General features: G+C 31.7%; 2 protein-coding genes across 2 annotated transcripts in view; both read left to right on the forward strand.

The window, feature by feature from the left end:
* Positions 1–19561: 19561 nt before the first annotated feature.
* On the forward strand, positions 19562–43483 carry LOC127737451 (uncharacterized). The gene is made up of 2 exons (XM_052248154.1): positions 19562–19695; positions 42044–43483. The coding sequence occupies exon 2, from the start codon at positions 42093–42095 to the stop codon at positions 43074–43076; it is 984 nt and encodes a 327-aa protein (XP_052104114.1). The 5' UTR covers positions 19562–19695; positions 42044–42092; the 3' UTR covers positions 43077–43483.
* Positions 43484–72064: 28581 nt separating this feature from the next.
* LOC127737453 (beta-1,3-galactosyltransferase 5-like) overlaps positions 72065–72089 on the forward strand; it is a 4804-nt gene continuing 4779 nt past the window's right edge. The window contains exon 1 of the mRNA XM_052248158.1: positions 72065–72089. This exon is cut by the window's right edge and continues 4779 nt beyond it. The gene's annotated coding sequence lies outside the window, so the exon portion shown is untranslated.

Consider the following 72089-nt stretch of genomic DNA (forward strand, 5'->3'; position numbering starts at 1 on the left):
TTTTCTTTCAGTTTCCTTGTGTGGTATAACACCATTGTTTACAAGTCATCAAAATGCTGAAATAGAATAGTAAACATTATTATTGGCAAATTTCAAATTTATTGGGATAAAATAAGATCTGTCAGATACAAAATAGTAAAGTGCATTTTAAATTTTATCTTCCTTAATAGCATTAAAGTAAACTTAAATGTTACCTAAAAACGTTTCTTTAAAATTACAATACACAATGTATTTATTATATAGTTTAAACTACTCAAACTCAAACTGATACTTTCTGAGATATAATCACTGCTCAACCAATATGCTATATATTTATAACTTTATCTACACTGGATGAATGAAACTGAGCGAAGCTGAAAGTTATGGACACCTAATACAATATAATAATAGCAATGCTTACATTATTTGGTCCGAGGACACAGTTATCGGCCTTTGATTTTCTCTGTCTACATATATAGTGCCTAGTGACTTGCAAATGTTTTTCATACAATTTCCAAATGTATTTCTTTATATTTTATGCATGAAATATAAAGTTGGGGGATGAAATAATATGTTAAAAATTAGGGTGATGAATTTTCAGGTAAAAAGTAAAATAACAAAAATACCGAGCTGCGAGGAAAATTCTAAACCGAAAGTCCCTAAGCAAATGGCAAATTCAAAAGCTAAACCACATCAAACGAAATGATAACAACTGTCATATTCCTGACTTGGTACAGGCATTTTCTTATGTAGAAAAAGGAGGATTAAACCTGGTTTTATAGCTAGCTAAACCTCTGACTTGTATGACAGTTGCATAAAATTCCATTATATTGACAACGATGTGTGAACAAAACAAACAGACATAATAGGTAAAAATGTCAAAAATAGTGGTACAGCAGTCATAGTAAAGTAAAGTAGTGATTTGGTCCAGTTGAAATATGTGAAAATTAGTATGTCTGAAGCTGTCAAACTGAATTATAGACCCCATAAAAAAGAATTGTCCATATTTTGAATGAGAGTTGATAGACATTTCTATAATTTTGATATTATTTGTCCCAAAAGTAGTACACCACACTGGAAATTCTTTTTGAGATAGAGCAGGTGCTATTTTTTTAATTTGCATTCATTGTCTAAAAGAAATGCACTACGAAATAACTGTGTTCTCGGGCCGTTATGGAGACCTCTTGTTTGACATTGTGGAAACTATATGTCTCTCTGGGTATTAGAAATTTCATTCTTATGTGTTGTGATAATCTTTCTACAAAAGAAAAAGATAACTATACAATATTTTTTAATCTCATTTTTCAGAGTTCCTAAAAGTTTTTCGACAATATTTGTAACAATCTGTTCAATGTCTGATTGTTTAACAAGATCTTCCAGAGCTTTTGTTAAATCATCTTTCTTTATGTTATCCTTCAAAGCACTTTTTATTTCCCCAAGGTCTTTACTAATACCACTAAAATCTGAGCTGAGATTCACACTATTGTCACTTTCTTCACTCTTCTCAACATCAGATAATGTTTTTTTAGCTTGTTTTGAGGCCTTCTCACCAGATTTTTCCTTTCCTTCTCTGTGGTCTTTATTCTCTTTATTCTCTTTGTTGGTTAAATCCCTCCTTGGGGCAATAAGTGTTTGTACTGTCTTATTTAATTTTTTACTTAAATTGTCTCTAGGCATATTGACTATATGAACAATTTTTACAATCCTTTAATTTCACACAGAAAAACACTAAAAATGCAAATATAAATCCAAATGCAGAATTTTTAGGAATAATACAGCAAAATCTTGAATCCTTGTATGTAGACAAAGTAACAGAAATAACTAATAAACAAAACACAGAAATTCAGCTATTGAAATCCCAAAATAGTACTTTAAGTAATCAGTTAGAGGAACAAAATATTAGATTAAATAGTATAACAATAGAAATGGAGGATACTATGAACAAATCATATGCAGCATTGTCAATGGCTAATTACAACGAGCATTATTCTCGAAAATTTAACATCAAAATGGTAAACTTTCAGACAGAAAATGATGAAAATCTTAGAGAGTATTTTTTGAAAACAGTTAAAGATGACCTCAATTTAAAGCAGGAAAAAAGAGAGATATAGTGGCAATACACAGGATGAGGTCGTACAAACCTGGAGTACCACCAGTGGTTGTTAAAGTGGTGAATAGTGAGGTAAAAACATCAATTATGAGAAAAAAGAAACAACTGAAGAACCATGTGAAATTGTATAATGACATTACCATAAAAATAGAGATCTACTGAAGGGACTACGACACCATTTATGTAGCATACAATTACAATGGATCTGTATATAGGAAAACAAAAGATGGTCTCCAAATTATTTTTGACATTTTTGATAATATAAGCTACAGAATGGAATATGAAAGAACCAAAGATGTGAACAACCAAAATGGTGAAAGTTGAATATCTTCAACTTTAACAGTGAAACTATTGGTATAATCATTTCAATAATACATTTTTGTCTTAAATATGTTATATCATTATTATATGGCTCTTTTGGTTGTATATTTCCATTTATATCATGTCTATACATAAAAAAATTATTTTGTGTTTAATTATAAACCAATATTTAATCTAAAACGCTAGATTGATTTAAAATAGACTATTTTCACATAAAATATGCAATGTGTGTACAATGTATATAACAATATTGTGGTTATCTCCCTTATGTAACCAAAGTGAAAGACTGTTTAAGATATGGTAAAAAGAAAGTCATGGCAATTATTTCATAACAAAACTGTGTAACAATTTAAAACAAAGACTTATTACACAGTCTTAAAATCTTTGTATATAATTAGTAAAAAAGGTTCAAAACACCAAATGTGTAACAAAGCAGTGGTGACCATGTTGGACATTTTTTTTGTTTTTAATTCCGGTTACACAAGATACTGTGTATCTTGTCTTACTTTGCAGCCTTTAGTCTTAATTTTTATATTAATATATATCTGGTCTCTATGTTTGCTCTATAGCACATATTTGACAATATATAGGATTTATGGAAGGTATTAAAATTGTGTCAGTAAATTGCCAGGGTTTAGGCGATATTGGTAAAAGAAGAGATATTTTTGGTTACTTGCGAGATAAGAACTGTAATATATATTGTTTAGAAGATACTCATTTTACTCCAACACAAGAAAATGATATTGAAAATCTATGGGGATAAAAATGCTATTTTAGCTCATTTTCATCAAACTCCAGAGGCGTAGCAATTTTTTTCAAAAATAATTTTGAGTTTCAAGTTCATAGAGAAAAAAGAGATTTATATGGAAATTATCTTGCATTAGACATTACAATTGAAAATCATAGATAACTCTAATTGCTATTTATGGTCCAAATATGGACGACCCAGGTTTTTATGAAAAAATATCAGATATCATTGAAGATTTTGAGAATCAGTACTTTATAATCTGTGGTGATTTCAATCTTGTGCTTAATCCTGAAATAGATTATTACAATTACTTACATGTAAACAATCCAAAAGCCAGGTTAAAATTATTAGCAATTATGGATAATCAAAGTATGGTTGACCCATACAGAGAACTATATCCAGATAGAAGACGTTATACTTAGAAAAAAAAGTCACCACTGAAACAGTCAAGGCTGGACTTCTTTCTCATATCTGATGTGTTATTAGCTTCTTTAAAAGATTCATGTTTAGAATCAAGCTATCGGTCAGATCACTCCGTCATAGTTTTGCATTTAGTATTTAATGATTCTAAAGGAAAAAAGGACTCTGGAAGTTTAATAACTCATTGCTTTCTGACCAAGAATATTTAGACACAATAAATGTAAAAATTGAAGATAAAAAAATCAGTTTTCTGCGAAACCACTTTCAGAAAAGCAGAACATTATGAATTCAGATTTTTTGTTAAGTATCGATGATCAATTATTTTTGGAAACCTTGTTAATGGAAACAAGAGGTAAAACTATAGCATTTAGTAGCTACAAAAAAAGAAAAGAGAGGGACAAAGTAGAAAATCTTACAAAAGAGATTCATAGGGCAGAAGAAAATATTAACAGCAATACTGACTTCAAGAGTCTTGAGGAAAAAAAAACAAGAACTTGAAGACATTATAGGGAAAAAATTAAGAGGGAGTGTACTAAGATCCAAGTCAATATGGATCTCAGAAGGTGAAAAACCTAGTAAATATTTTTGTAATTTGGAATCTAGAAACTTTACGAAGAAAATTATCCCTAAAGTACAAAAAGATGATGGAGAAATGATCAATAATCAAAAATATATTCTCAAAGAGGTTAAATTTTTTTTATCAAGAGTTGTACTCAAAAAAAAATATTGTTACAGATAAGATTAAGAATTTTGATACTGTTTTTGATAAATGCAATGTTAACAAATTTACAAATGAGGAGTCGGATAAACTAGAGGGTCCAATCTGTCTACATGAGGCATCAAATGTTTTAAAAGTAATAAGAAAAATAATAAAAGTCCAGGATCATCAGGTTTTACAGCTGAATTTTTCAAAGTTTTCTGGGGAAAAAAAGGTCCATTTGTTGTAAGATCCATAAATTATGGTTTTGAAAAAGGTCAACTCTCTGTTACGCAGACACAAGGTATAAATACATGTCTACCTAAAGGAGACAAACCACGACAGTTTCTCAAAAACTGGAGGCCAATCACTCTCCTAAATGCTTCTTACAAAATTTCATCAGGGGTTATTGCTAATCGATTTAAACAAGTATTGGGAAATTTGATTGATCCTGATCAAACTGGTTTTGTTCTAGGTCGATTTATAGGAGAAGACACAAGATTATTATATGACTTGATGCAAATTGCAGAAGAAAAAAACCTACCAGGACTTCTCCTATTTGTCGACTTCGAAAAAGCTTTCGATTCATTTTCATGGGAATTTCAACAAGAAGTATTAAGATTTTTCAATTTTGGACAATCTATTCGAAATTGGGTGAGAATTTTCTACTCTAATATTAATTCAGCTGTAAACCAAGGGGGTAATTTATCAATTTTTTTTAACATTGAACGGGGTTATAGACAAGGTGATACGCTTTCTCCTTATTCGTTTATATTGTGTGCTGAATTACTAGCTATTAAGCTTCGCAACAATAAGTAAATAAGAGGCTTAAAATCTGTTAGTATTGAAAATAAATTGTCTCAATTTGCTGATGATACTGCTATTATTTTAGATGGATCTGAAGAATCTCTAATGGAAAGCATGAAAGACCTTAATTATTTTTGGGAAATCTCAGGTTTAAAAATTAACTACAGTAAAACACAGGTTGTATGGATTGGCAGTATGAAATACAGTCAGAATGAACTTTGTACTAGCTTAAACTTATCATGGGGTAAACATAATTGTTCGTACTTTGGAATAGACTTTGATGTAGATTTATCAAAGATGATACGATTAAATTATGATAAAAAAATATTGGAGATTGAATCTCTTTTAAAGCAATGGAACAAGAGAAACTTAACTCCAATTGGGCGTATTACAGTGCTTAAAACATTGGCATTACCAAAACTTATCCATATGTTTCATCATTGCCAAATCCGGACAACAGAATTATTCAAAAACTTGATAACTTGTTTTTTTTTTTAGCTTTGTTTGGCAAAAACCAGTTGGTAGAGTTAAGAGAGAAACATTAGTGAAAGATTATTTTGAAGGGGGTCTAAAAATGATTAGTTTGAAACATTTTATAAAATCACTGAAATCTACATGGGTTAGAAGGTTGATCAATAATAAAAAATTACAGGAAATTTTTGCTTTCTACGGGATTGATTTTGAGTTACTAGAAAATACAGGTGTCCAAAACATAGAAAAAAGTATGAAAGTATGCACACATCCATTTTGGAAAGATGTTTTGAGTGCCTGGAAAGAAATTATTGCTTTAAATATTGAATATACATGGGAATATTTTTTATGCCTTTATGGTTTAATGAGAAAATTAAAATAGAAAATGATGTTGTTTTTTACAGAGACTGGTATGACAAAGGTGTACACATTGTCAATGATTTATTAGATGAAGCTGGAGAATATTTTTCCCTGACCAAATTCCAGGAAGTGTATCACTTACGTACAGACTTTCTGAAATATTATGGCAAAATAAATTGTGTTAAACAGTTTTCCCAACATTTTGTTAACAATGCTTAATCTCCAATAAAGAATTGTTACCCAAGCATTCCTAACAATATCAAGATTTTTTTTAAACATAAAAAAGGTTCAAAAGATATGTACTTCATATTGAGAAAAAATCTTACTCAACCAACAAATAAAAAGAAAATTATGGAAAAGTTTGGTGTCACTAATGATGAAATGAAACTCATTCATACACTTCCATTTAAAATTACTACAAATAGTAGAGCACAGTGGTTCCAATGCAGGATAAACCACTTAGTTTTGCCTACTGATTATTTCCTGGAAAAGATAAAACTTGTACAAAGCCCTCTTTGTACTTTTTGTAATATATAACCAGAAATCATTATACACTTATGTGGGAATGTGAAGAAGTACAAATTTTGTTAGAAAATTTTGATACATGGACTTCATCTACAGCACACATAACACTTAACTTAACTATAATTGTAAGACTTTTGTATTTGGTATTTTTGATGTTAGAAACTGTATTGTACAAAATAAGATATTGCTTTGTATTAAATATTATATTTATTCAAGTAGATGTTCAGGCATTCAAACAAAAGTTAAATGATCTGTACTGTACTGAAAAAACTGTAGCTATTTATAAACAAAAACAAGGACAGTTTGAGAGAGAATGGAATAGCTGGCACTTTCTGTGTTTATACTGAGAACAATCACACAAATACATGAGACTTTTGTGTTTTAAATTTGCCAATGAAACCTTTATATCTGGCTCTTTACTTTCCATCTGTCTTGAATCAAATACTATATAAATGCAGTGATATATAGAGCAAACCACGGATGACCAATTCTTTTTTTTCCCTAAAATTTCAAATTTGTTTTTGTTTTTTTTTTGACAAGTTTTTGTTTTTTTTTCTTTTAATTTCCTCTCCCAATTTTCTTCTCCTTCAAAATTTTACTATAGAAATAAAACAAAACATAGACAAATTAGTTTGCAGCAGAAAACTCAAACTGTTCTTAAGAATTAGTAATTGATTGTAAGAATTGTTAAAATTAACTAAATTATAATTATCTGACATTGTATTATCTGCACTGTAAAGAATAATTTATATACCTTTGTATATTATCATGATTCTGCATTATGTGTTTGAAAAAATAAAATAAACATAGTTACAAATGACAGACTTTGGTCAATTTTGATAGTTAATCAATCTTAAACTAATGTGCTTATATCACTTATTAAAGTTTAATAAATCAAATATATTCTATGTTTGAACACAAAAAGTGATGAATTAAAATGTTAATATAAGATTTTAAAACATGAATGAAATTAATATTGTGTTTGAAAAAATGGTCCCATTATACTGAATAATAAAATTGAGAATGGAAATGGGGAATATGTCAAAGAGACAACAACCCGACCATAGAACAGACAACAGCAGAAGGTCACCAACAGGTCTTCAATGCAGCGAGAAATTCCCGCACTCGGAGGCGTCCTTCAGCTGGCCCCTAAACAAATATATATACTAGTTCAGTGATAATGAACGCCATACTAAACTCCAAATTGTACACAAGAAACTAAAATTAAAAATAATACAAGAGTATACAAGTTAGTTATTTTAATATATCAAATTCGTACTAATGATAATTAACTAAACTCAAACAAGCTATTGGCATGATTTCACACACTGTGCCGTGATGTAGTTAAAATTTTGTCAAATGTACCGTGTTGAAGACCGTTCTGTGACCTATAATGGTTTACTTTTATAAATTTTGACTTGGATGGAGAGTTGTCTCATTGGCACTCATACCACATCTTCTTATATCTATGCATATTTTTTACTCTTTTCTCTCTTTCTTTCTTTGAACCCACTTCTTTGTGTTTGTAATGTGTATGGTTATATAAATAATATGAAAAAATACCTAGAAAAAAAATGAAACACATGTAATAATATGACCATGGCATGTCAGTCTGACAGCCCTTTTTCATAAACACTCAAGAGACATGATTTTTAATTCACATTAAGTAATTTTGACTTGCCTTAAAGTATACGAGTTTCCTTTTTTATAAACACTGCCTTTTGTCCTTGTCGTTTTGGAGTAGACAGAAACACGTGTACAATTTTGCCCCCTTTTTAAAAGAAAGATACATTTCTATCTAGATGTCTACTCATTCTTCAATGAAATGACAATTAAAGGATATAATAATTTAAAACAAACTTAACTTATATAAAAGCAATATCCATCTTTTAAACGTGTGTTTATTTGGTAAGACACTCATGACAAGGTGCCCGATCAGTTGGTGATCACATAGTGTGGAGTGATGTACAAGCTCAACCTTGACGTTGATGAATCGATCTAGCCAATCATATTCCGCGTAGTTCGGTAAATGACGTCATATTTGATTTCGATGCAGACACTGATATTCATTGACATTTTTTTTGCTTAATCCTACCTGCGTTGGAAATTTTCATTGCTACTAAACATAAATGCACTGACATATAACATTCTAAGCCATATGAATAGAATGAAACCAAAACCACATTTGAAAAAATCTGGACTACTCTTAAACCAATGTATAATAATAAAGTTATTCTCAAAATGTCCTTCTGATGCAATTTTTGTAAAATGTCTGTATATCTATATGAAATATAAATTCCATGTATGCATTTCCTTTGACAATTTCATTGGTATGTGTAATAAAATAGCTTTATTCTATATTTTGGAACAAAATCATTGTTAGACTAAACTAAACTTTTATAACACAAATAATGTAGGGTTGAAAACAACTGTTTATCCCAAGTATTAAATTACCTTGCATCATCTTTTATATTAAGACCAGGCATCAATTTCCTGTCTTTACGGAAGGGAAGACTGTTTGTGTACATTTAATGCATATTCACTCGACAAAACGTGATCACACTCGACAAAGAACAATCACATCACTTGAAAAAAACACAATCCCGGCTTGACACTATACCTACTGTACAATTCCTTTATCTTTAAATAATGAAATCTGTACGGTGAATTTCGTAAAATATGTGTAAAGCAAAACCCTTAGTAAATAGTAACCCTCTTCAAAATAAGACATCCGTTTATAGTTCATTTCGTAAATGTTACTAGATTTCAAAATGACAGGTATCATTTCCGTACAACATAATGTAAACAATATCGCCAATTTCATATAAAATTTAAACTTTATTCCGACAGTTATTCCTTTCTTGTTTATTGGTGCTTGGATTCTGTGATTTACACTGCATAGTACCTTTCAATTGTTTAGCAGTACAATGTTTTTTTATTATACTATCCTTTTATATTTGTTTACCTGTCCTTGTGAAAAGTTCATGATAGTAATAAAGATATATGCCTTTACGCGTTTGGCGTACAAAATTATAAGCCTGGTATCTTAGGGTTTTTATTCCTTATCAAATGTATCCATTTGTCAAAGATATGTTTCTTTAATTCTGATTTTCTTTCTCTCTTTTAATGAATACTCTGGAGACCGCTTACTATCTGTATTACATGCAAGGTTGCAAAACCATTGTAGCACTCTTCAATCTGATTTGTTTAATGCAAACTTAGTACAAGATGCCAATTGTTTATGTGGCTTTATCAATGAAGATGCTAAACATTATTTATTATATTGTAACAATTTTTCATCACAAAGGCTTATAGTGATAAATGAAATCAATGTTTTTGCTGTCAATATTACAATTGAGTTATTGCTCTCTGGTGATGAGTCTTTGAGTTCTGACGAAAATGGTAGTGTTTTTCTATCTGTACAAAAGTATATAAAAAGTACCAAACGTTTTTCTCAACTTTGACAACCTTATTCTGTAACAGATCTTACTTGAACATGATCAAGATATGCTCTTAGGGATACGATAATCGAATGATCTTTATGATTGACTATTGTATTCTGAAACGTTTCAATGGATTTAATACTAAAACAAAATTTATACTTACAATTACGTGTAGATTATTCCGTTTTTCATATTAATCCGTAACAAGAAAAGCGACGTAATATGTATAACTATGAGTGTGTAATTTACATTTAAACCAATTCACACACATGACTTGTCATGTACACTAACATATTTTATTTAACACAGCTCGGTGTGTTTGTATTTATTTATTCTGAAAAAAGACGCACTCGATTAGTTATATTAAGTGGAAAATATCCATTGATTCGATTCTTCAAATTTATATGTAATCTATTTTTATATCTTCATGCTAAAATAATAATTGGTTAAAGTCAGATATATGTAATGTTCATTCATGTGTATATTTATGTATGTATTGGAGAAGACGTTACTAAGTTGAAAAACTTGTGTTTTATCCATTTGTCATTTTTGAACAATAAAATATGTTTAAACTAATGAATCTATTCAAGATAAGTGTTCAAAGATGGATATCTTATAAGAGCCAATATAAGTCCCCTAAAATAACAAAAAACAGTAAAATTAATAAAGACGTCGAAAGTATACTGTTCAAAAAAAGAAACGCATAGCTCGGATGAATTTTTCAAAATGCAAAATATATATATTCTACAAGGTAAAATGAAAAGGTCAATCGCATCTTTGAATTTTTCCAGGTAAGTTTTAAACTTTAAATGCCCGTTCTTTTGATTTGACTCTCTGCCACATGAAATTTGCGACTCGCTTAACTCCATAATGCGTTTCTTTTTTTCGCAGAGTATATGTTAATCCTACTGTTTAAGGCACCTGATTCACAGGGTTATATAATCCGGATAACTTTAGTTGCAAAAGATTCAATTATGAGGTCATCAACCTGTCAAAACTGACCAAAACTTGCCTTTTACACTTAACACACACAAAGATATTTTCCACACATTAACTTCTTTGTAAAATACTCCCTATTGCAAAAATGTTTAGTGTAAAGTCTTGCCTTATATCTGAATATTAATTAAAAGATCTGAAAATGACGTTTATTTTGCAATTTTGCACTAGATTCAAGAATTCTGATGCTTTGATGCATATATTATGTTCGACAAAATTCAAAACTATAAATATACAAATACATTTTGTCGATACATTTATTGTTGGCATTGCACTAGTCATGTCTTCTTTGACTGTCCATGACGTTAAAATACTAAATCCCTGGGATGTGTTTTAGTTGATTTTAGTCTCTGATGCATGACTTTTTATTATTAATTGTTTTGACTTTTAACTAGCTGTCAGTAACTGCGAGTACTCTCAAATCGTACTTTCTTGTTAATTTGACATGTTGATACTAATTGTATTGCTTTTTTGTTATTTAATGTTATTCAGGGTTATGTTTGGTCTATATACCAGCTTTGATAAGTGTTTGATATTACTATAAATTTTCACTTCGTACTATGAACATCAAAATTATTTATTTTGTAAAAATATTTCCTTTCTCTATTGGAACTTTACACGTATACCTAACAACAAAATTATTTTCATTTACCTGTGTTTAAAGTTATTGCAAATGGCTGATATTTTTGTTCGAGCATATTGTTTTTCTTTATGTGTTTAACATTTCATACCGATATAACATGTTACTTTTATTATTCTTTCCTTAGTTTATTTATTTTGTATTTACATTGTATCATAGGTCAAATTTATTTGTTCAGTGTATGTTCAATGGTGTTAATATGTCCTTTGATTGAGTTAAGCTATTTCAGTTGATATTTTATAGTGTGTCTTTCTATGTTGTGATGTTACACTATTGTTTCAGAAAAAGGGTGAAGGTTTGGTACCATTAAAACGTTTAAACCCGCTGCATTTGTTTGCACCTGTCCTAAGTCAGGAATCTGATGTTCAGTAGTTGTCGTTTGTTGATGTGGTTCATCAAGTGTTTCTCGTTTCTCGTTTTTTATATAGATTAGACCGTTGGTTTTCCCGTTTGAATGGTTTTACACTAGTAATTTTTGGGGCCCTTTATAGCTTACTGTTCGGTGTGAGCCAAGGCTCCGTGTTGAAGACCGTACTGTGACCTATAATGGTTTACTTTTATAAATTTTGACTTGGATGGAGAGTTGTCTCATTGGCACTCATACCACATCTTCTTATATATCTACATGTTTAAAGAACATCTAAAGAGTACGTATTATTTTGTAGATTAAAAATACTTTTTGATTTTTGAATTTTATCGTACCTTTTCCTTTAGTCCATGTACAGTTTATTTGAGAACAAAAACGATAAATAGTGAACAGTTGTTTACTGATTTTCAAATCTCATTAATTGATGAAGAATTCTAAAACAAGGTATCATGGGAAAGCGAATGAACTTCAAATTGCGTCGACAAGGTGAGCGGCTCGTACTTTGCATGCATCACTCGCCAAGCGAATCTACACTCAGTCATAATGTCACGATCAGGAACAGGACAGTGAGTTGAGACCCAGATATATTGTTTTGCTCAAACAATTCGTGATGATGACCAAAAACCTTATGTAGTGCCGATTTCAAACAGTCTTCCTTGATCTGTTGAAGCTGTTTTTGTGTGAGCATACCCCTGATAATTAAGTCCGCATAACATTATCGAGCACCAGTGTAACGTTTCAATTTAGATTTGTAAACGCCATACGATGGAGAAGATGGTAAGTTACTGCTGAGAAAGGGGAAGTTGATAACTGGAAAGTTGAAATTATCACGTTTTCATAGATTCTAGTTTGAAGTCGTTCATTTGTGTCAATATCGATGAAAGGATGAAGATACCTTATATCGTTTTTTTTTCGCAGTTTGATAACAAAATGGGCAGTTTAATTTTCACTGTGTATAATTTTCGCTATATGGGAAAATGCAAGCCAAACAATCACCGTATTGTATTGTTAAACGATATATACAACAAAAACTTGATTAACGGACAGATAATCGATCACAAATAAATACGTGTACTACAAACAAAAATTACAAATAATTTGGAGATCTTTCAATACCCGTTTAAATAAAGTGCGTTGCAGCATGCTAAAATTTATCATTTTTGTGTTGGTATAACAGAGCATTTTGACAGCATATTTGTTCAAATATCCGTTTGAATGTAATTGATTTTAATTCTATTTTTACATTATGTGCAAAATGTTTGGGTTATGACAACAATTTAATAGATCGTCGCTAATGATCATTGTTCAACATGTCACTGATTGCTGTGTTGTCAAATGGTATGACATGTATGACTAGCCAATTAAATTATTATAAAATCTTAATTAATTATGCACACTCTTGTGATCTGCTGATCAACACAAAAGACTAATTTTATATATAATGTAATTTCACCCTTAGGATTAAATGAGTTAGCTATCAATTTTGTGTAAACTCAATATTTAACAGTTTATGTTTGAGACGTTCAAGCAGCATTAAATCTTGGAATAGGCAGGGAAACTTACGCGGGATCAAATTTTCGGGTTGCTTTAGGTGCCGCGAACAAAGCGAAAATTAAACACATGAAAAAAAAAGCCACGATGTACGATATGATAGAGACCTTCTAGTTTCGGTAGTTTGCTTATCTCAAATTCACTGGAATATATGAGATACAAGCACTCACTAAATTATGGTTTATTAAGTGAAAGGGCTTAATCTATATATCTGAAATTGAAATAAAACAACTTTGCAACATGATTTTTCTTTATGTCCCTGAGAAGTTTTTATATGTATCATCTTCTGTGTATTTGTTTTTGGAATTATTACGGTTTTCAGAAAATTAGATGTTTCATTACCTAAAACAATTAATTTGTATCCACAATCCCACAATTTGGCAGAAAAACTTTCTAATTTTTAAAAATTGAAATCGCGTTGACACAGCTGGTAGAATACACCTCCTCGCAATACTTCTAAAGGCCACCATGTGAAAGACTGGTGGTAAGAACTTTAAAAAGATGTTCAGTCAAACATCCTGACAACTCGGCTGTATATATTCATAAGGATTGTTTTAACTTTAGGTATGCAGTATAAAGGCGGGAGTTTTTCAAGATCCTTTATTATGTTGAGGACAGATTTGTGATTTTCTAAGATCACATTTTTCGTCAATGATGCATATGCATGTGGGATTCCCAGTTTTAATTTGAATTCCGAGTTCTTTTTTCAGACATTCCAAATACTGACTTATGCATAAAAGAATCAATATTGAAAGATGCCTTGCCTGCTGGAAAGACAAAATAGTTGTCGTGAAAAGGGAAGATAAAGCATCCCCAACCATGGGCGTCTATAAATGATAGGAAACTCTGTGTGCTCTTGGACGTCGAAGAGTTTAAAAGCGCTTCTGAATGCATAACCGAATTGGGTCCATTTAAATGGCGTGTTCAATTTTAGTTCATCTTGCTCGATCTTCTCACATTTTCTGGCATAGGTCTCAACTGCATCCATCAGTAGCCTGTTCTCATTCCAGTAGAAATGCTAGGGAAGTCGATGTTTAGGATATTTTGCTAACAACAGTTTAAGTTTTTTATTGTTAACGATCCCGAGGTCTCAGTAATAATATGACCAGCGGGACTATATCTGACTGAGGACGTTGAACAATAGCAATCTGATGGCTTGCATTTTACATCCTTTAGCGTAATTAGTTATCCATGATAATTTATGCAATAACAGCCATATAGATTCAATCGATGTACCATTTGTACTTAGAAAGAATATATGCAACAAATAAGCAAAAGTAATTTTTAAACATTTGTGTAAAAATAGAATCTGGCAAACAAAGATTACTGCCGTCCTTCAATAGTCTTTCACAATTATAAAATCCCGAAAATATTAAGTAAATGAGGAGGTATGATCAGAGTCATTAGGTGACCATGAAATTGAAAAGAAAATAGTAAAGCTTTTCTTTCCTTTCAAAATTATGTTGATTATACTGATAAATAAAAAGGTTATACAAATTAGACACTTTAATTCTGAAAAGTAAAATTGTGATAACACTATAAACGTTTTAAACAATTTAAATGAATGACTGATTAATCAATGATGAATAATTGATTGAATGTACATTAGCCAAAATGGCTGTTTTACCTGTAGTTTTTGTTCAAATTCGTTATGAGCCAAGCAATTATTCAAATATATAGTTTACCCGCATTAACATCTTTGTCAGTAAAGCCTATGTTCTTAGTAAGGATTGATAACAAGATCTCAGATTGGGGATATTTTAGCCGATTTTTCAGTGTTGCGTGAAATGCCAATAGTTAAAATCTTTAGATCAAGCATAACCTGATATATTTAGGATTTAGATATATACAAATATCATCGTGCAATATGTATTTTTTTAAATGATGTTGTGAAGTTCCTAAAGCAGATACATCACCTGCTCCGATGTTTTCGATGAGTAATCGGTTAAGCAAATAACAATTACTAATAACAATGTAGAAAATAAATGCATGTACAATTTTTTCCATGAGTAATTTTATTTTGCATATTTAATGTTTTAATAAACAATCTAAAATAAGGAATAAAACACGATTTGCAAATAATGACGGAAAAAGTAAAGAACATTTTATCATATTGCAAGGGTTCAATGACACAATGAATCAAATAAATAAAAATTAAAAAAACATGTAAAGCCAACTAGAGCTATGCATACTGTCTTCAGTAATGGAAAAATGTGCCTACAAACTTCAAAATCTAATTTGCAACTTTTCTAAATGGTGCTATTGCTGAAATTCTTTTCTCTATTCGCATACGAATATGTTACAATACACTTAAATTTAATAACACAGATTTTAAACACACCTTTGTGCTATAATTTGCTTACCATAACTATAATGGATCTAGGCATATTTAATGATTTTTAGTGCTGATATATGGCTACGGAAAGAGCTGTTAAACAGTAAACAAAAGTGTTTTGTTTACATAATGTATAGACAGGCCTTTATTGAAGTTGATTAACAGGTACTTGAAATAAGCCAGCTATGATCAATGTGAAAATATTCCTTACCACACAAGGTAAATTGGACATGATGATAAAAAAGATAGAAATCTAAAAATAAAAGGAAAATAATGATGTATTTTCTCTCATTAATATTCTAGTGTATATAGTATAAGTAAGCATTAAGCATTTAAATAAATTACATATGTGTGTAAACATTTTTTGTAGGCGAAGCAATTAAAATATTTAGCTCAATGTGAGTATTATGTTATTCTTGTATACGTACATAATTTTGAAAGATTGTTCAATTTAACTGAAATGAGAGAGATACTTAGTTGGAAATCCAAAAGCATTTATCGAAGAAAAACGTCCTTACAAACAATCCGTTTGAAGTTCTGGATGAGATTGACCTGAAAAGAGTTTTTTTAAACAGTTTTCCTTTGTTCCTTATGTTAAAGCTAAGTTATCCTTTCGATAGGTTTATGAAGTCCATCCTGATATGATTGACCGGTATGAAATAGCTGTGTCATAAATGACAACGAATAAGTTCGAATTGTCGTAGCCATAACGCCGTCCTTTTTTCAGTCGTGAATTATATATCAAAATGTTTCAATACACAATTTGCAAGTGCTTTTTGTCTTAATTCTTAAACAGCAATTTATCCCAGACAGACCCCGATGAAATTTGTAGGTTGAAAGTGTAGACTCGATGGGTTGTTACACAGCACCTGATTTATTGTGATATGAAGATGATAGACCTTTAATTTTCAACTGTTTTTGTATTTCGTAAAGGATGATAATACTAACCATCCACTCACTTCAATATAACTTTATGTTATACGCCTATAGATATATATTTATATATTTCACAATTATATTATAGTTTTTCTCTATTTGATAAACTAAGGTTGTACAGAGTAAACATTATCACTACATAAACTTGGTCTGTAATTTAGTCCAATGTTTGTTCTGTAGAAAATTTTGTATTTCACTTATGCTTCCGTGTCACCATGGCAACATCGCCTGCACTGAGTAAAACTCGTAGACTACAAGGCAGTCTGAGGTATACAAATATAGCTTCCATTAATTGAGAAAGGTTTTTACTTGTCTGTGTCAACTTGGTAAATAACACAACAGATGATATATTGTCGCATAAAGATTGTCAACCTTGCAGATCATTATTTGTTTGTGTGTTGTTGTAAATTGGAGGTTTTCTATACAATTTGCCATTTAAAATTTTTCTAAAACGATTTAGGCAGAAAACATCCTTTGCTCCATTTGTTAGATTTTAAATACGGGTACCAGTATATAATATAGTTAATATAATGAACTACTTAGCAAGTGACTTGTATTATTCATATACCGAAACAATTATTTCTTGTTTCATGGAACTACAGTAAAATTTTAATATTACTAAACATTGAATTCTGACGTGTATATCTAGGTTAGTGAGTTTTATTTCACCTTGTAATTGAACCGTTGGACGTTGTTATAACTAAGATGAGAATTTAATATGTGTTAGGTATAAGTATTAAGGCTTAAACGTCTTGTAATTGTTGCAGAACTTCCGAAATAGCCTTATTTTGATAATACGTAATTAATATCGAGTTAAGCTAAGGCATTACCCTAAAATATGTATTTTGCAAATATCATCATGTGTTTACAAATCCGTTGGTTTATGATTTTGCTCATCGTAGCGCCGATCGGAATTGTTATGAACTTCTGTTCAATGAAAATAGAACTATGTGATAGTAATGCAATATTGTATTGAAATATATTAATAGTAATATCTAAAAGTTGTTTAAGATTATAATAAATGCATTGTGTTTTCAAAAACATCCTTAAATGCAACCAAAAGCTTCTTAACTGTAGGAACCAATTATTCACGGAAACGTCAGATTTCAAACAAACAGACGTACTCTTTTTTAACACGATTGTTGATAAAAAAGTCCCTATTCCCGGTCAACAGGTAAACAGATATTGAAGACGTTCAATGAAAAATTAACTAATCCTGTACAAAAAGCATATACAATTGAAAACAAATTTTTCAGAGAACAATCGAAGGTCTTTTAACCCCAATACTCATATTTTGTTAGGACAGATGTTCAATTCCGGTCTTGAATATCAATTTTGGTGTTTAACTTACATTGATTTCAAAAATATATGGTTTCTATATACTTTGCAAAAAATGAAAAAAAATAAGTAGGTACTTACGGTTTAAAAAAAAAATCACTTCTGGTTTCCTTGGAACCTTACTTCAATATATTAAATAAATATAAAGTTCTAGTAACTTTTACGTGAAAATAATGCCAAAAAATGGCTTCTCCCGGTTTACAAAAGGTCACTTCCGATAAACTTTCATCAAGGTCATACATCTGCAACCCAATGGAAAAAGACCCTATGACTCTACCATGTACCAAAAACAAGTAACAGAAAAATCAAAAATCAAGAACGTTAAAGTTTGACCTTGACATCAATTTCAAGGTCATAAATTAAGGACTTCAAATCAATATGGTTAATGAGTTATATCAACATACAGCTAATTTTAAATCTAAAAGGGGAAAAAACTCCCGTTAAATCTCAACGCGACCTTTCAATCAAAAAGTATGTGTTATGACATGTCACAACTTACAATTTAGTACAAATATTTTGTCGATATCTTATAAGGTTTCTAAGGAGCTTTGACTTACTTAAAAGTATGAGATTTTTTTCACATGCAGTTTTAAATGTGTAAAGAACAGAAACCCTTCCAAAACTGCAGTTAAATAGTGCATCTAGTGCTTACTCAGATTTCATTCTTCAAAGAGATGAGAGGTAATTTTAATTAAGGAACTTTAGAACAAATAAATAAATGAAACACATTAAAAAAATTAGCGGCGAATTGCAAAATATTCAGTGACAAGTATTTCAATCTATTAATTTTTTTACAAGCAGTTTAAATTCAAATCAAGGTATTGAATGGTTGTGATAGTTGTGTCTTTTTTGTAACAACTTTTTAATGCTGCACACGGTGACATTGTTTTAAAACTGATCCTGTGACTTATAGCAGTCTTTATGATTGTATCAACGTTTGAAAGTTAAGACAATTTTAAAGGGTTGCTTGAAGCCAGCATATTATAACTGCAATAACCTTTTCGGCGTTCAGACAATTTATCTATGACTGTTTCAACGTTTTTAGAGTTGGGACAGTTGTAAATTAACTGACACAATTTTCAAATAGTTGTAGCAGTCCTATTGTTACTGTGCCAACTATTAGAAGCAATGTTGCAGTTGATAAAAATGTTTCCGGTATGGACAGTTTTTTTTTACAGTAATGAATGTTCTTCTTCTTTGGACTTTCTTTGTCCTTTGTAACTTTTTTTGATTCGAGCATCACTGATGAGTCTTTTGTACACGAAACGCGCGTCTGGCGTACAAAATGTTTATCCTGGTATTTATGATGCGTTTATCATCAAAGTCCCTTGGTATCTCTTCCCTTTATTTTTAATGCATTTACCATTGAAGCTAGCCAATCCATATATAATAAGTTCAGGATTCAATGTTTTTAACAACCAAGAGTAGTAGATTCCGAGTCAGTTTAAAATAATTTAAACTGATCGATTTATCATAGAAATTACTCAGCCTTGAAACATCTCAATTAAAACTATTGAAACAAAAAAAAACAGTTTGAAAACAATGATTTAATTAGTATAGTAGTACAAAATACACATTTGACAAGAATTGTTAAGAGCATGACATTTAAGAAAGGCAAGACAGATTTAAATTGATACCGTTACAAACGAAGGTAATTGTAATATTTGTATTTGCTAAGTTTTTGGAAGTCGCTAAACGTTCTTATTATTTCTTACAATCTTATGTTTATATCAAATATGTTTTGTTGATCTTTGTGAGGTTGCACATTAACGTGAAATTAAACGGCTTAGAATTAATGTAGTAAAATTGAGTTATTCAACATGCCAATTCATTTTGTTTTTCAAGACATTTCACATTTCCCTATTGTTTTATGAATACACAGAGAAATATTTCGATTTATGTTTTCATATTCAATTGCTGTAACATTTATTGATTAATGATGTACACATATGTGTTTGCTTTTCGGACAATATGATTGGTTTGATGAACATCTTCCTGTCTGGTTTATCAAGTTCAGTTTTCCTGTTTTGTAACTGTTTTTAATATTTATCTACAATATGAAATATCACGTGTATTTTGTTGTGTCAATTTAGACGTTTATTCATATCGAGTGTTTTCCTCAATAAAATGTGTAATTAATTTTGCTTCAAAAATAATATAAACACTGGATACATTTTGTGAGTCCGAAGCAATTTATTTGATTTCCCTTCGACAGAAATGTTCACACCAAAACATTTGAAAGCTGGGATGCGTAAATACGCTGTAAAGTTAGGAGCTATATGAACATTAAATAACCTAAAGAGATTAGTAAAATGCGTCTAAGGTCAAATTTGCCTGAGGGATTTGGAACCTTTGTTTCCAAACAATATCATAATTTATCTGAGACAACGTGGAGCCAAATGACATACATTTACAAAGTATGAAATATTTTATTTGGCAAATGTACAAAAGTGTACAACCACGGCTTGACATAGAATGGGACTGCCGAGAAACATAATTAGCAAGTCCCTAGTATATATATGTAACACTCAAAAACGTGTCCATCTCCCCAAACGTGTCCGATTCCCCAAAACGTGTCCATATGACGTCGCTGAATTAAAAACATGTCTAGTTGCAAAAGGGCGCCGAAACGTGTCATTTTTATAAGCACTCAATCTTGTCCATAATTTCAAATGCCCATTTAATTAATTTAATGTTTGAATATCAAGTAACTATTACATGTCCACCAATATTAAAATTTATTATTAAATTTTTGTTATTGTTCTTCTATTGACGTATATTCCTTTTAATTTATTCATTCATCTATTGTCCAACCTCCAAGCGTGAAAGAAGATTAGAAACATTGTTTATTAGGTCTTCTTCAAATCGACAGTTAAATCCTTGCCAAAGTTAGGCGTCCATTTAGCTGGGCTGGAAGTAAAAGTACGCAGCCATATCCGAAACCATGTGTAGGAAGAGATAGATCTACCTAATGTATTTATTGTTTATATGTTGTCGTCCTGAATATGAATTAAATATTTGTAACTGGACTTTAAGCAATCAACAGTAAAGAGTTAATTTATATGTTGCAAATCAAATTGCAATTATTCTAATTTGAATATAAACAACCGGCGTTGAACAAACTAAATCTAACAAATCTAGGATTTTCTACTTTAAACTCTGTTCCTTTTTTAATTTACATTAATTGAGCCGAAATACTTCATTCAGCATTGATGTCTTTTGAATACGGCTTTAATCTTTTTATAGGATCTAATAGAAACCCGACATATTTTCGTGTCCCCGAGCAATGCGAGAATTGAATTGCCGTAGAAATTATTGGAGTCACTGAGGACATAATAGCGCTAAAAGTTCTGAGACGTTCAAGCGTCTTAAAGTGGACACGTTTTGGCGAATAACAATTATCGGACACGTTTGGGGATGTGAAATTGGACACGTATGGGCGGTTTGGGATTTGAAGGACACGTTTGGGCGAAATGAGTGTTACATATATATAATTAAACCTTATTGTCCATTCCTTATTCCTTATTTCCACATTATTTGTATTCCTTATAATGTCATTTCCTTATCAACATAATATCCTTATTACCATTATTGCTTCCAAAATATATCGGATGCTGGCCCTGGGAAACAGAAGCTCAGGGGATACATAATTCCATTATAAGAAGCATAATATATTTGTAGATGTTGTGTTGTTATTTTCTCCACATGATCGAAGTCTGAAGCCGTGACGAAGGATTTGGATTACAATCGAAAGAAACCATCAATCATTTAAACCTAAAAAATAGAACAAAAAACAGCAGAAAATCGAACAACATGATATAACATATATCCTTATTCGTTACATTCAAAAATTATTTCTCAAAAATATAGTGGTGGGTATCTTTTGAAACAATATTTGTTAATTCATACGGAACCCAATTTTTTAAGTCTTCCCCTCTCTATGCTGCTGCGGGAAAAGAAAAAATGACGTCACAGAAATCAACGTTAAAATAATCAATGTCACTCATAATACATTAATTCCACCAAAGGCAAAAGCGGGACAACTCCCAAAAATTCAGCCAACTTTCCTCCGATAACCGGATTTATCCTTCATAGGAATAAATCTTATTATCTGAGACAACGTGGGGTCAAATGACATACATATATAAAGTAAGAAATATTTTATTTGGCAAATGTACATAATTGTACGGCCACGGCTTGAAAAAGAATGGGACTGCCGTGAAACATAATTGGCAAGTCCCAAAATATATCGGATGCTGGCCCTGGGAAAAAGAAGCTCAGCGGATACATAATTCCATTATAAGAAGCATAATATATTTGTAGATGTTCTGTCGCTATTTTCGCCAAATGGTCGAATTCAGTGGCTATGACGAGGGTAATTGAACATCGAGTTCGACCACTGCCACAAATGCGCTAGCGACACAAAACACCCACCGTGACCGTACTTTTAAATGACCATATTCAGTAAATCAGTCTGTAAATGAAATAAGAAAAAACAATTGCCCAAATCAGATAAGTGAACGCCGTCAGATGTGAACATTCAGGGATTATTATATGATATTTCAGGATATTTTATGTAACCCCCTCCCAATTGTATACATAGCCAAGCTGCAAAGTTGTTCATTCTTGTTGCTGCTATATTCATTACTTGTTGGTTTTTACAATATCTCCAATTGTAACGCGGAAGAATCTGGAACCGCACATTTTTTGTTTGAGGCAGCATTTTTTGTACTTTCAAAATATCAGACTTCAAGATTTCTCTAAAATCAAAGAGTAATATAGACCCTATACTATTACCACCACAATGGATAACTAAAATTTTTGGAGGAGATTCAATTTCGAGTAGAAATATTATTCTTGATACCAGCTCCCCCCATTTCATGCCACCTTTTCCTTGCCACCATACCCTGTATTTTTTTCTATGCAGTCCTAAGCTACAACCATCGTTTGATCGCTTAGCTTCTATAAACGCATTTTTCAAAATCGAAAACCCAAACTGACTTGTGTTCTTGTTGACTTGAAGATGCATCTAGTAAAGTTAGTATTAATTTGTAACAATAGTTAATTAAATATTTAAAAAACTCGTGTACATTTGTATCAAATCAATGTGAAAGTTTTTTAAGAGAAAAACAATATCAACTTTTTTTATACTTTGAACTCATTAACGAATGTAACCCTTAAATGCATTTGACTTCCAGCGACCTAGTCTTTTTATCTCTTCCTTATAGGTTCCTTTTTCAAAGTGGGTCGAAGCGGCACCGATGCGGAGAGAATGTGTTCGAAATGAAACTGAATCCGTTATGCCTTCATGTATTAAAACCTTACTTAGAACACATGAAAACTGGTACCTTGTCACTGGCCTTCCTCCAAAGTGACAGAATAAGGAGCCCTTTATCCTCGGTCTTTGCATTAAGTAATTTTTTAACCAATAAATTGGACAATCTTTTAATTTAGTTTCTGTTATTTCTATACATGTTCCATGACCATATTGATCCGTTTTTGAGAATGGGATAACAATTTTAGCAATTTCAACGTGATCTCTCTTTGACAGCGTTACGTTCCCAATTGCTATTACTTGGTGCGCCTGCCACTTTTTACTGCGTAATATCTCACCTATCATCAAACAAAAACCCATGATAAGCCAACGAAAAAGCAGATGAAAACAAATCTGCTTCAAATTTTGAAGAACAAACGTTTGTTAATTTGTCAATGATGCGTACTAATAGTTTCTTTGTAATTGGAAACCTTGTATCTATAGATTTGTTTATACGCTTTAAACCCTCAAGCATTTTTTTAAACCAAGATTTTTTTTTGAAAACCCAGAATGTTCCATTGACTTACAACGAAAATTTATTGCAGACAGATAACAGTTAACTGTCACATAAGCCCTGTTGTTGAGTGACATATAAGCAATAAATATAGTTATATGCGATAAAACTGGTGGCCAAATGATATCATAATTATACAATTTACGGAACGTTTTGAAAGCCAATAAACCTGTACAATATGTCTCTTTAGTGTTCACTGATATTGAAGAATCCACTAATTTGTTAATTTCAACATCGATATCAGTCTCAGAAAATCTTGTGGTATTGTTGTTGGTAATGGATGTGCCACTGGATCTATGCTTCTGAATCTTTCCCACTGTTTACGAGAGATTGCATCTGCTATGCAGTTGAGCCGTCCTTCGATATTAAATTGCATATTATACACCATTGTTTGCAATACGAGCGGTCGAACCAACTGCATAACTCGTATCGATTTTGAAGACTTTTAATTTAAAATAGCAGTCAAAGAACAGTTATTTGTGTGAAACATAATTTGTTTGTCTCTCAATTCGAATGTAAATAAATATATGGCCAATAGCATTGGTGCAAGTTCTAAAAAAGTCATATCTTTCATTATTTCTGTTTCGTGCCACTCAACGGGCCAATCGAAATATGCCCATTGTCCAGCAAAGTATACTCCACATCCAAGTTTGGAATTTCTTGTAATATCAGTGTACAAATTTAACTGTTCGTTTGTCAACCAGATATTTTTACCAAATTTACAACTTCCATTAAATAAATCTAGAATTGTTAACCTCAATTATGTATATCCTCTTTCATGCTAACAGAAACTCGAATAAAATAATCTGGTTTAACTACTCAACACATTGCGTCACAAAAGCTCCTATTGAAAACTCTCACTGCAGGAATTGCTCTTACGCAGAAATTCAATAAACCAACTAGTGAATGTAGCGCTTTTAGTGTAACCTTTTTACTTTTAAAAATGAAGAACAATTTTTTCCTTGTTTCTCTCAATATTTCAAGCGGAATTCCTATAACCATTTTTATAGTGTCAATTTTAAAACCCAGAAAAGTTTTTTTTATTTGACGGACCAATTGTTTTATCTTCCGCTAGGGGAATGCCCATTTCTGTACAAACGTCATGAAAAGTATTCATAAGTTTTAAACAATTGTCTGAATCTACTTTCTGACAAAGAAAAAATCATCCAGGTAATGCTCCACGGATTCCTGTCCCGATCTTAACCTTACCAACCATTCAACAAAAGTGGCAAATTTCTCAAACAAATTACAAGCGGCCGCTTAGACCATCGGCAACGCTTTTTGGAAAAAGTAATTATCAAAATCATCGTGATATAATGGTATCAATCTAAATGCGGAGGACACGTTCATTCGTCCCATCAGCGATTTTGGCCCTATTTCACTTATAGTATTAAGAACCTTGTCAAAAGAAGTGTATTGTACTGAACTATTTTGAGGGTCAATAAAAGTATTTACACTTTTACCAAATGGATATATCAAGTGATGAATGAGACGCCATACAGACGTTTGTTTTGGAACCAGACCTATTGGAGATAATAGTAGATTTTTAGATGGCCTGTATGAAAATGGACCCGCAATTCGGTCCGACTCTAACTCCTTTAAAAGTTTAATTTCAAGTTCATTTTTGTTTTGATATTTTGAATTAAATTATGACAATTTGTATGCAGCCTTGGTCCATGATTACCCACTTTAAAACCATAATTAAAACCATTAGATAAAATCTGTTTGTCCACCTGATTAGGAGAAGTTGCAACCAATTTTAATAAAACTTTGACTTTAATCGGAGTTTTTGACAGTCTATGTATTTCGGATAAAGTAACATTTTGAAGTTGTATTATTATACAAATGCTCACAAATATACATGTACATGTATAGATACTGGGAAAGAATTTTTAGTCGAAATCCAGCAATGTTAATCCTCACACATAAATGTAGTCTTGTAAAAATCTTCAGTATCACTAAATCAAAGCACTTAAGTCTTCATGTAAAACAAGTAAATTCATCCTATTATCAAATCGTGTCGTTCGTATTCAAAGACATAAATTTATACCAATGTATCTTGAACTGTGTTAAGCTCACGTTGTATTTGAGCTTGATATCTCATCTACCTGCAGAAATAAAAACAAAATTGTTACTATCAAGTAAAACTAAAACAAATAATAACAATCTGAGCGCATTATTAGAATCAGTAGAATTTAACGGAACAAAAACAATAATTAGAAATTACCTGAGCAAACGACTGCTATTAATAGATGCGGGAAAATCCCTACATAGATTATAAAAAACATGTACACCTTTCCCGAACCGGTGTCCAATTTTACGGGTAGATAAAATACGCGTAAAAGAGAATGTATTCATTATATTTATAGTTAACATAATCATGTTAAATACAATGTTGTTCTTAATGTATCTATGTATATTTTTAAACTATGCATGCTATTGTTCTTGTATATGTTTGTCAATGTATTCAGGATTGTACCACAATTCAAAGAGTCAAATCCTCACAATTATGTTTTGTGTCTTTTACATGTGTACTACTCATATTAAGGATGTTTGGCTACGTCAGATTATAAAAAAGGTTCAGAAAAAAATAAAATACAGTAGAGAAGGTTTAGGTTTTAAATCACTTGCTTTAAGCTACAAAAATTATAAGATTCATGAATAAAACTTTACACATCTGTTCCTTGAATTGTCAAGGACTAGGTCAAAAAGAAAAAAGAAATAGACTTTATACATGGTTGAAATATAAAAAAAAACAGACATTCTTTTTATCCAAAAAACTAATTTTGATGTAGAAATAGAAAATAAAGTAAGCAATGAATATGCCGCAGATATTTTTCATAGTTTTGTCACCACTCAATCAAAAGGTGTAGCTATATTTATAAAAAAAACCCACTAAATTCAAACATAATTGATACTTATACTGATCAAGAAGGTCGCATAATTTTGGTAAAAGTTAAAATAAACAACAATATATTCTCTTTAATTAATTTATATGCACCAAATGAGAAGAAAAAGAGAAATGTCTTCTTTAAAAATGTAAATAAAATAATTGAAGAGCACAATCTTGGATTTTTAGTAGTAGGAGGAGATATGAATGAAACATTGAGTATTGCAGATAGAAAGAATAATAAAAAAATAGAGAACATGAATTACAAATAGTTTGAAAACTTTAATAAAAACAAATAAACTAGAGGATATATGGAGGTAATTACATCCAAAACTATATCAATATACATGGAAACGTAAAAATAAGGATGATGAGGCAAGTAGAATTGATTATTGTCTGACCGGTAAGGAATTGAGAACTATGATAAAGTCTACAGATATTAGACCAGCCCTGATTTCTAGTACAGATCATCAGGCAATTTCACTGAAAATCAACATGTCTAATGATAATAAGGGTAAAGGGTTCTTTAAATTAAACAATAGTGTATTTACTGATAAATCTTATAAAGAAAACATAGAAAATATAATTGACTATTTTATACTCAAAAGCAATAACACTGAAAACCTATCACAATTATGGGATTTGTTTAAAATTGAGGTAAGAGAATTAACAATACAGTTTTGTAAAAATAAAGCTAAGCAAAGAAAAAATGAAATTCAAGATTTAGAAAAAAAAACTTCAACTTCAAGCAAAAGGTGCACAGATACGTTCTAGAATAAAATGGATAGAAATAGGGGAAAAGAACACTACATTTTTTCTAGGATTAGAGAAAAGTAGACAAACAAGAAAAAATATAATAAATTTAAAGAACGAGAAAGGGGAGATAATTTCAAAACTATCAGAAATACTAAATTTTGAAAAGAAATATTATGAAAAACTTTATACTAGCACTAAACCAGATAAATGTTTTATAAACAACTATATAAAGGATACAAATAGTAAACACTCATTGAGTAAAGAGGAAAGCAATTCTCTAAACGGACTTCCCACAACAGAAGAATGTACAAAATCAATTTTTCAAATTAAATTAAATAAATTCCCCGGCCTAGATGGACTTTCAGTAGAGTTTTACAGAGAATTTTCGGACAAATTAAAGATTTTTGCAATTCAAAGCTTCAAGTATTGCTATAAAGAAGGGATGTTATCTGAATCACAAAAAATAGGCCTTATTTCTCTAATATTTAATTTAAATAGTAATTACAGACCAATAACACTATTGAATGTTGATGTTAAAATTATTGCATATACATTAGCCCAAAGATTAAAACCTCTAATGTCAAAAATTATCAAAAGTGACCAAAATGCATACATCAAAAACCGTTATATAGGTTTTAATATACGTCAGATACAAGACATTATTGATCATGCAGAAAAGTTAAAAATAGATGGAGCTTTACTTTTTCTAGACTTCTCCAAAGCCTTTGATTCCCTAAAGTGGGAATTCATGTATCAATCACTATCAAAATTTGGTATTGAAAATTCTATGTTAAGATGGTTCAAAACCTTGTATGCAGATATTAAGGCATGTATTTCAAATAATGGATGGATTTCAAGCACACTGAATATTTTTACAGGAATTCGTCAAGGATGTCCTTTAAGCGCCATTTTATTTGTTTTTGCAGTCGAAATATTAGCCTGTAGAATAAGAACTGACAATAATCTTAAAGGAAAAAATATAAAGTTAGATGGAAAAACACACAGCCTTATAATAAGCCAGTTAGCCGATGATACTATATTGTTTCTCTGCTCTAAAGATGAAATTACTCAATCACTTAATATAATTGAAGTATTTGGTTCTTTATCAGGACTTATTTTAAATCGAACTTAAACTGAATGATTAGCTTTCGATAAATTAAAACACATTCAGGACAATTTTGAAAATATTAAATGGAGCAAAGAGACTGTTAAAAGCTTAGGTATTTACTTTGGACATAATAAATCTCAATGTATGAATTTAAATATAGAAAAACAACTTAAAAAATCTGAAAAAATTCTTAACTCATGGAAGAAAAGAAAGTTAACAATGATCGGAAAAATAGCAATTGTGAAATCTCTGGTTATACCCAATATTACATGTTTAGCTTCAGTTTCTAACATCGACAAAGATTAATTATATAAGTTTAAAAAAACGATTTATGACTTCATTTGGGACCATAAACAAGAAAAAAATAAAAGAAATACAATTAAAGGGAAATCACACTATTTATACTACTAATAATAATTCATTGAAATTTTGCATGTAGACAGATCATACATATTAAGATATTTTAGGCGAAAAAAAAATTGGGGTCACCGATGTTGTTTTCGAGATATGACGTCATCAAAACTTAAAGAATAGCGTTATAACGAAATATAGAAATACCGCTCTAAATTGTTAGAAAAAGACAAACTTATTGAAAAACCATGTTTAACTGGAATAACAAAAACAGTCAAATGTAACTTATACCTTATGAACATTTATTTGTCTCGGTTTCCTTATTTTTGAAGGCATTTGAACATTTCCCGCCATTTTTAATTGCTATTTATAATAGATTTTTCTTGAAATAAAAAAAATCTACTAATGTTTTTCCCTTCAAACTTCTGCATAAGTTGCAGCTTCAGGGAAGATTTTAAAAGCATAAATAAAAAAGGGGGGTCACCGATGTTTTAAATCCGCTAAAACGGAAATAATCTTTATTATTGAATTTTGGCGGGAACTATAACCTTTTAACGTTATAGAACGACGTTGCTGGCATAACAGCATTTCTTGCAACGTTTAGGTTGAATTAAACCTTTTCACTACAAAATATAATATCATTTTTGAACATTTTTTAAGGTATTTTGATTATTCATTGATATCTTTATCAATCTATCAAATCGTTAAACATAGATACAATACTGAACAGTTTATTATAAAGTAATTGTCAAAGTTGAAGTCATCTCATTTTTTAAATTGCATTTGTTGTATGTGGAAAACGAATGTTTGCCTCATACCGTATTATAGAATTAATTTTCGGCTTCCAGAAAAAGAATCTTCTACCTCGGAAGACTGAAGGGCTGAAAAGTAACACGTTCCTTTTAGACTGCAGGCAGAAAAATTCCGTTACCATAATTTCACTAGCTTGTCCATTCGCACCGGGAAGATAAAACCTGAAATGCCGTATTGAAAATGCCACTAACTCAGCACATTAAAAGAAACCTATTTTCGGTAGGAATTTAAAATTGGTTCCGTAGTTACACAACGCTTCATAATTTATTCGAACTGTGGAAACCAAATTTTTTTCTGAGTTCTATCATCCCGCATCCATTTTTCATACATCGTTGCATGTTCATTGTACATAATATGTTCAATGTTCATCGCCTGTGTATTAAAACTTTATGTATTACGTATATTTTATTACCGTTCGATTAATCGCTCAACGTTGGTATGTTATGAGAAATACAATGCATCTGATAATTTAGAGTTAATTGACAATGAAATACACATCGCCATATTGATATCAGGAACATATAATGTTCCAAGTTGATGTATTTAAAAAAATCTTTTAATTTGTCATAAACGGATCTAGTTTTTTTTCTTGTTCTGCTACATCTATCCGTGTTTCTGTGGAAATATCGATATATTTTATCTAACTCTAGTTTTTTGTCGAGCCTTCGACTTTAGTCGAAAAAGCGAGACATAGCGATCCTACATTCCGTCGTCGGCGTCGTCGTCGTCGGCGGCGGAGGCAGCGGCGGCGGCGTCCACAAATATTCACTATGTGGTTAAAGTTTTTGAAGTTTTAATAACTTTCTTAAACTATCCTGGATTTCTACCAAACTTGAACAGAAGCTTGTTTATGATCATAAGATAGTATCCAGAAGTAAATTTTGTAAAATTAAAATTCCTGTTTTTCCATATTTGACTTATAAATGGACTTAGTTTTTCTGCCAGGAAACAATACATTTACTCTGTGGTTAGAGTTTTTAAATTTTTAATAACTTTCTTAAACTATCCTGGATTTTTACCAAACTTTGTCAGAAGCTTGTTTATGATCATAAGATAGTATCCAGAAGTAAATTTTGTAAAAAAAAAATCTTTTTTTTCCGTATTTTACTTATAAATTGACTTAGGTTAAAGTTTTTAAGATTTCAATAACTTTCTTAAACTATCCTGGATATGTACCAAACTTGGACAGAAGCTTGTTTATGATCAAAAGCTTGTATCTCGAAGGAAATTTTGTCAAAATTTTGTACCTGTTTATCCGTATTTTACTTATAAATGGACTTAGTTTTTCTTCCAGTTAACATTACATACAGTATGCAGTTAAAGTTTTTAAAACATTTATTAGATCCATAAACTATCCTAGATTTAAACCAAACTTGGACAGAAGCTTCTTATAATCAAAAGATAGTATCGAGAGGAATATTTTTATTGATTTTTTTTCCTCATTTTTGTTGAGCCTGCGATTAACAGCAAAAGTAGGCGAGACACTGGGTTCCGTGGAACCCTTACGAATTTTGTTATCAGATGACAAATGAGAGTGTAGATAACCTTTGATGTAGAATAAGAATTCGAGTTCCAGCTAAATTTAGAGTTAAAGTTCCAGTTTTATTTTTAGTTCGAATGTTTATTCGAGTAAGAGTTCTAGTTAAAGCTCGAGTTCCACTTAGAAACTTCAGAGTTATACAGTAACTGTAAGATAGAATAAATTCTGGTAAGAGTTAAAATTTTGAGATCTGAGATCGGATGAAATTAAAAGAAAGATTGCAGTTTCTATTTTCTGTTGGTGCACCTCTCTTTCTTGAATTGTATATTCTTTTATCACATTTATGTTTCAGTATGATATAGCCTTTATACTTTTTTTGCCAAAACTGATTAATGATAGGTAATTTGAAAATAACTGATTGATTGTGTGTGCCACTTTCAGCACTCTGCTATATCATGTTGGCCGTTTTTTTTCTAAAGAACCAAGGTATCAAGAGTAAATCAGCTACCTTTGTATTAAACAAATGGTTGTCCTTTACAGTCATGATCGGAATCTGACAATCTCCCTATATCACTGTTTGTTGACAGGCAAGTGATCACATTGAGTGATCTGAACACGAACCTACATCTTAATTACTAGTCTTTGTTTTGTTTTTGTTTTCGTTTTTTTCTTGATTTTTGCAAAACTTTCAGTGGCAAATATTCCATGAATATCAGCACAAAATTTTTTTCTATATGAGATGAATACTCTTTCACAAGACGGACCTTAATGTGATGGTTACAGATTAGCACTTTGAAAGACATGTTACTCTACATAAATACATGTGTGTGTGTTAAATATTTCTCTTGTTGGAGTCTTGTAAAGCCAAATATACAGTGTGGATTTTTTGTTGTTGTTGTAGGTAGTACGGTCATCAATAGTACAAAAATAACTAGGCATAGTGTTTGATATTCCCAGATTGCTCTGACGTCTAGCGGCCTTGTTTTTTAACTTGCTGGTCGTACAGTTCGCTATAATTGACAGTTTGAAGAAATAATACAAAATATGATTTTTTTTTTGTGCCCAAATTATGAAAGCCTGTACAAAGCATTAAAGGAAGATTGCGTATAATGTACTATATAATATGGTGCTAAATTTTCTTTGATTTCGACAGCCAGCAACCGATGTAAAATTTTGTATGCTTCTTTTACAGTGATGTTTAACTGGCGTTATTCTTAAATAACGTTTGATATTTCAACAAATATGATTACTCTACGAATCACTTGTGTTCATGTGTTTGTTCCCCCCATACCCCACTTCCCAAAAAAAAAAGAAACAGAGAGAGAGAGAGAGAGAGAGAGAGAGAGAGAGAGAGAGAGAGAGAGGCGTTTGATACCAAAGGAACATCGAAACTCATTGTTCTTATTTACATCCCTCTGTTGGACAGAAAACTACAAATTCCGGAAGCTGTACGCTTACATGCTGTTACTCTTGGTATATTGTTATTTTTTCCAGTATATTCCCACATACCGCATCGCGACAATACGCTGCCAACAGTTGGGTTACACTAATGACAGGACAATTGCCCGTATTGACCGGATGAGATATAAATAGTCAGAACTTTTTTGTTATTTGATAGATTATTTTAATATTTGAAGACCTTAGAAATATTAGACTATATTTTATGAAAATCTAACAAAAAAAAGTTGACCGGACGGATTTCACACTCACTGATGTACGCTTTACAATATTGAACTGATCGACAAAAAGTGTTACTGGTAATATCTCTTTTGTTTTACAATATTTTTTCATACAACTAAGAAATCTGCGAGATTAATAGTTATCTTATATGAAAATTTAAACTTCATAGTAAAACAAAATGTTTTTCTAAAAAAAAAAGTTGACCGGACGGATTTCACATTCGCCGATGTACGCTTTGATTATACTGAAATGATCGACAAAAAGTGTTATAAATATCTCTTTTGTTTTTAAATATTTTTTTTCTTCGTGAAACTAAGAAATCTGCGAGATAAAAAAAATTGTTAATATATGAAAATATAAACTACAGTAAATAAAAAAGGTTTTCTACAAAAAAAAGTTGAGCTGACGGATTTCGCTACAAATAATAAAGACCAGATCAACAAAAAATGTTGATATTTCTCATATCTAACAATATTTTTCGGTGAAATTAATAAACCTTTAAGAAAAATAATTGTATAAATGGTATTGTATGTAAATACTAAGTCAATAATAATAATAATGATAATAATATCTTTATTTAAAGAGAGTAACTCATTTGAATTAAACCCAATCGTAAGGTAATTCAAGACCATATCAAGACCACTTTCGGCTTTTTTTTTTGCCATACATTTTGTCCGTTTCGAGTAGCATTTTCATTTTTTGCACTTAAATCAAAACGTCATTTGCTTTCTCTTGCTTTAATAGTGAACGTCCCTTTGAGCGGGCCGCCATTTTAGAAATTAGCAACCTTTACGACGGACTCGAAACGGCGACGTCATAATACGGTCACGACACTATAGCGGCGCCGAGAGCGATGCGTATAAACAATAGTGTGATTTCCCTTTAATATGGAAAAAAAAACTGAAGGAGGTTTTGGAATAATAGATATTGACAAGTTGATTGATGCAATAAAAATTAAATGGGTGAAAAGATTAATGGAAGGTAAACAGTCAAATTGGAAAATTATTCCAACATTTTACTTAAATCAGTATGGATCAAATTTTCTAATATTTCACATGAATCTGGATAATGTAAAATCCATTAATTACCAAAAGAGCAAAATCCCTTATTTCTACTTTGAAATACTTAAAACGTGGGTAAGATATGGCGGCGGTCAAACTAACAAACCAGAAAACTTTAGAATCATTAGACAACAAATAATATGGGGTAATAAATATATAAAGTTAAACGAGCACAGTTTAGTTTTTAATCATTGGATAAAAGACAATATAATCTACGTAATTGACATAATTGATGACAAATGTAGAATATCAAAAGAAAAAATCCTCAATAAATTAAAATGTAAAAGAACTTGGATTGCTGAAATAATACAAATAAGAAAGAGTATACCAAATCACTGGAAATATATATTACAAAAAGAAGACTAATCAAAAACTATTGTTAAGTGTAAAAAACAACTTTCCTTAAAGCAAGGCGCTATTATATACGATTTACAAAAAATTAATAATAAAGATATTTATATAATTCTATCAAATGTTAGTAAAGATATACCTATAGGGTTTACAAGATGGCAGAAAGAACTAAATATAGATGAAAATCAACCAAATATTAAATACACATTAAATTTTATTTTCAATTATTTAGAAGACAATAAATTAAAAATGATTCGATGGAAATTATTACATTATATATTACCTGTAGGTACACATCTTTTCACTTAAAAAATTAAGAACACCAATTTGTGTTCAGTGCGTGGGGTACCAGATACTTATCAACACAATTTCATGGAATGTACTTATTTTAAAGATTTTTGGAATAAAATTTGTATTCTATTAAAAAAACTTCATATTGATAAGCATATAATTACTTTAAAACATTTGGTGGTAGATTATAAAATAGGAGACGACTCATTAAATGATATTAATTATTTCTTGACAGTTATTTTATTCACTCTGCACAAATGCAATTGCATTTCAAATAATTAGACAAATCCAGTTAATGTGTATGAAATATTTAAACAAGAATATAAATACAGATATTATCTGATGGAGTATAGAAATAAACAATAAGTCAGATGCTAAAAAATATTCAAAAATATATGTAATTGAAATGTATGAATGAAGTCTCAGTAGATAAAGGTCATTGAAGTCAAAATACCTTTACTAGACTTTATATTGATGTTGTTGGTTTTCTACTTTTTCTATGTATATACAAACAAAACAAGACACTTTATTTATTATACTTTGAGACTAAAATGAACATAATTCAGCACTGTTTTGTTTTACACTAAGTATCCAAATACTCTAGAAAATCTTGAAATTATGCACAGCGAATGCTTTAACTTGAGGAAAAATTAACTGTATAATACAACAAATTATGCACCATAAACTTTAATTCAGGCACACAAATTATATTTTGAAATACAACAAGTCATGTAATTAAAACATAAATTTGCACAGGAAAAACATTAATTTAGAGAAAATTTAATAGTATTACACCAAATTTTGAAATTGGACACAGTGAACAATTCATAATACGAAAAGTATTATACATGTATTTTACAAATATACTGAGTCTATTAACAAGTTGTCAATACAATACACTACACACTACTGTCGAATTTCCATATGGAGGAGGAAGGTTGCTTTGTCAGGACTGTAAGTTCACCTTGAAGAAAGCGTTCTTTCAGTGTTGATAGTTTGTTGTTGATGTTTCTGTATTGCAAAAATGTTAGTCGCTGAGTCCCGCCTGCTGCTACTTGTATCTGGTTGGCTTGGGTCTTCTGAAATCTGCAGATTGAGCTCATATATAAAGCCGAACTGAATTTTGTTCACAATGTTTGGTATAGCTTTGAACAAGTACTCTCACTTTTATGTAGAAAAGTATTCAGTTTGTTAAACTTGGCTTTGCCACAATTATGATGCGAGATTGAAATAATTATTTCATAATTATTGTATTAATATAGTATTAATTCAGTGTCATGTTTAATTATTATACATTAATCTTAATTCATAAATATTTTTATTATTATAAATGACTTATTTCTTCGACAAATTGTTAAACATTTCATCTTTTTACTTTTTAAAATATAAATGTCTTTCAAGCTGATAAATCTTTAAATAAGCAATGAGAAGAGTCTACTTGTGTATCTCTTTAATAATTAGTGTAAACAATCGTGTCCTTTTAAGGGCCCCTAAATCTTTCAAAAAAGAAACTTCCTCGTTGTGCATTACAAACTATTCCTTTTCAGGACTATCACAGGCTTATGGTTCAGGGGTATAAACATGATAAAGATGTTAAGTTAAAGGGCTAGCGTTTAGCTTTCAAGGGTATCTATCCAAAAAATAAATAAATCTTAAACCACCTTCATGTATGTGTAGCAGGTCTTTAGTCCTGAACCAGATCTACTGTCTGGAAGAGTGAGAGAGATGTCTAGTATTCCTAAAAAAATAGCGCGTCCGTTTTCAAGGCTGTGCCGTCCACTTTCAATGGTATCCATTCATCTTAGAGGGTAGACTTGTCCAACTTTAGGATATGATATGACTATTAGCGTCCACCTTTGAGGGTAGAATTGTCTAGCTGTAGGGTATATCATCACTATTCGCGTTCACCTTGGAGGGTAGACTTGTCCAACTTTAGGGTATGACGTCACTATTGGCGTCCACCTTGGAGGGTGGATTTGTTCAACTATAGGATATTGCGTCAGCGTCCCGTGTCCAGCTTCAACGGGTTCAAACGAGGCATATATTACTACTCCTAGCTGTAATTGAAACAATGATCAAACTGTTATGTCGTTTACATTTGGTTATGAGAATGATGACGGATCATCTTAGAAAATTGAATAAGTTCGACTCTACCAAGCATTAAATTAGGGAATTACATTTGTTTTTAAAAATAAAAAAATCAAAAGCGGGAAGGTTGAAAATTAACATTCAAACATGAAATGCTTTTGAAAAAAAAGCTATGTACTGATGAGTTTTTGGGATGACTCTCGACATCGTTTAGATAAAATCTAGGAAGGTTTGGGAAAAAAAGAATAGGACAAAAATGGATTGAATTTTGAAGGTAAACGTTTTTAGTGCTAAGCTATTGGCTGTACTTAACTGTATGTTTTTGGTTGTCAAATACGAACGGCAATATTCTAGAAGATATGGTCTGAACATCTATCTTAGTACAGGCTAATGCTAACAGATAACCTACATTAGCACAAAGATAGCACTTAGATAGCGACAGACTGTCAAAACATTGAATTTAGCGTCTGCTCGCTTGATGACGGGGACATTTTGTAGTCTTGGGAGGGAAACCAATGTTACGTATTATCATGTTGATATTTCAATTCCAAATTACTCGCCGCAAAGGTAGTCCTCCCATCCTGAATATTACTATTTTCCTATTCAAACTTGACTACAACTGAACACATAAAAATAATGCCAAGAGAGACTGTATAAGAATTGTAGAAAAATAAATGAATTTTGTCCAAAAATATTCTTTTTTGTCTTATGTCTGCCAGCCAAACTGTTTTAAGATTTTGTAAATTTCAAACGGTCATATTCAATAAAATTCGTGATTTTCCAGGTTAATAAGCAAAACTTATTTCAGCAATTTTTAGCAGGAATTACACGAAATTTTTTTCTGGAAATGTTTTAAAAATAGATATGTTATCTGAGCTTGCCAGAATTTTTGACTTATACAATAAATTTAAACCATTTATAAACACTTTGGCTTCAAATATTGCCATGACATTTCAGATGATTTACTTTAAAATATGCTTCTACTACGTATTTTAACAGTCATGGGTATTCCTAATGAGAGCATTGCATAAACACACAATATTATATGCCTACTAGTGTTTTCGACTGTTTTTGTTTTATGGTACCCCAAAACTGGTCATATTCAATATACCATAAACATAAAATGCAAGGAGGAATTTTAACAAGACTTTAGCAAATGATGCATGAACCCCTACCCATTCAATGGTTTAAGTATAAGAAAAAATAAACGGGAGGAATATATTGGGGTTACCAATGCCAATCCCCTCAAACCAGTTTTTTTTGTTAACTAGATGCATTAAAACTGGGACGGTAAATGTTATTACTAATATAGCTTTAGATATTTTAATCGCTTAATCCAGCGACGACCTAGCCACATTCTTCATGGTTGAAAATTGTGTTGCAGCACATTTACGTGACATTTAGAAATCCCGGATCAGTTGCTAATTACCTACCGTTATTTGTGTTCTTCTCAGTGTAATTTTCAATTTCCGTTTTCGCAGAAACAATAAATACACGAAAAAGCTTTTTACACTGAAAAAAAACTCCATAGTTTTTGTTTCTTTGCAACGAGATAACAATATTTATTTTTCAAAGAAATAACAATATTTATTTTTCAAAGAATAACAATGCATTAAGATTTATTCGTATTGAAACATTTGTAGTGAGGGACGTAATGATTATTTTGGTTCCAAATCATTCAGCCGAAGTGGACATTAGGTGGATTTGGCTATTATTTTAAGGTCCCTTTTTGGTCATATAGTTCTACACGTTTGCCGGTTTTCATACATTTCTGGCTTTCGAATATTTGGCTTTGAGCGATCCTGCTGAAGGTAAGGTAAAAATGAATAGCGGTTCGGACGCATACAAATTATAAAGTGTTATTTCATTTTGTACTGTTGCGATGATATGTAGCTATATGGCGTGACAAACTGTCACTGGTATGCAATCAACTGTCTCATCGGCCACAGTGGCGAGGCTTCAAATAATGACAATTACTCGTTAATTGTTTGAGGACATTGTTATATCAATACCAAAATACTTTTTTTTTTATTTTCATTGATAAATACCTTAAGCAAAATGTTGACATCAACAGTTTAATATTTTAACAGATAATAATTTTGAACCATTTAACTATATATTTTAGAATGAGCCTAGCAAATAAAGTAACAAACGTTTCCTATTTCAAATCAATCTTGATTTGTATATGTTTGTATTAACCTAAAAATCGCTTAAACCTAATCTCCTTATTTCTATATAGATGCAAACTCTCTATTACCATTTTTTTTTAAACTGAAAGTGAAATTTTGAACTCAACACCTGCGTGCATTTAATCTTGTTTTGTATTGTTCAGGTAATTTGGAAATTAACGCCTTGTTTTCAAATAAGTTTCGTAAATTAGTCGATAAAAACTTTTGTCCAGTACAGTGGAAATGTGTGCCATTCTATCAGAATTGCTTTATTTTAACAGTTAAATATGGATTATAATAGTAACATAAATGAATAAAAATAAAACAACTGACACGAAAACTGTGGGACAATGATGTAATTAAGTGTTCACGTTTAAACACGTACAAGTCAACCAAAGTCATTAGTTTATAAAAGATGAAAAAAATACTTGTATTAATATCAGTTAATCGTAAAGATATAAAGTTTGAACTCATTACGTTTATACTTGTATATTTTTCGGTTATCACAATGTTCACTGACTGAGAAAAAAAGCTAATTAAATAAATGAACTATGCGTAACAATTTTCAGAGGTGTGTAAATGTGCATCAATACAATACAATCAATATCATTTAAAACACAGTTCCATTTCATATCATAGGGCGTATGAATTGGTACATTTACAGAAATATCAGCAATTATATTTTGCTTTATATGATAATAACTCATTTAGTAATTTTTTGCAAGATTTATCAAGATCATTAGCGACAAAAATGTCAGACCAAACGTTAATCAAACGAGAAAATATTTAATTAGTATTATGTTAATTATCCACTTTGCCATTGCTCCATTTGAAAAATTTAAGAATCCGAACATGTGAAGATTAAGCAACAAACAAACACTTGAATAAATTCCAAAAGAAACGAGACTGATTGCGTCGACAGGGTATGCGTTTCCTGCTATGCATTCGTCGCATGCCGTGCGTATCCATATTACTGTGGATTCATTATTATTCGTTGGATACCAATTTTCGTGGATTTTGTGGGTATAAATAAACCAAGAAACTAGATGTTCAACGAATAACAAATGTTCTATAGGCTTGTATGACGACTTTGGCAAAACCACGAAATTAAATATCCACGAAAAGGTAAGTTTTCATCAATCCACGAAAATTGATATCCACGAAAAAAATGAATGCACAGTATATCACAATGTCACAATCGGAAAATTACAGATTCGACGAAACTTTTGGTAACCAAAGATCTACAACTGTGAATAGATGTCGCTAGTGAGTTCAGACACAGACATATTTTGTTTATTGTATCAGTCAACTCATTTGTGATGATGGCCGTAAAATGTATGTAGTGTCGATTGCTATTACCTCATTTTGCTGAAATGGCACACTCCTGTTAATGAAGTACGTATAAAGTGAACATTCATGAGTGTAATGTATCAATTGAGTCATGTAAACGCCATACGATGGGCAGAGGATATTATGAACAAGTTGTTTTAGAATAAAAGATATTATAATAAAATTCTTTCATTATACTTATTGAGATGTGATTTCCTTGAAATCGTCGTAAGTTTTTCTGATATTTAAAACTATGTTGATTTTCGCTCAATCTAAATTAAAAATACTTTCTATACAATTTGCAGACTCATCTCACAAAAATTACAAAATATAACAACTAGAAAACAATTCAGCACTTACTATGCGAAAGCTTAAACAATGAATTAATTAAATATTAGTATATGATAGCATAGTTTAAAAAAAAGATACCATTTTCAAATGTTAAAAAGAACAATATTTAATCATGCATTTAGGAGAATCATTTTTGTAAATGTATTGTTCAGTAGTCAACTATCTTAATGAATTATTATAGAAAAATAAGGCATTTTTCTTTAAGAGTCAATATACATGATAAAGTACAGTAATGCCTGGATTTTATAGCAGGTTATAATTAGAGACAACATTTAATTTTGGATTATACATTTTGTACATCCATTTTAAAAATGCAAAATATGATAAAAAACAAAACCTGATGTTGGAACAATTAAAAGTATGAACTGATATATGTAAACGTCATACAATTTGGTAATAAGCTGCGAAAGAGGAAGTTCATAATGTGAATGCTGAAATAGCAATTGTTGTCATATATTCTGGTTTAAAGTAAGCAAATATTCTAATTTCATGTACTCTACTTCCTATGAATAAAGCAGCAAGAAAATCTGTAGGGCTGTACACTAAGTACACAGAGGATGCCGAATTGATGTTGAGATATCGAACAAATATGTTGTTGATAAGAACAAAAAACACATCTTATACATGTCTTCGGTATATTTGTTGTTTGAAGCTGTAAGGTTCTACACAAAGTAAGATTTCTTATGACATTGATATCTATGAATCCCTATTTGGTAGATAAGGAATTGTTTTATGAGAAGATGAAAGGGTATTTCTTTTTAAACTGACATTTGAACTTAAAATGCACTTTCCTGACAAGACAAATGGTATGCCGTAGGTGAAGTTAATGAAAACTTTCTCCGATTTATGTTCTTGATTAATTGCAAGACAGTGTAAGACTGTTAAAACCATCTAATGAAGAACACATTTTATGTGCGCATGTGTTGCATCATCAACCATTACTTGCTTTTATATTAAAACAGTCTTTATTAAGCTTAGCAGATGTGTTTGTGAATGCTTACTCGTTTTGTTTTTGGCAGTCATGGGACAGCATTTCGACTGATAAAACTTCAACGTCCTTACGTGTAACTATTTTCATTCAAAAATTGCAGCCACGTTGAGTCTGTTGACATCTCATTCTACTTCTGTAAAGATAGCGCTGCGATCTTGCCATTTTGTTTCCGGAAGATTAAATCAAGTGGTCATTTTATAGGGTGTACTTGTAGAAGTATACACTAAGGTAATACATTTTGTTGAATTGTTATGTCATCATATAAAAATAAGAAGATGTGGTATGATTGCCAATTAGGCAACTCTCCACAAGAGACCAAATGACATAGAAATTAACAACTATAGATCACTGTACGGCCTTCAGCAATGAGCAAAACCCATACCGCATAGTTCCCCAGTTTTTACTTTTTTCAAAATTATCCAAAATTTCAATGTAATAAATCAATTTTCATTATACTTTTCAGACATTGAGCTTCGTTCAATTGCAACAAAACTTTGAGAATTGAAATTGTGATGGGAATATACCGTAGGCACAAAACAAAGTTGTTAACATTGGTTCTTATAATTGCAATCGGAATGATGTTGGCAATTACCTTAAAGGAAATGATTACAAGAACAGTTCATACCCTACTCGTTATTCATGATGTTTTTGGAGAACTTAGAAAAAGTACAACGATCCATTATGAGGGAATCATGGGGAAAAAAGACGACAAAACTAAGGAAACCATTGACATGTTTTTAAAAAAACCTTGTCCTGCTAGTCTTATATCAGATACAGATATTCGATATTCCCAGGCAAATCAAGATGTAACTGTCTATAATCTCATTAGAAAAAAAAATGGATATTTTATTGAAATCGGTGGATTCGATGGAAAAACATGGTCAAATACATTGTGGCTAGAAAGACGACACAACTGGACAGGATTGCTTATTGAGGCAAACCCAGACAATTGTCATGCGATTGACAAATTACAACGTAATATATGGCGTCTTTGTGCGTGCTTATCGTCATCAGGAAGTACAACGTTTCTAAAAAACGGTGCCGAAGGATCAATTTATGAGTTCATTCCTAAGGAGAAAGAGAACACAGTTGACATGTCTCATGTTATTTTTGTACCGTGTTTCAATATAAGCGAAATTTTAAAAAAGATTAAGCAATTTCGAATTGACTATTTTTCATTAGACGTGGAGGGCGCAGAGAGGGAAGTCTTGAACAATATGAAAAAAGAACTTCAACTGAAGACCTTAATTGTTGATGTATGGACAATAGAATATAGAGTTTGGGATGGAAAACAAATAGTTTTAGAAAAATCAATGCATAACTTGGCAATGTTAAGAAATTTTTTCAAAGAAGTTGGCGGATATATTGAGCATTCACATCTTTCTAATACAAACGATGTCACTGACGGAATGGCGTTGGATGTTGTGTTCGTCAACAGGAATACATGGTGTCGAACCTATCAAACAAAACCAGATGGAAGCAAATGTGATCGGTAATGCAACTGATTTGAGTGTTTCATTTTTCAAATATTTCACAATTTGTTGCATAAAAGAATAATACAACATGATGTAGCAGTTACGATAGGTTTGGAAATAAAATATTCAATATTTTGAAATGCGTTTAAAAGTCTTAAACAATGACTTAATATCTAGCAAATGGTAGCTCTGTTAATTTACTAGTATAGGTAATGCTTATCCATAACCGCTTTATTCACGTGTATGCTGTTTGAGTGTTTGAGATCAGGTGTGATGATTGTAATTGATTTGTATTGTTAGTATGTTTAATTTTGTAATAAAGACGTGTGTTGATCACAAATTTAAACAAATAATTAAAGAAACAATACAAAAGGGCAGTGAAAAAGAGGTATATACAATAAGAAACATGCATCAACCAGGAAACAGGGGTTGATGCCATTTCAACTGCAAGGAATCAAACACCTACAGGTTATATAACAGCTTTCAATAACAAGCAATAACAGTCTCCGGGACAAGTTTGCAATTCCGCTGAGTGCAAAAGTTGTCACCTTAATTTTTCGAGGTAGGTCAAAATGAAGTTGATAGCTTGGTTGGTATTGGTTCCCTGATATTTGTCCTAAAAAAATTTGGCTCTAGCCCCACTGTTGAAAAAGTTATGCCCCTTTTTTACGAATTTCCTCAGAGGAAAAATTTTTCCTTTGAGGAAATTCTATTTCCTGTGATGAAATTTGCTGAACTTTGCTGCATAAATTTTTCATTTCAGGAAATTCTATTTCCGGTGAGGAAATTTTTGACAAACATTTTTCCTTGAGGGAAAATTCAAGACAGCAAATTTCCTCTGAGGAAAATATTGATCTCCAAATTTCCTCCATGGAAATTTCTGTACATCAAATTTCCCCTAAGGAAATTTTTTCCCCTATTATTCCTCTATGGAAATTTCTTAACAATACAAACAGTATGAAATATCATTTTTGCTGGACTGTAGAAATGATACAAAAGATATTTAAAACTTTAATAAATGTTTGACTGATGAGTAACATGACATACAAAAAAAAATAGTCTGACTGTTTAGGTCTAGGTATTGTACATACTTTATATGATTTAAATTCTGATTCATAAAATATTTTTTGTAGCAATTTTTTTTGTTTTTTTTGTTTTCTTTGTTATTGTTTCATTGCAATACAGTAATAAGTAACCGATTTGAATATCATACCATTTGTGTTGTTCTTAATATTGTGTTCATATTTGCAGATTAAATTAAATAAACACTTTTCATGTTAATTTAAATTTTCTTCTGTTTCAGCTGCTGTGTACAATTATGCAATCCACTATATAAGAGTTCAGTGCATAAATTATTCCATCAACTAGACATTTTCCTTCAACTCTTAGAGAAAACATTTATGCAATTTGTTCCTCAAAGATCTTTCTCTGTATATCTGATTGAAGGGTGTGATGTAAATGAATGGACAAAGCAGGTGTTCATTTCAACAACAAAATACTAATTTTTTCCATATTGCTCCCTTCTTTCAATGAATATTTATGTTGTTGCATTTACACAATTGTGTTCTTGTGCATCTATGATAGTACTCCATTTTGTTTATAGCCATTTTGTTGAAATTTCCTATTTCTTTTTGCAGGAAAGCACACATTCCATTTCACACTAATCCAATTAGCACACAATGTAGAAAAATATCAACTTTAAGTTTCCTCTTCAGTATTGACCTGTTGATGATCATGAAAACCAAGATGTCTGACCTATAAATACACAAAATAGCTGTCAGTAATTGTGAGTACTAACAGATCTGTACTTTGTGTCTTTTCCGTTATAGGGGATGTATAAATTTCCTGCCACGTCCGGGTTGTGTTTTTGGTAGCTTGCAGTTCTGCTTTGCAGACTTTTTCGACTGATTTTTATACAATGTAGTTTGTTCTTATGTTGTACTGTTATACAACTGTCCCAGGTTAGGGGGAGGGTTTGGAGGGAAATTGGCACCAGCAAACATGTTAAACCCCACCACATTTTGTATGTGCCTGTCCCAAGTCAGGAGCCTGTAATTCAGTAGTTGTCCTGTATATCATATTTATTTTTCGTATATTGTTTTGTACATAAATCAGGCTGTTAGCTTTATTCCTTCAATTGTTTTATATTTGTCTTGTCGTGGCCTGTTATAGCTAACTATATGGTTTGGGTTTTGCTCATTATTGAAGGCCGTATGGAGAACCATAGTTGTTGTTTCAATGTCATTTGGTCCCTGGTGGATATTTGTCTCATTGGCAATCATGCAAAATCTTCAAATTGTTATATTAACCCTGCAGTATTCTTTTTTTTTTTTTATCTAAAATCTGATTTATTGCACTATTGCTGTTATAATGAATACCATGTCTACAGCATTTGACAGGGCACCCCTGTAGGATTAGTTTTACTGAACAAACAGGGAGATTGCTCAGTACATTAATAATAATAAATTGTTAGATTTACATTCTATGTATCAATACAACAGATTACTTCAGAAATTAATTTCCGGAAAAATTACAATCGTGGACCGCTTTGACTCTGTATATGTTAGTTGACCTGGTCATGACCTGTTGATCAACGTTCATACGATGGAGGCAAGCTGACTGGCGAAGCTGCTTGTACTTATTATTAATTATGTAGGTATACATACTTGGTTGCGAATTGATGTGTTTATATCAGTTTAGTTATTTGTGAATATGTGATTTAAAAAAAAAAAGTAAGGATGCTTTTAGGATAATTGGGGTTTAATGTTTTATCACTGATCATGATCATGACGAAGTCCACAACACGTGGTCTAAAGATTAAATAATGATGAGACACATGTATTGCTGAATAAATATAGCATATAACATATATGCATAAAATAATAATTATATGTACAAGCTTATTTCTTTCAAAATGTTACCATGTTTAACTCCTGTTAGTGTCGAAATATTTAAATAGTTCAAAAAATCTTTTTTGAACAGGGCATATACATCAAGATTTGTAGTTTTATAATTTGAAATGTGAGTACACTTGTGGATGGAAAATGTAATGAGTGTTACCAAAAGATTTATGTCATAATAATTGATGTCACAGATTTTATATCCTACTATGAGATTTCTGTAGTTTAGGATATGATGACCAATTTTAACTTTATTTAATAGTATTTTGATCTTTTCCCAAAAAGCTTCAAAGTATTGACATTCCAGAAAAAAATGTTTATAATCTTCTGTTTCATTACATAAGTCACATTTACTGTCTTCTTTTATCTTCCATTGAAAGAGCAGTTGTTTACAAGGAAGGATATGATGCAACAATTTCCATTTAAATAGTTTTAATCTGTTATCTTTTAAATAAGTAAATACGAAATTTAGCATTGATTTAATTGGGATTAAAGAATCTAAATTTAGTACACGTTTCCATTTTAAGAAACCTGAAGGTATGTCTTCATTTCTACTATTAATGTGTGTGTATATCTGTTTTGTTTCCATTGCTTGTAAATTTGTTATTTTATTTTTTTCTTTTGTCTTAATACAAAGGTTAAGTTTATTTTTTACTTTTGATTTTATTGATTGATCTGATTTAAGTGTCTTGAGCCATTCATTTGGTATAGCGTATTTAATTTTTGAAATTTCAAACATTAAATTGGATTTTGAGGGTATTTTATTAGATATTATATCTTGAGAGATGTTACCATTCTGGTCAATAATATCATTAACATATATAATACCTTCTTTTATCCATTTTATAAAAATTAAACACTTTCCTTGAAACTTTATCATTTTATTTCCCCATAAGATTTGTTGTCTTATGTTTTTTAAATTCATCGTGAGTTTGGTGTTATTTAAATTTTGTACTTTGAACCAGGATTTTACAATTTCTAAGTAGAATTTTGGTAAAGTTTTATGTAGGTTTTGTATGGAGTAAATGTTATCTGGATTCATGTAAAGTAACATGAAATTAGCACCAAATTTATTTAAGTAAAATGTCGGAATCACTTTCCAGTTAGCAAAATTATCTGCAGTTAGTCTTTTAATCCATGCTATTTGTAGTGCAGTTATATAATTGTCTATATCTGTCATCTTAAGACCTCCATCAGTAGTATCTTTGCTTAATATGGTTCGTTTTACTTTTTCTTTTTTACCATCCCATATAAAATTATAAATAAGGGTTTTAAACTGTTGAATAAATTCATGTGGTAGGTTTGTGACTGAAGCCAAATATGTAAGGTTTGGTATAAGAAGAGATTTTACAATTGTTATTTTACCTATCATTGTAAGATTTCTTTTTTTCCAATTACTTATTAATTTGTCACATTTTTGTATTATTTTTTCAGTATTAAGCTTATCACATTCAGCTCGATTTGTTCCAAAATAAACTCCTAGACTTTTTATTGGTCCTTTATTCCATTTTATGTTTTCAAACTTATCTTTACAGTGTTTTAATTTTCCTAACCAAATGCCCTCTGTTTTTGATCTGTTAAGTTTTAAACCTGATAGTGTTCCAAAGATTTCAATAATATTAAGAGTGTGACATACTTCATTTTTTGATTTTAGAAAAAGTGTTGTGTCGTCAGCTAATTGTGAGATCTTTAAACTATGTGTTTTAGTATCTAGCTTAATTTGAAAACCTTTGATGTTGGTGTCTTGTCTTATTCTGCAGGACAAAATTTCTACGGCAATAACAAAAATCAGGGAACTTAACGGGCAGCCTTGCCTAATACCGCGCTTAATGTTGTATGACGATGAGACCCACCCATTGTTTAACATACAACCTTTTATATCTTTATACAGAGTTTTAACCCATTTTATAAAAAGATCTGGAAGTCCAAATTTCTTTAGTGCTTCATACATAAATGGCCATTCCAATGAGTCAAAAGCTTTGGAAAAATCTATGAAGAGCAATGCTCCTTCAATATTATAGTATTCTGCATGGTCTATTATGTCTTGAATCTGACGAATGTTGAAACCTATATACCTATTTTTTATGTAACCATTTTGGTCACTATGGATAATTTTAGTTAGTATTGGCTTAAGACGTAATGCTAAAGAATATGCCATAAGTTTTGTGTCAACATTGAGTAAAGTAATTGGTCTATAGTTGTCCAAAAGAAGAGGGTTTCCTTTTTTATATAATAAAGAAACTACCCCTATTTTTTGTAGTGTGCTCATTTCTTCTTTTTGATAGCATATGTTAAATACTTTTACAACAATTTCTTTTAAATTTGTCCAGAAGGTTCGATAAAATTCTACACTGAGCCCGTCAATACCTGGTGATTTATTTAATTTCATGGATTTAATAGCTTCTGTACATTCATTTATAGTAAGCTCCCCTTCTAGATTTTGAGTTTCCTCCTGAGAAAGAGTTTTATCTACTTTTGTTTCTTTTATATATTTTTTTATTTCATTTTCATTAGGATCTGTACTTTTATATAAGTTTTCATAAAAGTTTTTTTCTAACTTTAGAATTTCAGATGAATCTGTTATAGTTTCTCCTTTTTCATTTGAAAGGGCAGAAATATTTTTACGAGTTTGTCTGGATTTTTCAAGGCCTATAAAAAATTTTGTGTTTTTTTCTCCTTCTTCTGTCCATTTTACACGCGATCTAACCTGAGCTCCCTTTGCTTCATTTATGTAAAGGTTTTCTAGTTTTTTCTCAGCATTGTTTATTTTATTTTGAACATTATTATCCTGGAAGTTTTCTACATTTTCATTCAATTTTTTTAATGACAGTTCTAATTTAATTATTTCATTTTTATTTTCAGCTTGTTTTTGCCTGCAGTATTTTATGGTTATGTCCCTTACTTCAGCTTTAAAAACATCCCACTTAACTTGAGGATCTAAAGCCTTTGTAAGTATTTTTTGTTTGTAAGTATGAATCAAATTATTAATGAGATTTTGATATTGTATGTCGTTCAGTATACTATTATTAATTTTAAAGAAACCTCTGCCTCTGCTTTGTGCTTTGTGTCGTAACTTTAACGAAATTGCTTGATGATCAGTGTAAGAAATAGCAGCTGGTCTAATATCTGCTGCTGTAATATGTGGTCTTATGTCGGAGCTGATAAGAAAATAATCTATCCTGCTTGCTATGCTAAAGTTATTTTTCCTTCTCCAGGTAAACTGTGTTTTGTTTGGGTTAACTTCTCTCCATATATCAATTAACTTATGTTTCTTTATTAACTGTTTTAAACTATTTACAGGTTTATTAAATGTTTGTGTACTCGTACTTTTTCTGTCCTTTTCAGTCAGACTTTCGTTTATATCCCCTCCAAGTATTAAAATACCTAATCTGTTATTCTCAATTAAGTTGCTTATTTTTTTAAAGAAAGAAAACCCTGCAGTATTCTTAATGTGCCTGTCCCAAGTCAGGAGCCTGTAGTTCAGTGGTTATTGTTGGTTCATGTCTGTCATATTTGTTTTTTTGTAAATTGTTTTGTTATTAATTAGGCAGTTAGTTTTATAGTTTGGATTGTTTAAAATTTTGTCATGCTAGGGCCTTTATTGGCTGACATATAAGTTATAAGTTTTCTCATTATTGAAGGCCGTCAATGGCCTATAATTGCTTACATCCACTTCATTGAACTCTGGTGGATAGTTTTCTCATTTATCATACCACATCTTTTTTTTTTATAATAGACATCATTCAAGGGCAATACCTTTTATAGAAGTTGCCTTACAATTTAGGCTTTGTTGACTTCTGTAAATCTTGTTTTGCAGATCATTTCTACTGTTTATAGTTTTATTTATCTTCTATAGTTCTAAACATAAAAAGGGTAGAAATTATCATTTAATGACAATAATTACTATGATTAGACAACTGTTAGTTTTGGCAATGTTGACTCATTTGTAGATCTAGTCTTGTTCATCATTTTTGCTGTTTAATTTTTTCTTTACCTATTACCATGATTACAGTTTTTGCCAAAGAAATAGGTAACAGGCCCGAGAACACAGTTATTACCTTGTGCATTTCTTTTATGCAAAAAAGGTAAATTAAAAACAATTGCACCGGCTCTATCCTAAAAAGAATTTCACAGTGTTGTGTACTACTTTTGGTACAAATCATATCAAAATTGTAGAAAAATCTATTATCGATAACTCAAAATATGGACAATTTTACGTTTAGGGGGTCTATAATTCAGTTTGAAAACTTCAGACATACTAATTTTTGACCTTTTCAAACTATACCAAATCACTACTTTACCTAAAAAATTGGCTGCAAATTTTCCCCCATGTAATTTCATCACCTTACTTACTATTTTATCCATAAAATATAAAGAAATAAATTTGGAAGTTATACACTGTCCACACTGGGGACTCTATTTGTCAAAGGACAGTAAGTGTGTCCCAGGACCTAATAGAGTAGAACGACTTGATAAATTTTTATCAAACTTAGCATGATCTAAGATCAGGGAATTTTAAGACAGTTTACCAAGTTTCATAGCAATAGAATAAACATTAAAGACCATATGGTCATTTGTATGCTTGAACTTTGGGTGTTAATTTTTTACGTTTAAATCGAACAATTTCAACTATCAAGATTTGGGCCTACATAATTTAGATATTGCAAAAAATTGCTTTTTAAATGGCTTAATATACAATGTAGCATGTATTTAAAGCAGCTGAACACTCATTTGATGTATCAGATTTATTACAATTCTTCAAAAGTCAAATTTATATGAGCATATGCCTGAAAATAGAGATTTTCAATCGAAGGGGGAAAAGGCTTATATACAATTGTAATTTTTTCCACCAAATTTAAATTTGTGAAATAATTTTGCTATAAATAATTCTTCCATATATATTTAATGTATTGTAAATGGAAAGAAAAGTTACAAATAGCATAACACATGAGTAAAACAAGGTCCTAGGCCATGTATGACTGAAAATTATTTATTCTCAATTTAGGCTGTAACACATATTTACATATAAAAATGCATACAGAAGCTAAAGGAAATAAACATTTGTTTCTTTTTGGGAATTTCTATGCTAAAGTGGCATGATACAAGAAATCTGAGCCATGCCCCAATTTTTTAAATGTAAATTCTTCCCCCTAATTACTATTTTATGGATAAAAAATATAAAGATACAAATTTGGAAGTTATACACTGTCCACACCAGGGACTCTGTTTGTAGAAAACGAAAATCAAAGGACGATAACTATGTTCCCGGATCAACAAGAGTTCACATGCTGAAATGTCTTGCCTGCTTTAGTTATGATTGAATTTTTTATTCCATGTATCAAATATAGTTGACCTATTGCTTATAGTATAAAAGACAAAACCAAGTAAACTTATCATTGACCAAAGAACCATGGAAATGATATTGGTCATGGTCATATGAACCTGTCAGACAGACATCTTCTTATATCTATGCACACCTTACAGTAAGTATATACACTAAATATAATTATCTATTGCTTATAGTATATGATCATTATGATAAAATGACAAAACCATGAAAACTTATCATTGACCAATGAACCATGAAAATGAGGTCAATGTCATATGAAACCTGCCAGACAAACATGTACACCTTACAATTATTCCATGCACCAAATATAGTGGCTCTATTGCTTGCAGTATCTAAGAAATATACCAAACTACAAAAACTAAACATTGTCCAATGAACCATGAAAATGATGTGAAGGTAAGATGAAACCTGCCAGTCAGGCATGTACACCTTACAATGATTCCATACACCCCATATAATTGACTTATTGCTTATAGTATCTGAGATACGAACTTGAACACGTAACTTTAACCTTGATCACTGATTCATGAAATGAGGTTGAGGTCAGTTGAACCCTACCTGACAGACATGCAGACGTTGCATATACAAAATAATATTTTTGTCACCTTTCACAATATACTCCTTAAATTTATGTTTTTTTTTGTAAAAAGATTAAATCTAAAACAAACTGAATGCAAATACATATCAGAATACTACTTTTTATTATTTTTCTACCTTAGAAGAATAAAAAAATTAATATTTTAAAAATTATTTTGTTCATCTCTATTTCCTTTAAATGCTTGATGTTTTTTTATTATACTTTAATATCCACTACCTTCATGGAATAACATATAAAGCTGTACAGAGAGATGCATACTGTGTATCATGTGGCTTGTGAATTGCATAAAAACAATGATTGAAACAAGAAGAGGGGTTATGATTTGACTTGAAATGATAAAAGTATAATACATTAATCTTTCAATGGCTTATAAGTGCAATGAAATAATAATAAATTAAAAGTTTTAAATTATTTTCAGTTAATACTTAACCATGTCAACATAAAAAATGTCCCTTAAATACTTAAATTCAGCTGGAAAAAAGTTTGTACACGTCATGACCTGATATTTTCTTCTTCAATGCAGGTCATGACCTGCATTTTCATTTTCATATGTTGACAGGCATGAAATATAGTTTAATATCCTATTGCTCATTATGATTGTGCATTTTAATTGACCAAAAAACTATTTTTTTCAAGCAGTCCCTTAACCATGAAAATGAGGTCAAGGACAACAGACATACGACGGATGGAAACTTCATAACATAAGTATCTTCATAAAATGTATAAAGCATCCAGTGATCAATTTCACAAAAAATCTTATGGCTAAAGTTCATTGTGGGTCATAAACTTTAAGTTGTAAGCTTTATAAAAATAGTTTACGCCATCGCCCCCGATTATAATCCCTGTGTCTCGCATTCTGTAACTTTCGTCGCAGGCAATACAAAAAACCTAATTGAAGGGCAATAACTCCTATAAGGAGTAGACCCAAGATTTAAAGTTTCTAAGTTTTCAAAAATTTGCCAAAAATGGGTAAAAATCATCATTGAAGGGAACTCCTATAAGATTTAACAGTTTCTATTTATATATTAGTTTTCAAGATAAAAAGGCAAATACGAAGAAATCAAATTGGTAAAAATCTTCATTTAAGTGCAACAATTCTTGTTAGCCAGCTGACAGTTTTGATGCAAATGGACTGCATGTAGATTTCGACATTTGTAGCATTTCTGCCCTTGTCAGATGTTCTCTATCTTTTGTTGTGCCTTTTTTTATAGTTTATAATTTACTATGCAGTATTGGTTTTTAGCTCATTGTTGAAGGATGTATGATGACCTATACAGTTCTACTTCTTTGGTGAAGATTTGTCACGCAATACATTATTTTAACATTTTTTTTGTGTCATATAGGTGTAAGGGGACAACCATTTGATTTTCTGGTGGGAAAAAAGGGTGGTGGATCTTTAAAAGGAATAACCTGGCCTGGTAAGAGCTGAAAATAAATAACCTTGCATAAGAAAGGAAAAATAGAAGTACAAAAATGAAAATAATTTTGAAAAAAATGGCTAATCCACAAAAAATCCTTCAGCCCAATCTCAATCAGCGAACTAAATTATTGTCTGTTTGCAAGTAGTCCGGACACAGACACTTGTTTCTATCCATGGGAAGGTCGACTATCCCATGGTCGACTATCAACTTTCCCATTGATAGAAAACAAGTGTCTGTGACACCGGAGTAGTGAGTCGACATATATGTAATCATGCAAAATCAACAGTATATCTTTTTAGATTGTCACAGTTCACTGCAAATGGATCACTAGTAATAGGGGAATGTAACCGATAAATTGATCGGATCAGATATGAGGTTCCCAGTGACGGAGAACCTCTACCTTTGAGTTATTATAAATAGCGTCGGTGGTCTCACAAATGAATCTAAAGGTGAATTGCAAGGGTGAAATGAAACAAAGGTGAGAGGTGCACCCGGACGATATGCTTTCTTAACTTGCGGTCAACTTTCTCGCACCCTTTAACGGGGCACGGGGAGTCCCGCTGAACCAGCACCCCCTTCACGCTATGGGTCTTCTTCCTGGCTGCTGCTTTCTCCCTGACCTCCTCTACATCGTCAAATTGTCCCGGTTCCGGCGAAGTAGCAACTACTACTGGTTTGGCTTTGAGACTTTGTAGAACCCCTTTCTCCTCTGCATGGCGAAGCAGGCCACCACGTCCACGCCCACGTCCCTTCTTCTCCTGTTTCCAGGATTTCTCAACAGGATGATCATCCCTCTTCTGTTTCCAGGATCTTTTGTTTCAATCTTCACTCGAATATTCAGCCATTTTACTACAAAATAAAGAAAAGTTATAAGTTCACATGTCAACTGCACAATGACTACACAAATCACCTTCTTAATTCTTAATACTCCAGTTCCCCCACTCTTAAACTTTTAGTGTGAACCATCCCTTTATTGGTTCACTTTACTGCAGTGTGGACACACATATGTGTCTGATTCATCAGCTTCTACTCTACTTGTGTTAAATTGACACATGTCAAGTGAAACCAGTCTTTGCAATTTTCACACTGGACCATTGTCTCTCCAGTTTCTGACAAACACAATACTTGTTAACTTTACTGGAGTTTCCAGTTGAGGCTTGTACAATATCTTCACCCTGTAAAACGCGTTTTTAACAATCGCGGAGCCAGGCAGGAATACTGCGATCACGGCACGCTTTGAGTCTATCATGATTGGTGGTAAAAACTACACGTTGAAGTTTGACTCGATATATGTAAGCGGTCAGCGTTTTAATAATAATTCCCAGACCTTTCCAGGGAAGACTCAGTTTCTTTTTTTTTTGCCCCTAATTTGTGGTATATTTAAAACAAAAACCAGATCTCCCTCTTTTTATTGGTTCTCTTGTACCCTCAAGTCGTAATCCCTTTTCATACGAGCCTGAGTAGTCTTAAGTTTTTCCTGGCCAGCTCATGTGACATCCGGATGGCTTTCTCTAATCCAACTACATAGTCATGACTTCCAGAGTATGCTGTCTCTCTTCCTGAACTGAACATCAAATCAGCAGGCTGGTTAGTTTCGCGCCCTAGCATAAGTCTATTGGGTGTAAAACCAGTACTCCTGTTTACACAGGAACGCATAGCTCCTGCTTACTGTGGCATATGTATGTCCCAGTTATCCTGTGATGAACTCACAAAACATCTAACCAAATTCACCAAGCTACTATTCTGGCCATCAACTTGTCCATTTGCAGAGTGGCGATAGGGTGTTGCTCTTGCCTTGTGTATCTGCAACAACTCAAACATTGATTTAAACAGTTAACTCTCTGGCTGAAGCATCTGGGTCCAAAATAAATAAGTCCTTCTTGTTTGGCAAGGACAAGGCAGGAGTATTGATAAATTTTTCCTTCAATGTATGGAAAGCGGCTTCCTGCGCATTTGTCCACTTAAACAGTTTTTCCCTGTTAAGGCATAGAGTGGTGCTGAAATTTTAGCATAACTGGGTATGAAGTTTCTGGGGTAATTTACAAATCCCAAGAATTTTTCAACATCACGGGTGCATGTAGGTATTGGCCATGCTGACACTGGTTCGAGGTGCTGTTTCCCAATTTGAATACCATTCTAACTAACAGTTCTACCCAAAAATTCCACGGCTTCCTTAAATAGCTCACACTTCTTGGGTTTCAATCTCAATTGGTATCGTCTGAACCTCTCAAAAACATCCCTGAGATTTTGTAAATGATCGTCAAAGTTATTCCCTAATACTAATATATCGTCAAGAAATGCCAAAACCGTCTTCCAATTTAGACCCCTTAAGACTAAATTCATAACCCTTATATAAGTGCCGGGAGCATAGCAAAGACCAACACTCATTTTACGCACTCAAAGAGACCATACTTTGTGATAAAGGCTGTTTTATATCTGTCTGCTGGTGCTTAGAGAATTTGCCAAAAGGCGCTATTAGCATCAAGCTTAAATAAAGGGTGTTCTCTGACAGAGTATCCATACACTCCTCGAGTAATGGAACCGGGTAAATTGATTTTTTACTCACATCGTTCAGTTTGCGATAATCTAAACAGTACCGGACTCCACCCTCACTTTTATGGACCAAGACCGGAATTGGATGGTGTAATTACTCCAGCTTGATGCATTTTTCTATAAATGGAACTCTTTCTCTTCTACAAAACATTGAGGTGTTCTACGCATTATCTGCTTTACTGGCTTGGCGTCACTTGTGTCTATAGTGTGTTCCATAGCAGTAAAGTTCCCCAGATCAAAGTCATCTTTAGCAAATACGTCACTATATTCATACAAGAGCTTTTTTAAGGATATTTGCTGTTCACTTTTAAGTCCTGTTGATGACCTTGAAAATAATTCCTGCATATGACTGGGTAACTTGATATTTTCCTCTGAAAGTGTAAGATCTTCTTTCACATGACCAATAGATGGTCCAGCTTCCTCATCAATAGGTAGGGTCTTAAACCAGCAACAGGAGTATAAAAGGGTTGCTTATTTTGTTAATTAATCCAATAAGCTTAATTGTATATAAGCATTGAGTGCAAAGTAATATAAAAAGTTAAAAAGGTTTAATAACTTCAGTCACTACAGTTGTAATAAAAAAAGTAAATTATGAATTAGTACCATCTATGTCCCATGTATGGTTTCGATTAAGGGTTTGGGTACAATTCCCTCACAAGATTTAACACACAATCAGGGATAAACTCTCTTCTGACAGTTACAACGGTTTCATCTACCCTATCCCTATTCAGAAGCCTGCTTTTTTCCACTATTCCTTGCATGTGGTCTCTGTCCTACACCTAACCAATTTTGTCTATTTTGTGTAACACACGGACTACAAAAACATTCCTGACACATATCTTCATCATTGAGATCATTTCGAGCACTTTGTTGATCTGACTCACTTTGACCAGGATGCTCAATTTCATCAGTTAAATTAAGATTGTTTTCTGCATTATCTTCTAAATGAAGGTTAAAAGAAGAACTTGGTGATGTTTTTTCATTAAAGTCCCAATCATTGTGGCTAAAAAAAGCCTGAATTGCAAGTTTCTGTTCCTCTGTTACAGCCAAATAAAGAACATTTTGAACATTTTGGTTTTCCATTTTACTATAGATTTCACAAATGTCATGTGTAACAGTTTTAGGCGTGCCGGTATCATTTTGCACACTTTTGATGGGGGTTTGGGGATTGATAAAATTTCTAATGTCCAATTACTAGTAAGTGGTTTTTTTTTTTATCTTTACACGAAACACATTAGTATATTAATCTGTGATTTATATACCTAAGATAAATGTAAAAGCTTGTGAATTGACACAATATTTTATCAAACATATATATTCTGCCGTTGTTTCCCAAGTTCATCCCAGATAAATAGTGATGTCTAGTATTTTGACAGTTGAGAGAAAACCCACATGTAATTCATTTTTGATGGAAAGTTTTCAATAATTGAAATACAAATACAAATAAAAGCTCAAAAATATTAAATGATTTCCTAAAAAACCCTCATGAAAAATTATAGAAACAGATTTCTGTTTTTAGAATAAAATTTAATTTTCATTCACCCCTGCTTTGAGTGAAAAGTGGAATGTCCAACATCAGTAGCTATCAAATTTTGGAGGGAAATTTAGAACTTGAAATTTTCATAATCATGGAAGCACTTGCAGTTAATATGAATGAAAATGTTCAACCTGCAGAAAAACGAAAATATTTGAATAATAAAACTGAGAGCGTTAAAAGAAGAAATGATATGAACAATGAATGATGGGAATCTACAAATTCAGACTACAAATAAAGACATGTTATTTGAAGTAATGACATTCTACATTAAAAACAATATAACACAACCTCATGAAGATCAACATATGGCTGAGGAAAATAATGTACCAGTTTTGGACTGTTCTTTTACAACATGTAATGAGGAAACATCAATACAGAAACTTTTTGTCACTGCCGAAACATCAATCGAGAACCTTATTCAAAGAGTGATAAACCATGGAAAAGTTTGTAAATGCCAGTTATATCTACAATCAACTGATATTAAGGTTCATTTTGGAGTATGCAAACTTAATGTGAGGAAAAACATGAACTACTCTGGTGTAGCTCACCGTATATGGGAGACAAGTATCTATGTAATTTAAGAATGTCTCATGAATTTTATGTGTCAGGAATACTACCAAACCAATATTAAAAATTTTGTCAGGCATCTAATATTGGTACCATTGGCGAGACTATGCTGAATAGTATTTTCCATAAATTCTCCCCGGTAGTGTCACAGGTGGTAAAAGAGTCATATGAAACTGCTCTTTTAGAGGAAATTGCTTCTTATGAAGAAATTCAAGAAAGTATGAACACAGATGTAGTTTGCCTTGGTGCCAGAACACATAAGGTTTTACGTGTTGAAACAATTTCAAAAGTGGATTGTACAAGTGCATAAAAAACATAAACTAATTGGAACAGAAAGGATTTATGAATATTTTAAAAATCTGAAAGATGAATACGATGTGAAAATTCGCGTCCACTGTCATGACAGAAATACCAAAAACATAGCCAAAGAAATCAAGACCATTTGTTCTGGACCAAGATATAAGGAAGAACAAACGTGGCACCCTGAGTTATCGGACAAAGCGGACAAAGCATAAAAACCCATCTATATTGGGCAATGAAAAATTGCAATAAGGATCCAGGGAAAATTAAACTAAGTCTATTGAATATAGTTGAACATTATTAAAACAATCACGAACACTGTAGTGAAGTATTGAGGTGTAAAACTGATTCGAATTATGAACCAACTAAATATGAAATCAAGGATTCAAAAGCAGAGATGTTATTAGGTCGGGCTCTAATGAACACCCAGGTATACAAATCGCCAACGTATTATGCGCATTGTATGGACAGTTATTATGTGGAAAGTTTCAATAATGCTATTCTTCAATATCATGACACGAGAATTAACTTTTCCAAAAAAGTATATATTCTTCGGACAAACCTATCCGTTCTGGATTGTAATGAACATGTAAAAAGGCAAAGCACATCATTAAAAACGGTTCAAGATGCAATAAACCCACGTAGACAATTACAAGTAAAAGTTTTGAAAAGGAAATCTTACAACATGTGGTCTGAAATCTGGGATCAGTTAGTTCAAATTTACTTGGATTTATGATATTTTTTTTATTATTTAAAAGTCAAAATCATTAAAACATAATCGTAAATTAATATTTGTTTCCTTTATTTTTGTAATGATATCTACTACAAACCATAACTATTTTGACCACAGTGGATGAGATAATTAAATCATCGTGCTACAAATTCCTCAAGCATGTGCATTTGTTTTATTCACATTTATCTGCTGCTGTTTAAATACAACATGTACCTCCTACATCACCATATCAGCCAAATCTTAATTGCGCATGTCTTCCCAATCAGCCTGATCGGATTTTGCTGGTTTAACCATACCACAGTTTCAATATGACCTATTCTTGACCTTCCTGTGACACGATGTATTTGTCCGTGCCCATCATGAGACACAGTTGTGATTTTTTGGTTTTTTCCACCGAATACTCTGGGCTGGAGGAAAAGTTGCAATTTTGAGGGTTCAACCATCAAATCATGTTCTCGGAATTCTGACCCCCTCCCCCCCGTTATTCTCATAACAGAATTAGGTGAAATTATTGTACGTTTAGCTATGGAAACTTTGTTTTCAACTGCCACTTCTGGAATCTTCGCTGTGATATCAAAGTGTCTTCCCTTTAAGATGTAATGTTTTCTTTCCCATATTTATGGAGACATTATATTTCTCGAGGAAATCAAGTCCTATTAACATTTCACAATCTATTGGTGCTACATGTAAACTGTGTGAAAATGACAAGTTACCAATGTAAAATTCTAACAGGTAGATAATACGACACTTCATTTTCATATCCCTGCCCGCTGCGTACAATATTGTCTCTTTCATGGTGTTTGTCTTGAATTCAAGCATTTCAAAAATCCTATCATTTAAAATGGTCACTTGTGCCCCTGTGTCAACAATCGCATTCACATGCTTCCCCTGAATCTGTGTATTCAATCTCAGCATTCTTGCGCTACCCAGTTGATTGACAGAGGCTGTAGCATCAACCTTGTCACCGGGATAAACTACGTCGTCTTTAAAAGATGTTTGTTTTTTCTGTGTCTTTTTATCTAGGCTGGGTAGTGGTTCCGGACAATCTCTAACCATATGTCCTCACTGATCACAGCGGTAGCATTTACCTGGAAACTTCTTGTTATATCCTCTATTTCCAGACTGGTTCCTTCTGTTATCATTTGCTCTAGAGTATTGTGATCCACTATTGATTCGCTGCCGGTTATCTGCACGGGTCTGCGCTGGGAAGAATTACCGTATAGCGGGTAATTTTCGCGGGGTGTTTATTTTCGCTTGTTTTGGCGGATGAAGGAAAATTGCAAAAAATAAATTCCGCGAAAAATGTATGCATACATTCGGTTCTTTCTAATAGCTAAAGCGTTTTGTAAACGATCTATATTTTCCGGTCGACGGGTCAATAACTGTTAATGATAGTTTAAACAACACAAATGCCAAAGGGCATTATTCACATATGATTTATGAAATCGCTGTCAAGTGTTAATTAGTTAATTAGTGTTAAATAATATAAGAGTGTAAGGTATTCTGTCAAGTATTTACCCTTTTTAATAAGTGTCAAATTATATTAGCTTTGCAAGTTACTCTAAATAACTTCATAACCTAATTAGTACATCAAAGGTCAATATCATAACTAATCAACCGTAATATTTACAAGAAGTTTGTACACCTGTGACAAATATCTAAGTACCGGTATTCTATTGATTAACTGTATCAAAATATAATCAATAAATGAGACGTCGTGCAGGTAAAACAATTATTTAACCATAAAAATAGACAAGTGTTTGTCAATATTTACAACTTTTTAACTGCAACCATTTCAGATTCCGCCAAAATATTTAATTGGGATTTAAGAATCAGCCAAAATAAACACGGCCAAAATTTTTTGTAAACTTTGTTGTCCCTAAATCGCGAAATTTTACACCCGCTAAAATAACCCGCTATACGGTATCTATTGTATACCCCATATAGCTAGTCAATGTCTTTAAACTGGTGAAAATGTCACTTATCTGGTTCTCTAGGAAGGTTATTCTGCCTGAATCAGCTGATTCACTGGTTGCCAGTATTTTAACTGGTTCCCTGTCTGACAAGTCAATAAGATTGGCAGCTTGTTTATTGTGTTGAAACCTCTAAATCGTATCTGCGGCTGCCTCCATGGAGATAGGTCTGGCATTACATGCATGCTGTCCTATATCTCTGTCTGTACAACCCGGGCGAGACCTTAATATTGCCTGTTTTATCATGTATTCATCCGGCAGCTGCCGGAAAGCCTTTGTAGCTAAAAACATAATTCTATCAGCCCAATCCTTCAACGACTCACGTTGTTTTTGGCGGCTGTTTTGAAACTGTAACATAGAAGTTTCAGGCAGGTCAGTTCGGCCAAATTCCGCGATAATTTCTTTGTCAAATCTGTGCTGTAATATTTGCATCTCCCTCTATAAGAAGTAGGTGATAATCACTTGCCTTTCCGTCAAGGCACCAACATAACTGCTGTTGTTTTACCTGTTCTGTCTAACCGGATGCTTCAGCTAGACCCTTAAATTTGGTATGGAACGCTTTCCAATTTGTGCTGCCGGTAAACTTGAGTGTCTTAACTGTCGAGAAAAAAAATTTCTGTGCTGATTTTGGCTTTTCAACATCATCCACAACAGCTGCTTCGGGTGTCCTTGATTTGTTAGATTCTAGTTTAGTTGATTTATTAGCTTCTGATTTATTTGACTGGTGTCGCTGTATCTCAGGTGAGGATTTGCGCCTATGACGTCGACGAAATGCTTCAAGAGATGATTCACGCCTATGACGGTGACGATATACCTCAGGTGATGATTGATGCATATGATGACGATGGTTCCACTCAGAGGATGATCACGCCTCTGACGACTAGATTTATGTGTTTTCTCTTGGGTCGATGAGGGTTGTCTAGACGAACGGTTATGTATCTCACGTTTAGATCTTCTATATTTACGCGAGCGATAATAACCTGACGACACATCTGAATAACTGTCGGTATAGAACGAATCGGAGTCACAAGTTGGTATAGCTGTGGTCTTAATTGGTGCCCACTAGGGAACAGACTGAGAATTCGGGTCTGAATACGCATACTTAGTCACGATAGAATAAAATATCGGCTGCGTGCCTACAGGCTGATATGATGAATGACTTGGGTACACATTATACATTGATGGTTGGACGTGATACATAATTTGACTAGTCGGAACTTGGTTATAAGTTTGCTGACTAGTGTATGCACCCTGAGGATAACCTTGTGATGTTTGACTATGTGGCACATGTGTAAATGCATATTGAGGATTTTGCTGTACTGAAGAACCAGTTTGCACTGGATATGTACTGACCATGGGTTGCATAGGCCCAGATTGTACCGGGATGTATCCTGTGGACACAGGGGTATAAGCATGTGTGGAACTCATGACGCCTGTGTTCTGCATTGATGTATGTAAAGGTACATTCGGTAAAAATTTGGAATAATCAATGTGTTATGATTTATTTATACTCAATGGTGGTGTATGTGCACTAGGTAAGCCCATGTTTTTTCCGTGTGGATTAGTTTGTGTATTTTGTGATTGCTTTGTTTCTATTACACTTGAACCCTGCCCTGAATATGAGTCAAATGCGCCAAAATGTTCATAATGTGACTTTTGTGGTATTGACTCACTGTAAGAAGCTGTATGGGAAGTTTTAACAACTATTGGAGTTAAAAAACTTTAATCCCATGTCATAAGATTAGATGATGTCCCTTGACCTTGTTGTTGTTTTCGGTGCCCATTTGTTGAAATGAAACCGAATGGGAGCCTTTCTGTGCATAACCCGAGTCAATGAATGACAGACCGGGAGTTGCATATGCTGTAGTCACCTTATCCTTGTCTATCACACAAGATTTCATTTGTTCATTAGCTTCATTTAAAAATGTACCTTCTTTTAATGAAAAATCAACATACTTAAACAATAATTCAGTTATTTGCAAATGAGGTATTTTAGTAAACTTGTCCCAATTAAATGCTGCTACTTTTCTCATTTGTGCTATATAAGCTGCTATTTTGGGCCCGACACCGGGAAGTTTCAACAATTCTTCCCTTTCACATGCATTAACCTTAATTCGTGCTATCTGATCACCCATTTTTATGACAAACAATAATAATGTTCCCGTAAATATTTATAATCAGTAAACAAACAACTGATTTCTCATTTATTTACTCAGACAACAACCAGACACATGCCAGACTGTTGATACTTTTAACAGACGGAAACCGATTTCCGGTTTGTGTATTTGGTGCGCGCTTCCGTGACTTAATTTGCATAAATCCAATATGGCTACACAAATATCGGTGACGTCACAGTTCTGACCAACTTATGTAAAAACACCCCAATAGTTATCAAAAAGTATATAAACAGCCCTAATATTAATCAGGAAAACAATTTCGACTATATAAGGTAAAAGTTAGATAACAAATAACGTCTTGTTCCACTGGCTGCTGCAAATGGAATAGCTGACCAGGGTCCTGCAGGTAGATCACGTAACTTCATTTCCCGCCACAGGAGCTGGGAAAGCACCGTCTATAAATAGCTTAACATAATCCCCGGGTTATTGCCCAATTTCACCACAGAATTATATGCTGAATGGTCTTGTCTAAAAATTACTTTAGAAAAAAAAAACAGAGGTAGTATGGATTGGGAAAAAAGAAATATAGCCAAGATACAATGTGTATAAAGTGGGAGTTGGTGTGGGATTCAAGCAGTTTAACACTCGTGGGTATGACATGTTGGGTTGATTTAAAAAACTATACTATAATTTAAAGTCTAATAATTTCAAAACTTAATAACTTACTTTAAACATTACCAAATCCAATCAATGGGTTACTACACCAATTTGTTAATTATCTATTTTCTTTTATATGAGATGGTAAACCTAAAATAAATCAAAAGTGAAACAATTCTTGAAATATATGAATAAGGTGAACTTAACATGTTGAGCTTAAATCAACATATACAAAGATTGAAATTAACTTGGATAAGAAGAATTATTAAACAGTTATGACTTTTCATAAAAAGTAAAAGTACATAAACTGCTTTAGGACGGTCCAAGTACACATTTAAAATATCCTTTTGGCAAGAAAGTTTTTACTGCTTGGACAAAACTCCAACCTGAAGTGACTGTTGTGAACGATTATGACTTTATCACATCAAATATTTAGAGTATACGCACACTAAGGTTGGTAATCAAACTTCTCTTTACACACAATGGACTAAAAATGAGTCTGGTTAACAAATGATTTTTTTGATACTGATGAACAATAAATGAACTGCCTAGCATTTCAAAATACATATAATATTAATACCAACTTTCTTATATATCAGTGTGTAATTTCATGCGATAAATCTTATATGAAAAATCATGATATTAAATGTAATCACATTTTTAAGCTTTATAGGGCAATTTTACCAGGATGATATCCAGTTGAAATCAAACAAAAGAAATGTAACTCTGTATAAGGGAAGGTAAAAAATTGCCCAGTTGGTATATTTGAATTGTTAACATCTGTTTTTATGGGTTTTACAAGTTTATTATAGGGCATAATTTAGTTTCTTTTTACATGTTATATACGTATTTATACTGCAATTAGAGTATGGAACCTCGACATACATTTAAACTTTTAAATTAAAGAAATATTTTTTTCACAAAACAGTCGATTATGGTAGGTGCAAATACAAGTAGATCTTTTTTGTGCATAAACATAAATTCCACCGAAAAAAATCCACAGAAAGATAAAAGATTGATCTTTAAAAAAAACATTCATTTGCATGTCTGCCCCCTCAAACAATTGTTTGGTTAAAAAACTAAAAAAAAAAAAAGGGCAATAATCCCATCGAAAAGAGAAAGTCGGGTAAACCTTTTTATGTTCAGGAGTGTTTGAATTGACTGTTAGGCTTGAAAACGTATAAAGCGAAAATATTTGATACATCATCTTTGTTTCAGATATCATTATTTTTATATATGAAGGCTACATGATGATGACATAACATCAAACACTAACAGTACAAAGAAATCAAATATACGGGTCAATTGAAATACCGTTTTAATGAGTCATAAAAACAGAGAAGTGTTTGAATAACAACAAGAAAAGGCTTTGTGCTACTATACATGTTAACATTTGAGGTTTATTTCTAACTTGTATTCTATTTTATTTTCGTTCATTCATTTTTCGATTAAAATGTAGGCATATAAGTATTTTGTTCATGAAATACTAAAAAAAAGAAGAAAAGTCGGACACACCGTTCACTAACACCCCCTTTAATATTCAATGACAACCCTTGGCGACAGACTTTTCCTGGGAATATTTGCTATGCATAACTTCAGGAAAATTTCATTTTTTGTGTGCGTTATCGAAGGTAATTAGTCTTCAACCTCTGAAAATATGTAGTCTATCCTGCCCTTCTACGAAATATTTGATTAGAATTTTTTTATGTTTTTTTAACTTTTGAAAAGTTTCCCCGGCAATCGAATTAGTTTTAAGTTGAGAAAAGACCTAAAAGAACATTAAATGATGCTAAATTAACAGCTCGTAGATATATTTGTATTTTAGAATTCAACTGTCATGTGAGGATCGTAATGATGCTATGTGGATACATTTATCGGTTTTCAGGAGTTACATTGACAGCGCGTCATCCCTACAATGAATTCCATTTTTACTCACATCCGTAACAGCTCGGGTTATAACGACCGAAAAAGATATCTTTGATGTTAAAACCGTAGTGTCAGAGTTAGAATCAAACTGTCAACGCACCAGCAATATCTTTGATGAAGTTAAAAAAAGACATAAAAGAGGACCACCAGATATTATCTCCAATACCAGTAGATGTAGGATAGCTGAAGATTTCATTAAATTAGAAAGACAAAATGATGACCTGAAAACGAAACTTACTGACATTCAGTAACGAGCGATGAAGTACAACCTGCTTTTCACAGGGTTAAAAGAACACAGAGACGAAAATGTAAAAGACAAACTAAAAAGTTTTCTTGACTATGAGATGAAAATTGATCATCGTATTAAACTTGGCAATGTGCATTTTGATGGAGATCAGAAAATGGCCCAAGACCAATTGTTGCCAAGTTTCTATACTTCTCCGACTAAGAAATAGTTAAGAAAACAGGAAAAAAAAACTTGATTGGAACAATTTTCACCCGAAATACAACAAAAACGGAGACGTTTATATCAATCATGAAAGAGGAGAGGAGAAAACGAGCAAATATTGTGCTTATCCGAAAGAAGTTATATTTAAATGATGAACTAGTAAATCCTGAAGTATACTAGTCGGAGAGTAGTCTTGTAGATCCTCGTCAATCAACTTCAAGGCCGCAAAAACGCGCAAGGGTACATTTTACACCTGAAAGAGAAGACACGCCTGATTACAGATACAATAACAGTGGAGAACATAATAACAATTACTCTAAAGGTGTAAATAGTGTTAAAAATAAAAACAATTCATTGTCTAACAATATAAACAATGTAAATATACTCACATTAAATGTGTGACGGGATTGCATCCCTTATTACAGGTAGTAGATACTTAGCCAGCCGTAAGCGGTTGAGCTAGGGGAGTACTTTTTTTTAGCTCAGTCGGTAAAAGCGCTGCCTTGTAACACAGACGTCCCGGGTTTGAGTCCAGGAGGAGACAAAGTGATTTTGTATATGAATCATGCTCTCCGGTTACATTTGGCGCCAAACTAAAAAACCAACGGTGATTGGAGTGGATTTCTAGCCAGTGTATGTGTCGTTTGAGTCATAATGGTATGATGACTCTTGAGGTGGGGGAAGTGTTTGCTTCCCTTAGTACAAGTTTATATATGAAAATGAGAAAAAGTAATTATTTAAAAAAGGGAGAAATGCCCACCAACTGAAGAAGTTGAAAAATTGGACAACGAAAATGAGGATACGTTTATTATAAACATAGATAAAATTCATCCTGACATTATTCTAACTGAGCTTGAGGCTGTAAATATAGAAGGTGTAAATCATAATTGTGTAAATAGTATAGTTAAAAGAACTTGTGATATACTTGTTGATGCTGCTAAGACTACTTTTGGTACTTATGTGAAACATAACAAACGAACCAATGTCAAAGTAACTACATTTAAGTCTTGGTTTTACGAAGATTGCAAGACTGCAAGGAAAATATTCAAACAATCTAAAGCTGACTACGCTGTATGGGTATTGCTCATTGTTGAAGGCCGTACGGTGAAATATATTTGTTAACTTCTATGTCATTTGGTCACTGGTAGAGAGTTGTGTCATTGGCAATTATACCACATCTTCTTTTTTTATAAGAGAAAACTTAAACGTTACTTTTAACCAGATCTTTTCAATGAGACAAAATCTCTAGAAAAGCAATACAAAGGAACTATGGATAAAACTATCCTAAAACACCACAAGAAAATTAAAAAACAAAATAAATAATTTGAAATCAAAAAATCCAAAAGAAATACTGGAGAATTTTTAAATAGCAACAAAAACAAAAACAAAAATTCCAGATATCCCAATTACTGTTTTGTTTGACTTTTTCAAAGATTTAAATCAGGGAGAAAATGTAGAGTACGAAAATCGTTCAGAAAGCCATGTTTATGTAGATAGATTGAAAATGCTTTAAGGATCTTAAGAGTAATAGTCTGCTAATGATAGAATTGTTATTGAATATCTTAAGCAATCATTTAGTGTTATGTCAGATATTTATGTAAAACTATTTCATGTAATTTTTGATACAGGTGTCATATCCTAAGAATGGCTCTGGGGCGATATAATTTCCAGTGTTTAAAAATAAGGTGGATACATTTGATAAAAAAAATCATACAAATCACCATGATAAGCTGCTTTGATAAACTTTTCACATCTATTAAATAACAGATTAAATAAATATTCGAAAGAATATAGCTTGATATGTGAAAGACAAGGAGGCTTTCGGAAAGGATACGGCACCACTGATAATGTATTCATTTTATATTCTCTCATTAAGACAATAAAAAACAAAAACAAAATAACACTTGTTTGTGATTTTAACGATTTTGCGAAAGCTTTTGATACCGTTTGGAGAAATGGTATGTGGCAAAAATTACTATCAAATTATGTAAATGGTAAAATGTATAATGCCATTTTTAATATGTATAGTGGTATTAAATCTCGTATTTCATTTAATGGTGAAACTACCGAATACTTTCCATATAATTATGGTGTTAGACAGGGAGAAAACTTATCTTATGTCTATTTTTCCATGTATCTGACTGACTTAGAAGAATCTTTTGGTAACGGTAGATTGTCAAACAATCTAAATTTTACACTTAGTGGTAATGATTTAGAAATTGTCAAGGATATATCATTTTATAGTCATTAGAATTATAACATAATTTTGACTGCTGTACCCCTATTTTATTTTACATTTTTACCTATTATGTCCGTTTGTTTTGTTCACACATTGTTGTCAATATAAGGGAATTATATGCGACTGTTAAATTATAAGTGAGAGGTTTGGCTAGCTATAACACCAGGTTCAATCCACCATTTTCTACTAAGGAAATGCCTGTACCAAGTCAGGAATATTACAGTTGTTTTCCATTCGTTTGATGTGTTTGAGCTTATGATTTTGCCATTTGATAAGGGACTTTTCGTTTTGAATTTTTCTTGGAGTTCGGTATTTTTGTTATTTTACTTTTTTCATATTAAGGCATTATTATTTCCAGAACGGGTAGTTTCACAAGTGCTAAAAATCAACTCATTAATAAAGCTATCAAAGCTATGCACGAAGTCCTAAAAAAGGGCCGTTTACATAACCTGACAGTTAAATGTCAGTACGATCCTTTTGATAAAATCGTTAGACCAATATTGCTATACGGCTGTGAAATTTGGGGATATAGTAATATTGATGCAATAGAAAGAGTCCATTTGAAGTTGTGTAAACTTTTGTTAAAGAAAAAATCAACCCCAAGCTTTATGGTTTATGCAGAGATCGGCGTTTATTCTATGTCAGTGTATGTGGAACACCGTATGGTAACCTTTTGGTCTAACATTGTAAATAGTTCTGATCGGAAATTGACAAATATTCTGTAAAGATATATTTATAAACTAAACGAAGATAGTGGATATGCTTTTGAATGGTTGATTTGTATCTTAAGAAACCTTGAATTTGAAGAATATTTAGACTTATTACCTATTAAAAAAATAAAATAACTTTATGTATATAGGTTTAGAACTAAAAATTACCGGTTATCTATAGAAACAGGTAGATGGCTTGGAATTGTTAGACGGGAAAGCTAATGTGTACTTTATAATTCTCGAGAGATAGTTGATGAATTTCACTATATTCTAAACAGTACAGTTCTAACAGAAAGTAGAAGAGCTTTTCTTAAACCTGACTACGTAAGCCGAGTAAATGTTTTGAAATTCGACAGCTTATGTTTTTCAAAAAATATTTTGGTATTGAAAAATTTGTGTAAATTAACCAGAATTATCAATAAAGAAGTATGTTCTCCAGGTTGATTATCAATCTCTCATCTTTTTATGTTCGTTTTGTACAAACTTGTCATGCGCATAATCTGTATGTTATTATATGTACAAATATCTTTCATTGTACCATTAACTTGTTTTTTTTAAGAAATAAAGAATCTTGAAATCTTGAGAGGTTTTTTTTTATACATACTATGTTTAATATGGTTGAAGTGACAATTTGTATCAAATTGTTTTTTCACTTAATAAAATTCCGAAGTGTAAAATGTTTTCCACCCTGAGTACATCCGTTTTTCAATCCATCATCATTTTGTTCTCGCTATTATAACGACCCGATTTAAGTTTGATGTTTTATTAATTTTGAAAACAATGCTTAATTTATCAAATCATTTCACGAGTTAGATAAATAGGAAAATATATAAATGTAATCAGTATGAATTATTGTCACAGGAATTTGAATTACTTAAACAGCTAAACACAATGCAATAAACTAGCTCATTTTTTTATGTTTTGTTGCTCTAAAGTTACTGAAGCGTATAATAAAAAAATACTGTGTTGAATATCGTATATCAACATAAACCAACTTAAATTTCTATCCGTCAAAAACCTTTTTAATTCACCAGTTAAGTCATGTTAATGCAATGAATGCCATCAAGTGCAAACGAGTCATTACTCGATTTCAATGTAAAAAATTAGTTCCTAGAGTAACGAAATTACGCAACAAAATTTTATTGATTATTATGTTAACAATATTCTTATTGATGTTTGGAAATGAAAGAAATAAAATTTATAAAAGTCAGGGACGATTATCCAGTAAGAGCGAGCAGTTGATTGAATACAGAGGAAAAACTATTTCAACATAATTTTGACTGCTGTACCCCTATTTTATTTTACATTTTTACCTATTATGTCCGTTTGTTTTGTTCACACATTGTTGTCAATATAAGGGAATTATATGCGACTGTTAAATTATAAGTGAGAGGTTTGGCTAGCTATAACACCAGGTTCAATCCACCATTTTCTACTAAGGAAATGCCTGTACCAAGTCAGGAATATTACAGTTGTTTTCCATTCGTTTGATGTGTTTGAGCTTATGATTTTGCCATTTGATAAGGGACTTTTCGTTTTGAATTTTTCTTGGAGTTCGGTATTTTTGTTATTTTACTTTTTTCATATTAAGGCATTATTATTTCCAGAACGGGTAGTTTCACAAGTGCTAAAAATCAACTCATTAATAAAGCTATCAAAGCTATGCACGAAGTCCTAAAAAAGGGCCGTTTACATAACCTGACAGTTAAATGTCAGTACGATCCTTTTGATAAAATCGTTAGACCAATATTGCTATACGGCTGTGAAATTTGGGGATATAGTAATATTGATGCAATAGAAAGAGTCCATTTGAAGTTGTGTAAACTTTTGTTAAAGAAAAAATCAACCCCAAGCTTTATGGTTTATGCAGAGATCGGCGTTTATTCTATGTCAGTGTATGTGGAACACCGTATGGTAACCTTTTGGTCTAACATTGTAAATAGTTCTGATCGGAAATTGACAAATATTCTGTAAAGATATATTTATAAACTAAACGAAGATAGTGGATATGCTTTTGAATGGTTGATTTGTATCTTAAGAAACCTTGAATTTGAAGAATATTTAGACTTATTACCTATTAAAAAAATAAAATAACTTTATGTATATAGGTTTAGAACTAAAAATTACCGGTTATCTATAGAAACAGGTAGATGGCTTGGAATTGTTAGACGGGAAAGCTAATGTGTACTTTATAATTCTCGAGAGATAGTTGATGAATTTCACTATATTCTAAACAGTACAGTTCTAACAGAAAGTAGAAGAGCTTTTCTTAAAGCTGACTACGTAAGCCGAGTAAATGTTTTGAAATTCGACAGCTTATGTTTTTCAAAAAATATTTTGGTATTGAAAAATTTGTGTAAATTAACCAGAATTATCAATAAAGAAGTATGTTCTCCAGGTTGATTATCAATCTCTCATCTTTTTATGTTCGTTTTGTACAAACTTGTCATGCGCATAATCTGTATGTTATTATATGTACAAATATCTTTCATTGTACCATTAACTTGTTTTTTTTAAGAAATAAAGAATCTTGAAATCTTGAGAGGTTTTTTTTTATACATACTATGTTTAATATGGTTGAAGTGACAATTTGTATCAAATTGTTTTTTCACTTAATAAAATTCCGAAGTGTAAAATGTTTTCCACCCTGAGTACATCCGTTTTTCAATCCATCATCATTTTGTTCTCGCTATTATAACGACCCGATTTAAGTTTGATGTTTTATTAATTTTGAAAACAATGCTTAATTTATCAAATCATTTCACGAGTTAGATAAATAGGAAAATATATAAATGTAATCAGTATGAATTATTGTCACAGGAATTTGAATTACTTAAACAGCTAAACACAATGCAATAAACTAGCTCATTTTTTTATGTTTTGTTGCTCTAAAGTTACTGAAGCGTATAATAAAAAAATACTGTGTTGAATATCGTATATCAACATAAACCAACTTAAATTTCTATCCGTCAAAAACCTTTTTAATTCACCAGTTAAGTCATGTT

This window comes from Mytilus californianus, unplaced genomic scaffold, assembly GCF_021869535.1.
Source record: "Mytilus californianus isolate M0D057914Y unplaced genomic scaffold, xbMytCali1.0.p SCAF_4, whole genome shotgun sequence".
NCBI lineage: Eukaryota > Metazoa > Mollusca > Bivalvia > Mytilida > Mytilidae > Mytilus > Mytilus californianus.

Excerpts from the sequence above, each read along its gene's own strand:
- LOC127737451 (XM_052248154.1), top strand. The coding sequence starts at position 42,093 with ATGGGAATATACCGTAGGCACAAAACAAAGTTGTTAACATTGGTTCTT.